This window comes from Thunnus maccoyii, chromosome 13 (genome assembly GCF_910596095.1).
Source record: "Thunnus maccoyii chromosome 13, fThuMac1.1, whole genome shotgun sequence".
Taxonomy (NCBI): Eukaryota; Metazoa; Chordata; class Actinopteri; order Scombriformes; family Scombridae; genus Thunnus; species Thunnus maccoyii.
The window spans coordinates 7,633,047-7,703,824 of record NC_056545.1 but is presented as its reverse complement, the minus strand read 5'-3'; the positions used below and the strand labels follow the sequence as shown (position 1 = coordinate 7,703,824).

Below are 70,778 nucleotides of genomic sequence, written 5' to 3'. Positions count from 1 at the left end.
TAGAGGCAGGAGAGTGCATATAAATTACATCGCCATAGTCCATAACGGAAAAATGTTGACTGAACAATTTGCTTTCTGCAATTCTGGGTAATACATTCCTTATTTCTATAAAAGAATGCCAGTTTTGCTTTTAAGGACTTAGTCAGTTCATTAATATGTTTTTGAAGCACAGCCAGAAACCAAGATATTTATAAGAGGATACTCTTTCAATTGCTGTCCCATTAAGGATCGTAATATTCACTTCAGTGGAACTGTTAGAAAATAGCGTGAATTTTGTTTTTATCAGAGTTTAAGTAACTAATTTAAGATCAATTAAAATTTGCTGTACAGCACAGAAATCAAAATGCAAGTTTTGAACCACCTGGGCAATAGAGGGCACTGTTATATAGAGAATAGCATCGTCCACATACAGATGAATTTACTGTTTCTAACATTTTCTCTTAAGTCATTTATAAATTTTGTGAATAAAAGTGGTCCTAGAATAGAACCCTGTGGCACACCTTTGTTAACACTCATAAAGCTGGACTGATAGCCATCACCCACAACAGCTTGAGCTCTACCACTGAGATAATTTACAAACCAACTACATGACTTTTCATCAAATCCAAAAGATTCCAGGCATTTCAAAAGAATTTGATGATCAACTGTATCAATAGCCTTAGATAAATCAATAAAAAGGGCACAATTCTGCTTGTTATCTAACGCACTAGCAACATCATTCAAGACTTTTGATGTTGCTGTCACAGTACTATGCCCAGGTATAAATCCTGATTGATACAATTTTAAAATGGAGTATTGACTTTAAAACGTTCTCACTTGATCATTTACCAGTTTCTCTAACACTTCAGCTAGACATGATAGTTTAGAGATTGGACGATAATTATTTAGCTCGTTGGATTGACCACCTTTATGCAAAGGTAGGACGTAAACTGTCTTTTAAAGGTCAAGGATGGTTTCTGTTACCACAGTCAGATTAAAAATATAAGTAAAGCATCCAGCTAGTAATGGAGCTGCTAATAATAAAAGCCTTGGCTGTAACTGATAAGCCCCAGTGGACTTTTTTGGGTTGATAGAACAAAGAGCATTAAACACTTCATGATTCATAAAAAGCTTAAATGAAAAGGTCTGCATGCCCAATCTGTTTGCCCAGCAAGGTGCACTATGATCACACACAGCAGGATGAAATCCAGTATTTTCAAATAATTAACCTGATGAAATAAAATGTTCATTGATTGCATCATATATTTTCTTTCCAACTGAGATAGCGGTAGAACCTTGAACAGTTTCATTGGGTAAGGATGAAGTAGGATTATGTGATAATGATTTAACCATTTTCCAAAAATTTGCTGGGTTTCCTTTACTTTCACGTAATGCAGAATCATAAAATGATGATCTGGCATTTCAAATAACAGTGAGACACCTATTACTTTATTGATGAAAATATTGCCAATCAGAGGATGATTTAGTTGTTTGTGCTTTGCGCCAGACAGCATCAGCAATTTCCATACAAAACCAAAGATTGTTCCGTTTTTTTTTACTCTGAATTTCTTAAAAGGTGCATGCTTGTTAGTTGTCTGGAATTGAATGTTTTTATAAAATAATCTAAGGCAAAGTGTGGATCAGGAATGACCGTGGAAAATATTCAATATCACTGTAATACAAATCAAACAAAAATGCTTGTTCAGAGGAGTGTTTAAATTTTCCTTTTGACAGTGATACATGGTTTGGATCTTTGTAATTTCATCTCACAGATGCATGCTGTTAGGCAGTGGTCACTGAAGTCGAGAGGAAAAACACCACTAGATTTATAATGTTGGGGTCTACTGGTTAAAATAATATCCAGAAGTGTGGCCTTTACTGCATTTTTTGGATCTGGCCAAGTAGTAGAAGAAATGAGCTGTGTGAGATTGAATTCATTACAGAGATTTTTTCAATGATCAGAAGTGTTAACCAATTAATGTTCATATCACCCAGGATAAGAAGTTTTAATTTTCATAGCTGGATATCAAATTAAATGAAACATCTATCACACCCACAGGTGTATAGGGTGAATGATAAAAACCCAATGACTAGTACTTTTCCAGTATTATTTTTCCCCAAACACTTACATTCAAGAGTTCAAAACATTTGGGCTTAGATACAGAGGTAACACCAGAGACAGATAAACAACTTTTAAAAAAAAATGGCAACACCTCCTCCCTTTGTAGGCCAATCACATGAAAAAACATTATAGTTATAGCCATATGTCAAGCTAACAATGCGACTAAACATGATGTCACCAAGTTGGGGTGAATGAAGGGGCCCACATACAACACATTGGATCTCCAAATCCAGTAGAGTGTCAATAAGACATATAAAATTGTTCATAAGCCTCTCAGACTGCTGGAATTTAATTTAATTTTAATATCATTAAATACAACATGTACCAGGACGGTTTTCAACATTGGATGTTTTTCAAGGAGTGATGGTATTTTTGGAGTGACATCCTGCAGTCGGGAACCCAGATAACAGTATGTTGCTGCTGTAGGATTCCTGATATATCCCGACAATCGACGAACCCAGAATTAGCATTGTAGTAAGCTGGAGGGGGACACTTACCTCAATATCCAGGGCCAGGGACTGGGTCTCCAACAGCAGCAAATGGGGGTGCACACTTGTTCCAAGCCCAGTAATCCCTCTGCTGCTCCTGTGGCCAGTGTTCACTGGTAGTCTGAGGGCTAGGTGAAACCATGCAAATACATATTATGCCCAAGTTACTCACCTGAAAATATGCATATATTGTCATTTATGACAATTACTCCAGTGTCAATACCTATGCAACTTTTTAAAGTTTTTAGTTTCAAGTACTCATGTCTATATATAAACAAAACTTGCACAACTTACAAAAATGTTCCTCACAATGCTGTTTTAAAAAAATGTAAAAACTGCTCTGGTGTTAACCAGAATATTCTGTAGATTGACCATAAAAAATGTGTTTACATACAATTTAAAGATGCCATGTAGGGCTTTCTTGTAAACATTCACTTAAAACTGTTTATTTTTATATTGACAATGGTTCAAATAACTTAGTTCAATGTAAAATTTATCATGCTTGTAGTGATGAACTCACAGAATTATCACATGACTCTGCAGTTCCTTCAGCTCTAAGAACTGTTTTAGCTTCTTTCAGCTAAAACAGTCCTTTTTTTGGCCCACTCTCACCACTCACATAAACTTTGTTTCCAATTTTCAGCTCTTTTCAGAGAACTAGCTTTAAAAATCCACTGTCTGCTATCTACTCATCATCAAACAGCAGAAATGGAAAGTTAGCGACTAGCTGGTGAACATAGTGGAACAGCTGCTAGCTGCTAAAGAGCCAGATATTTCCCTCAGGTGTTGGTTACAGATATTGGAGTGAATATTGGATCTGCATTTGTTGGGTTGTCAGAAACATGACTCCAAATAAATGCTAATGTTTGTCTATGTCTGTTGGATGTGTAAATAAGCAAGCTTGCCAACACATTCGCCATTACAACTATATAATGTGAGAATACTGTATATAAGTGTTGTGTTTACTGTTTGTTCCACTGCTCCCAAGTAGCAAAAAAATGTACTAATGTTTTTATTCAGTATTTCCGAGCAAAACACAATGTATGTCCTTGAGGCCTCATAAATGTATTGAATGCATTTACTCCCTCATAAAACATTTGTAAAGTTACTTTCCTAAAAAGAAAAAAAAACCCATTAAACTTGCACTCTCATGCCAGATAGCAGTCTTCTTCTTCCCTACCTTTTGCCAGCACTTTTCTGTGTTTCTTGGTGTATTACCACCACCAAGACCAGTAGACTAGCATGGTTTGGATTCACTATACATTTGTGTTTCCACTCTGCAGTCGGAAAGAATGGGTATCATATTACTCATGTGCTTGTATGTGTCCTTGTCCTTGTATGTGTGCATATGCTGGTAGAGCACAACAAACAAGATACAAACAAAAAAGGAGCTGCTCATAAAAAACATTGCTCCATAGTGCTACTTGTGCTCAGAAAGTCCACAGGGTACCTGATATGGGCATCTCAGCTGTAAATATAAAAGTAAATATAAAAGCCAGTGTGCTTAAAACAATAAAACTGCAAATAAAGCCAAATGTATTTTAAAAGATGGCTCACCTTGTGTATGATCAGTCTGAACTACTGCTGAAGGGTACTTTTCTAGAAAGCACCCAGTTTGGGGAAGTTTATCATCCAAATATATACATGTAGTAAAGATTTTTGGCTATTTATTCAGTGTAGCGATGATTAGTTTTATCTCACAGTTTGAGTTGTGAGGTTCACCAAAGTCTGCTGTTCAACACAGATACCAAAATAACCAAAATTCGGGCACCAAGTGGCTTCCATTTGGTCTGGATTAGTTTCTTATCTGTACTGTACAGATGGATACTACAGTGAAAACACATTCAAATTTTTGTCATTTTTGATTCATGAGGTTCTCAGAATTGGCCCAGCTTGGACACCAGAGGCACACAATCCCATTATAGTGAGTTGCTGATTGTGAACTACATTTGGAAATGTGTCTAATTCTCTACTCTTTTTTTCTGTTTCTCTTTTAACAGCTTGACTGGAATAGGAACAAACACATCATTAAATCAGCAATGTCCCACTGTCGCCGTCATTATGAAACTCAGTTTGATGCCAACATCTTTCATTAAAAAAACATGCAGCCATTTGGGGCCCTGAGTTCCCTCGGAAACGGTACGGAAATATGACGCTAATCATGGACACAGTGGACGCCAAGCCCAGGGAAAACTACTCTATGCTTTAGGAACGTTTTCAAATAATACCATTAAAAAATAATAATTGATGAAGTTGGCTCTGAGCAAAGGCAGTAAGCGCTTTAAAAGCTTTCTGTCGTCTTACAATACAATTTCCAAATCAATATTTCATTAACTGGATAGAGGTGCAATGTTCTTTGTTAATAAAGAAGGTTTGGCTCAGCACAGAGTTAACGTTTAGCTTTAGTGAATTTCAGGCAAGGAGGTGGGCAATTATGTTCCACCTGGCCTTCACACACACACACACACACACACACATACACACACGCACACACACATGCCTGGTCCTCCCTTGATTGTTTCTGTGTTTATGGGCCGTTTTATGACTGGAGAGCCCCTGATCTCCAGCGTCGGTGGGCATCAGGTGACTTTCCCCGCGGCAACAGCAAGAAACAAACATGAGATCGTCTGACTTTGGCCCTAATATAAGTGACAGAGAAGGTGCAGCCACCACGCTAACAACGCTGTAAATACAGAGTGAAGTTCAGGACCAAATTAACTCACAGAGTATGCATCACATTTATAGAGCTGATTTGAATTAAGGAAGAGTTAGACCAATTTATTCAGTTCTGATGAGCTGGAGGGGTGCATTATTCTAACATAACCACATGGCTCTTACAGCCTCATCAGCATCCAAAATTAATATCCAAAGCTGGACAATTACTTGTTTCAGCTGTTCTCCTCTTACTTGTGGAATTAGTATTTTACATTTATTCCAAAGGTTGACAAAGATAAAAGCAAAACTAGTTTTATATGTCAAGAGTGTAGTGCCCCAAAACAATAAATATATTTGATTTGATCACTGACAGGAGGAAAATGTATATGCGAGATAATCTGATCTGACCTGGCTTTTTGTCTTTTTATTTGGATCACAGATTGTGCCTTTGAAGACCTACTGTCACTTACACTATTACATTTAAGTGGCTTTCAGTGGAGAGATCCATGCTTGGTCCTTCAACACTTCACATTTATCTCTTGACAGAAATTACTTTTTCAAGTGGAAGAAATACTGAAGAGCATAAGTGACGCAACTTATGTTGTACTTCTTGATCTAAGCGCTGCATTTGATACAGTCGATCAAGTGATACTTCTTAAAAACTGACTTAAAAATTGGATTGGTCTCTGAGGTACAGCTCTGAACTGGTTTAATACGTACCTCAATGGCAGAAGATGTTTTGTTAGCCTTGGTGACCATGTTTAAAACAAGCATGACATTGTTTTTGGTATTCCACAGGGTTCTATTCTTGGTCCTTTTCTGTTTTGTCTAACAACTTGGAAGAATTATTTGTGATCATGGAGTAAATTTGGATTTATATTATATTTATCTGTAGTGCCAGATGATACTAATCCCCTAAATCCCTTGATAAATTGTCTCTCCAGCATTGTACAGTGGAGTAATAATTTCCTCAAATTAAATAAAGATGAAACAGAAATTCTTATAACTGGTAGAAATATACGGAGAGAAAAAATATTAAACAAACTTTGAAGTCTGGCCCTACAGAACAAGGCTGAAGTAAAAGGTCTGGGTGTTCTTGACTCTGAGTTGGATTTTAAATCACATATCAACAATGTTACAAAGATTGCTTTTTTTCATTTAAGAAATATTGCAAAAGTTAGACCCCACTTCTCATAGGAAGATGCCCAAAACTTGACTCATGCCTTTGTATTTTCATGCTAAAAAAAAAAAAAAAGCTGCAACTTGTACAAAATGCAATAGCCAGAACATATTACACCAGTTCTAGCTTCATTACACTGGCTATCTGTAACATTGAGGATTGATTTTTAAATTCTTTTACTTTTTATAAGGGCCTAAATGGTTTAGCACCTTCATACCTCTCTAATTGCTTATCTGAGTATGGTTCAAACTGTTCTTTAGGTCGTTTAGTGCTGGCTTGCTCAATGTACCAAAAATGAATCACAAAAAGTATGGTGAAGCAGCTCTCTGTTAATAATGCACCAAAGGTTTGGCACAAACTCCCATATATCAGACTGTCATGTCATGTAACGGTTTGTTTGTGCAGGTCTGAACACTGTATTAGCACTCGGGTGTGGACCAAAACATTCGCACTATGACCCTATGAAGCGGTCTCAGTCTGGTCCCAAACACACTCTGTTTGTGGTGGGAACGTGATTCGATGTTGATCAGTTCCAACTACCAGGTGTACTGTGCAATGGCTCACATAGCCAGGTGTGCTTACTGGAATGAGGATGAGTGAAATCAACAGTTGCTAGCAGCTAGCCCGAGAGATCCGATCTGGAGTAGTGCAACGTAGTATGTTGCATTTAGCAAACAGGAGATTCTTCAGGACCTTCTTCCTGTGTTTATGTTCTCATTCCCGCCCCAGGCACAACTAACCAATGAGCGGTGTGAATGTGGCTTTTAGTGACACATTTTGGTTGGCTTTAATTTTCTTCTGTGTGAAAAGACAATGAATACAGTGGAAAATGCAACAGGTTTACCAACCCATTATCACCCATTAAGTTGGACCACAGTAAACAAATATATATTCCCCTATATAGTGCGTTTACCTTTATGTTGTATGTGTTGTCCAAATGTCTAGTGAGCATCATTTTACCCGTCATTAGTGGACTCAAATTATCCTGCAATACAATTAAACAGCAGCATACAATCAATACTCTCTAACAAAGAGGTAGGTCGAAACAAGGTACATTTAGATGGCTTCAAGGTCATAGGACCAGTGGTGTCTGAGTATTTTGCCATTTGTCACACTATTATGTACTGAATAGTAAAAAAAAATTATTTTATACTTTCTCTTGCCAAAGAATAAATTACTATGAGATGCTATTTTGTCGCGTGTCACTTTGGTGTCCTTTGGCGGGGTTTTTAGAAGCTTTTCTACTCTGACACATTGAATATTTTCAAATATTTGGTACAGAATATTGACATACAGAAAATCCCTGCAACAGTATGGGCAGCATAACTCCTGATTCTTTTTTGCTTTAGACATATTAAAAAAAACAAAAAAACAAACACTTTAGCTTCATTCACGCATAGAGACAGAAGCAATGTGGATGTTATAATAAAAAGCATTTATTCGTTTCATGGCTTATTCTCAATCCTTAATCTTGATCTTTGTAGGTAAATAACTATTTTTATACATTCATTCAGTATGGACAACATATGGATGACTTTTGATGACATTCAAAGGTTTTGGAGAAGTATCTACTCCACGTTTGCCAACATGTGAGTTTTGATGAGTTTGGGGGAAGAAGATATAACGATGTGTGAGCCCCTAAAGATTTAAGACAGCGTTTGCTTCTTGAGTGCAACCAAAACCTTAACAATCAAGCACAGCACTATCCATTCGTACTTGTATATCAGTTGCTTTTAGTCTATATAAATTTTGATTTTTCAGGCCCAACTAGATGTTACCTTAAAGGATGGGTTCACAATTTTTGACGTCTGTCTTAAAACAATAGTCAGGGGCCAAAATGAACATTGAAATAGGTTTTTCTTGCTGTAATCATTCCTCCTGTTCATACTGACCATTAGAAGATCCCTTCATGATGCACTTACAATGTAAGTGATGGAGGACAAAATCCACAGTCCTCCTTCTGTGCAAAAATGCATTTAAAAGTTTATCTGAAGCTAATATGAAGCTTCAGCCGTTCAAATGAGTCAAATCAAGTAGATATCTTTCAACATTACAGTCTTTTTAGTGCCAAAGTCCCTCTTTTTGTTACTGTACTTCCACTGCAGCTCAACAGGGAAACACAAAGAGGGAATTTGATGCTAAAAAGACTGTAAATGTGGCAGATATCCACTTGATATGACTAACTCAGACTGCTGAAGCCTCATATAAGCTTCATGCAATGAATTTTTGCACAAAATGACTGTGTGGACACACTGTGGATTTTGGCCACTTCACTTGAATTGAAATTGAAACACTGAAAGCACATTTGAAGGGGATCTTTCTATAGCCAGTATGAACAGGTGGAATGATTACAGCGAGGAAAACCTCTTTCACTGTTCATATGACTTTTGTTTTAAGAACGACTTGAAAAACTGTGAACCTATCCTTTAAAGTGGCCTGGTGGAGGTGAGGTGTGACAACTGCTTCAGACTTGTTTGTTCCTCTTATATTTTTGACTTTGGGCCTCTGCAGTCTGTAAAACTCACTTTACTTCTATTCAGTTTTAGATGGATTTATGGGGAGAAATCACTGTGGAGTTCTGGCATCGATGCAAATTCAGTGGTGCTTGTCATTCAGAGCTGTGTGCCTTGTCGTTTGATTAACTATTGTACGGCTGTAATGAAATATTGGAATGCACATGCACAGTATCAGAATTACAGAAAGTCAATTTTACTGTAACATTCTTTAATAGTACTGTTTTTCTCAGCCTGCTGCACATCGTCCCTGCACTGCATGGCTCTCAGCTTAGAGCTGCAGCATGCGTGACGAATTGAAATATTGAAATTCATCTTGATGAATTGAAAGACATGCAGCACACATACCCAGCAGAATTGTGTCAGATTGGTTTCTGTGTCTTTGGTTTCGTGTGGGATGTGATCCGTTGGAGGAGTCCGCAGACATGTTAGAGGAAGCTGTCCTCTGCGTCCTGTAAAAATGTGACTCTCGGGGTTTGTCCTGCTCATGCTGCTGCTGAAGTGTCAGACAGGCAGTTTGAATCAGGATGACTCAGACATGATGCAACAGTGACACCCAGTGCACTGAAAATGCAGTAGTGATGCTGATGTGCTACCATGCATGTACTCTGTTGTGTGTCATAAAAATCTCCATGATAATTACAGCCAAGAAAATAGGAAAATTCTCTCCTCCCCTCACCAAAATACTGGTTAGCTACCGCTTCTGGCTCCAAGCAACAAATACTGCATGTTCATGTGTAGATTTATACATACTAATGTATACTGTAATTAGCTATACAACTGTATAACAAATGTTATTTATCATTTTGTGATTGTGTATTTTTAGGTCACAAATTCAGAATTAACAGTGTAAAGTGATCAGTGATTTTTTTTCCACTTTCATACATCGTATTTGATTTAATTTCATTTTTATTCTCTAACATACTATTTGGACTACTTATTTGATATTGCTGTAAAAGTAAATGTATCTTCAAACCTGTGACTTTCGCTGCCAAACTAAAATTCCCAACAGAGATTGGCAGATTTTAATTCTTATGTAGTCCTTAGTAATCATTGGGCTCAGAAGCTTCATTTGATGTTTGTGCACCTGATGGTAATTTCATACTTTTCAGGGAAGTCAGTCAGTGCAGCTCAGCACCCATGGGACTTGCAGAACAGCACTCATGCTTTCTGTTCTTGAACAAAGCATTGAGACAAAGTAGAGCAGGGAGGTTTGATGGTTTGAATCTGGGTCTGCTGTTCTGCTGATCTACAAGGCTACAGCATTTCAGTGGTGTCTTCCTTCAGTTATTGTACATGTTTCTAGAGTTAGGTCTAGAAACCAAGCCTATGAGAAAATAGAGAGTGAGTTTGAGCAGGTTGGGTTAACAAACATAATTATCATTGGAGCCTGACAGCGCAGCAGCAAAGTATTTATATATATATATATATTGATGAAACAATGACTGTTTGTAACATGCTGAGCTGAATGGGTTGGGAACGAGTTTCTGCCCTTTATGAAGATGTTAAAGTATCTTCGTCATTTGTTCATGAATTCACCAAATGAACAACATTGCAGATACAAGCAGCTATAATGAATTTCACTTGCAGGGTCCATGTCTTTAAGTCATCGTTAAAGACAGGGTGAGGGCATCTGGAATGAACTTGGAACCGTTGCTCGTTCATGTTCAAAGGAGCCAGTTGAGGTGGTTCAGCGTCTGATAAGATTGCCTCCTGGACGCCTCCCCAGGGAGGTATTGTGGACATGTCCAACTGAGAAGAGACCCTGGAGAACACACTGGAGAGATTGTATGTACCATCTGACCTGGGGACACTTTGGGATTCCCCATGAGGAGCTGGAAGACCTTGCTGTGGAGAAAGATGTCTTCCTTATCGCCTCAGTAACAAAAGCACTTGTCGGATCATCTGACAGCATCTGAAACTCCCTTTCCAACATCAGAATCGGAGGAAGGTCGGTGACAATTTTGGTAACTTTCCAAAACAAAAAATGCAACATTCACACTCACTTCATGCAGGTGTAAAAGTAGGTTGGGTTTGAACTTGTAGCTAAATCTATCTTTTTTCATTCTTTTTTCCTACTACTTCTATTACTTTTCCTGTTCTTTACCAAATGCAACACCACAAATGCATTTGAGGAGAGAGAGTTGGACTGTGTGTGCTGTTATTCTCAGTTGTAAGGTTCACTGGCACGCTTTTCCCAATGCCTTTTAGTGTGGTCATTCAGAATAGGTATAAATACTTTCTGTCTTTAGACGTAGTCAGACTCAGACACATTGTACAAGTTACAGCAGGTCATTTGAAGCATACTGAAACCTCTAATCTATTGCTACCACAACCCAGATAAGCAGCAGGAAATGGATGGATCAATGGATGAACATAAAAATGGACAATGCAGACTGTGAAAACCATTGGAGTACATTGTAGGTGGTGACCTTAGTCCTTAGTCACTCTTCTCAAGAAGGAAACCATAAGCCATGTTTCAAGCTTACAGGGTATGTTTGATACTCAAAAGATTAAAAGGTTTCAGTAGTATCACATGCGTTGAAGAGCATGATGGGGAAACAGAGTATTAAAAAAGCCTCACTGTTGTTAATTCCAAAAACAAATCAGCTAAAATATTGAACTTCAACAAGAACAGACAAGCACTAAGGTACTTTTGTTTCTACTACTTTTGTCCTTTTTTTTCTTTTAAAAACAGAAGTATCCCTGTCAAAGAGATATAGACTGTGAGCTTTTTTCAGGGAAAAAAGAGGTGAACGTAGCTTTATTGGAGGCTGTCCAGAGAACTAACAAAGTGTTTTGTGTCTGGATTTGTTTCTCAAGGGCAAAGCATTCAGCGTCGGCCAGCAGGCAGCCTGCTCTGTGGTGTTTGTGCCGAAGATTTCATTTGGGAGCTAACACTATTTTGCGGATGTCATTCCCTGCACACTGCAACCACAAAGAGAGAGAGAGAGAGAGAGAGAGAGAGAGAGAGAGAGAGAGAGAGAGAGAGAGAGAGAGAAAGAGAGAGAGAGGGAGAGAAAAAAAACATAAAATGGAAAAGTTGAAAGGAAATGAATAACATCCTGAGGCACTCCCCACACAACTGGCTTCTGATTTCTATTTGTTTCTCAATCTGAGCCTCCGCTGGGCCGCTCAGCACGTTGACCGACAACCAGCATTAAAAACAAATGAAAAGAAGCGTCACGGCATCCCATTCTTTCATCCAGGTGTATGTATGTGTGTGTGGTGGCCTGGGTTGTGTAGTGCATACATTTGTGTACAGAGTATTTTGAATGCACAATTTCACCCGTCATGAATAATAAAGTCCAGACTATTTGAATCTTTCCTCCAGTTAATTCCCAACGCTGGTAGCATGTTTTCTTGTCTTGTTGGTGGATGAACTCATGCTTAGAATGAAACGATACATAATTCACTTCATGTAACCACTGAACTCCTCCATGGCATCCCTGCAGAGGGATGTTGGGGGGCAACAGAGCTGGATAGAAGCTTACTTTTGCATTTCTGATCATTTATTTATATGACTTCTCATGAAAACCACAATGGAGGGAAATAAATGTTTCACCACACAAGTGACTCTTGACAAAAGACATTTAGATTCTGGAAACGATGTGTTAGTTTTGCATGTACTTACATCATGTGCTTGTGCAGTGGTTATATAAGGAAATGTTGATTTGCATGTGGACCTTGCTGCGTGGTCAAGAATGTGTTTGTCTTTGCATACACAGCAACTACAGTAAGACATTGACAGACATGATATGAACACGAAGCAGAATATAAACTAAGCGTAAAAGTTGATTCATGACCTTGGAAATAGTTTGACAAAACTCAAGGGCCGCTTATTAGATTTTTCCACTTCCATGAAAACTGAGCACACTCCATCTGCTGAAGAAGACCATATTATACAGTTAAAAGCTGAGGACAAAACTAAGTGGACGGTTAATTGGGATTGGTTTATCCAAAAAAAAGAAAAAAAAAAAGAAAAAATATGCTTTTAAGTTTTCACTGTTAACATTGTAGGCTATTGATACAGATTTTAAACTTAGATTGGCTATAATCAGTATTTTTCATAGTAACATGAAATGACTGTGTAATGTGTTGGGTCTCGTTGGCTTTACAGAGCTTTACAGCGAGTTTCAGCTCATGATCCGGCTGCACCGGCTCACTACTTGTTTCCGCTGCCCTCAAGTGGCCAAAAAATATGCTACCACAGGTTTAAGTCATACAAATGCATATTGTACAATCTTTGAATGTATGTCTCTGGCCAATCTTGGCAACAACTGGTTTCCATTAGCCCCTTAACATTCCTTTAAATTCCTGTAAAATTAGCCTTAAATGCCTATCCAAGGCATACCTAAAGTAAACTGAAAGCTCTTCTTGAACCATTAGGAGTACATGCATTGTTTTCGTCTCTTTTGAAAGGTAACACTCTGAAGTTTTTCCTCCAACAGTCACTGTAAATGTTACTGGCATTGAGTAATAGAAGTCTGAACACACTGAAGGTTTTTATTTCTGTCTGAATATTTTTTTTTTGCAAACAGATGCCTGCAGATGACCTATAGCTGTGACTTATTAGCTGGAAAACACAATGGGACAACAGTATGGAGCCTTACGTAGTCCAAGTTCGAATTTAATAACAATTCCACAGAAAACGAATATTTTACACATGTTTTTCTAAGGGTATTTCTAGGCATCTGGCAAAAAAAGGCCATTTAGAGACACCAAATAACCCCTGCTTCAAAGTAACTGAAGCATAAATTACATTATAGTGCTTTGTTCCCCTGTTGAAACTAAACTTTGTGCATATAAAAGAGTCAAAACAAACACTATGGTGGAAAGCAGTTTGTATAAAAGTAAAGCACAACAAACTATTTAAATGCACATAATTTCCATGTTGTGGCTTTATAGAAACCACTAAAGTTGTATATGGTCATTTTTGGAATTTCATTGGCAACTTGAAGCGCCAGTCATCGGCAGAATCTGTTCCTATTGGCTCGGTCTTTACACGAAAGAAGAGGGGCAAGCACCTCCTTTCAACGCGAACTCTCATTGGCTATTGTAGTTTATTTTTTAGTTTGGCTCATGTCCCATCTGCTAACATGAAGGGGGTGGGATTTATGAGCTATACTGCAGCCAGCCACCAGGGGACAGATGTTTTGGCTTTACTTTTGGGGAGTTGTAATGATGTCCATATTTATATACAGTCAATAGTGTCTATTGAAACGTCAGAGTGCAGCCACCATTTCGATACTGAGATGTGGCTAATGTTTACATGCTAATGCAACTTATGATGGAGAATACAATGAAGATTAGGACATCTGCTGGGTAATTTGAAATGATGCAACAGCCGTTCATGGATATTTATTGGTGTAATAATGTGTTTTGGACTAGATATTTTACTGGATTGGATCGACTGGACCTATGCCAAGAGTTGTATCAATCAGTGGAGGCTTCACAGATGAGTAACATTAGCATGAATTTTGTAATTGTTGTCTGACAGAGGTGTCATTGTACCTGTTGATTGTATCCTGAAATGGTTTGCATCAATCAAATCACAAGAATCTTGCTTGCTTTCCAAAGATGTGTCACATGAGTACCCAATTAAAGACAGGAGTTGTGTACATAGCATAGTTGCGTACTCAATAGTCTGACAACCCGCAGACGGGCTGTTGGAACGTTAAGGGTTCTTCACATTAAAAAATAAATCAGCAGAATTTAACACAATGTGAAGATCAGGTCTACGTTTATTTTTGTCCAAGCTACATTATTATTGTGTGGTATTGCATATATTTCATGTATATCACAGATATTCATTGAAACCAATGGATGTTTAAAGGTATAACAAATTCAAAGTTCTAAAACAACTTGCATGATCTGCAAAATAGTCAGCTGTGGAGTAAATGTGATGTGAACATACAAAACACTGATATGATTCTTTAAGAGTTTTTCATTTTCATTCATTGTTGTTTCATTGAAATGATGACTAGAGTATAAGACAAGAGCTGAGTGACAAACCACACACATACATTCTCTCAATGGGCTATTCACTGTCACACTCATGGCTCAGTATTCACGCATCCATTCATCAGCGGTATTGCCACTTCACCAACACGACTCACAGAAACGCACTCTTATCTGACAGAAAGCCCAGATGGACCACGAGCCTCTCAGGTTTATTGGCCGAAGCTTTGCCAAACATTTTTCACTTCAATCTCAGTGTGTATCTGTGCGTCCGAAGCCGCCGGGCGAAGGCAGTCATCTGTACAATTTCGACTAATTGGTGGAGGCATGACACACAAGCAAAGTTGTGTGTGTGTTTGCGGCCTGTCTTTGCATGATTACAGTGGGAGAGGGGGACAGTTTGTGGAAAACAAAAGTTAGTGCTGAATTTTTCTGTTTTTCTGTGATAGGAACCCTTTTCTCAGTGCTCTTGAATGCACCATTGCTCTATTTACTGACCTCATGGATCAATGAATGAATCTTCCAGTCAGTCTTAATGAATTTAAAAAGATACAAACTGATTATTCCATAGATTTTTGCGGGAATGTTCTTCTTTCATCTTTGAAAAATCCAATAAACTCCATGCTTGGACTGTACTGACATCTATAATTGTAATGACTAATGAAAAACTCCTTCATCTGGAAAGGATTCATTGTCCTGTACTCTTTGGAGCTGTGTCCCAATTCAGAAGCTGGATCATCCAGTGGACACGGCAGTCAAAGGTCGGTTTACTGGGCCACATCTTAAAGAGATGCTGAATGACTGAACCTCACAGCCACACATAGACTAACACTAGACCGACACTTTTGGGTCGCCCTTATTAACTCATAATGCCAAACATGTTCTATCACCTGGTTGTGAGGTGTAAATATTTCCTTTTCAGATTTTTGCCCTTGTTTTTTCCAAACATTGGCCGGGATCCAATTCAACCCCCTACCAACCTGTCAAGGATATGATACTTCACTGGCTTCCCACACTTAAACAGCCAATGGAGCTCCTTGGAAGCCACAACCAGAGGCATCGCTACTAGGAATTGAACCCAAAACCCTCAAAAGAAAACCAGAAAATATTCACATTTAAGAAGCTTGAACCAGAGAATTTTAGCATTTTTTCTTAAAAAATGACTCAAAACGATTATTCAATTGTCAAAATAAAGAGCGATTAATCTTCTGTCGATCAACTAATCCATTAATCAACTAATTACTGCAGCTCTAAAATGGAGGCATGGCCAATATCATTGGTGGATATTAGAGATGTTGGTATCAGCATATACTGTATGTCAGCTGACAGGTAACAAGAAATATCAGTACAGAAATGTAAAAAGTGTCTTCATTGCAGTTTGTCCACCAGAGAGCACTGAAAGGTTTATTTTTTAATTGTAAAATATGCCTCCCAGTACATATGTTTGTCACAATTTGACCAAATTCAAGAGATTGTTCTGAAAAATGTCAAATGCTATCAGACATTTCATTATCTAATTTTTTTAAACTCTCAAATATCAGTGTTGGCAGCTTCAAAAAATCCAGTATGGCTAAGGACTGTGTGGCTATAACTGTTTTAATAAATTGTAAATAATTAATATTCCACTAAATGTTTTCTGCTCAGAGAGGTGGAGGGAGGGCACGAGGAAACGGAGACCATCGGGTAGTGGAAATCTTCAACAGAGAGGAGGAAGAAAAAGAAAAAAAAACAGATTAAGCCTTTTGGTCTTTTCAGAAGTCAGTGTTGCTTTGTGCGGTGGGACCGAGCCGGCCTCCAACCTGAGATTGAGGGCAGAAAGTGGGGCCAGCAGATGGCATTTTATTTGAAAATACACTGAAAGCTGCTCAGAGCTGACAAGGGCTTTGGGAGGGACATGGTGACAGGCAGATACATGAGCTGGATCACTCACATCAGGAACAGGAAACTGAAGGCCAATTAGGAACATTGAGACCAAATCATTGAGACACTGTGACCTTTAGAAAATACAAATTCCCAAAGAGGACATGTTTTCATGCTTCAATCTCTGTTTATTCTCCCATGGATGTTTTCTCTCCCTCTAACTTCAATTTATTAGCAGAATAAGACCATAATGATGAGTTGGTGGCTGATTAATCCAAAAGAAAAAGAAAATAAACAGATGAAAACATGAAAGACACCACATTGAGTGGACGTAATTAAATTCAGTAGGGTTTTAGATAAGAATGTACGAGCAACAAAAAAAGCAAACTGATAAAGCAAGAAATTGAATGAATAAGCAAACAACATATCTGTCCTCCCACAAGTGTTAGTCACAGGCAAACATTCAACAGATAATGGGAGCTGTAACCAAGTAATTGTTGTATTTTTAAGAAGGCTGCTTTTACCTATGAAATTCATTTTTAAATTTACATTTAAAACCTCTTTTTTGGCAGACTGAAACCTCCTACGAAAGCCAATCACTTCAAGCTTATTGTTTCCTGTGTTTTATAAAGGCACTGAGGTGGCTCTCAGGATGTCTGTGGGCTAGTTTCTCACAGAGCTCCGGTCCAAGTGACAGGATGAAGAACAGTGAAGCTGACAGGTTTATACTCAGAGGAGGTGTTGTGGTGACTCCTGTCACCCTAAAAAAAAACTACCAAGCCCATCAAAGTAAAGCTGGGACAGTGTGACACACACTTAAAGCTCTATTTTCATGTGGCACAAAAACACTTATATTTTCCTGAGGTGCAGTGGGATGTTCTTCCTCGCCTGTATAGTGTTGTGGTGACTTGCTGTGTGCTACACTGGGAGCAGAGGCACAGCAGAGGGAGTGTCACTGTGGCAAACTCCAATTTGAAGTCTGGTTTCAGGTGCTAAAAGTGAAATTTTAGAGAAGGAGAAAAGTAAAAAAAACTCCTACTCCTACTTGCAAACTTAAGAATAAAAGCAATTCTCATATTCTTTTGGAATATTATATTTAAGGGGGCTCCAGAGGTCTTTTAAATGCAGCTTTGGCAAAGGTTCAAGATCTATTTCTCCCTCACATTCTGCCTTTATTCCACTGAATGTCTGCTGTGTCCTCCTGTTCTATCTCTCTGTCACTTCTGCTTTCCCACATTGTCAAAATCTCTTCATTCACAACTCTGACGTCATCATACCTGACCAATACCTGCCTGCATTCCTCAAACCAATCAATCCGTAGATGGCGTTCTTTAAATATCTCTGCAATTCTTTCATGACTTGTAATACAATACAATGCAATCCTATTGTGCAACCCACCTGTTCCCCATCACCACCATGACCTCCATGATATTCAGGGAGACTTGTCCGAAGGTATCATCAACCACCACCACCACCACTGTCTAGACTCCGGAGGGTTCCTGTCCTATCATCTATCTTCATAAGAGCCTACGCTTTATGGAGATGCTTCACATCGATGGAGTCTAATCGTCAAATATCTTTCTATCACCAACATCAATAATTATTATTATACACTTCCAAGTGATCTCTCCTTATTGATTGAGTGGCCTGTCCGGGTCTTAGATGGCTGCAGTGTACAGAAACAAAGTTGACGACACTCTAGAGGCATGTTTTAGACTGACAGCACAGTACAACACTGGTCAGGATAACCAATGTAATCTCAAGCAACACGTATGACTCTGAATTGGGTAATTTTTAGCTACTATTTGCAGTTGCTGTTATATTATCTTATATTATAGTTATTTCCAAATGCACATTTGCAGTGGTACATCGGTCATTGTGGAACTAAATTCCCAATTATCCCTTTTCTGTTACATAAATTTACTTTAATATCAACAGGAAACAAAATTTATTATAAGTTATCTTTATATTTGATTAATATATGCTTGTTTTTTGTTAAACATTCACTTAAGCTTATATATGATCTCTGCCTTAAGTAGCCCCCATTTTATTTAATACTGCATAACTGGACACAGTCATTATTATTTAAAAAAAAAAAAAAAGACAAAACACGAAAAATGAGCAATGGTAGAATTCATTCACTCAGTGATTTATTTACAAATGTCAAATGAAATATACACACAGACAGAGAAGAAACAGTTGGGGTAAAATATGTTGCTGGTTGTCTGGTCTATAGACTGTGGATGATGGTTCGGTTCTTGAGGCTCTGGACGTACTCTTTTGCCTGGTCGAAGCTCGTCTTCTCCTCTGTTTTGGGTGGCGAGCCCTCCACCAGTTTGACGAAGTAGTGACAGTAAACTTTGTCCATGATGCCAAACATCCCCCTGCCGTGGAAACGGATCCGCTTCAGGTACTTCCCTTTGCCGGTGTGGGACTCAGCTGCGGGAGGGGAGACGGGAGGGGAGACGGGAGGAGACAGTGTGTGATGGAAAGACAGGATGAGATAAACAGAGAGAAAGATAAGGTACAGAATTACTCATTTGATTCGTAGAGGTGCCTTTGAATGAAAACAAGTCAAAATAATAAGGATGGCTTATCTGTAATGACGTCCGCAACTCTATATAAATTACTCGCTCTGCTCAGCTCTGAACAGAAAGGAAATCTGCTGCTTTTTACCGAAATATTCATTTACCAGCTTCCCCTCCTACTGAAGGTCATTTTTTTGTCACTTTGAAATATTTGTTATTTGCTTTTGGCACAATGGCTGACAGCATGATGACTAATGTGAGATTTCTGAATATGTTTGGAGAGGAAAAAGTTTTTCATTTTTAAGTCTTTGAAGAAAGTTTCAATGTCCAAATATTAAAAAAATGTACTGCATCCTAAAATAATATTGCTTATATGTTCTCAGTCTTATCTTCTTGTCCGTTTGTCTTGCTAGTTCGCAGAATGTCTCAAAAACTACTCAATAACAAATGTTTTATGTTGAGACATATTGAGCCATTACTAATGGGCGTCACATTACTTGATCCTAATGTAGAGCGGAATCAACTTGTTAAAATGTGTTAAGCTAACTAGTTGATGAGTTGTGTTCCTAATGTGCAGACACTTACCTACATACAGGTTAGATTTGTACTCTACGTTGTGATTCTTAACTGCCTTCTCCTGAGCTTCCAGAAGAATCTGAAGAAACAAGGATAAGGGGGATGATGTCAAAATAACGCATGAATAATAGCAGTAAAAAGGGGAACATTTTAAAAAATCATACAGGCACTTCATTAAACCTATCTGTGACTGAGGTCTCTAGTTGTATCAAACAAGTACAACAGCCAGGAAGGCTGAACTGAACACGCAGCTACAGACCTCTTTCATGATCTTAGCCCCTTTCTTGTCGTTGAACTCCAGCTGCGCGATGGCCTCGTCGATACTCATCCCTTGGATCTGTGGAGGAGAACGAACATTTAGATGAGACAAGCGAACGAAGGTTTCTTGCACAGCTGTCAGGGCGGCGGGGTGTTGCGCTGCCTGAGGAGGCCGCTTTTTAACTGCAGCTATTATACTTTAGTCAACCCTAAGCACAGCGAGTCTATCGACAAAATAACAGGGAAAAAAAATGCTGCATGCAACAGATGAGATTAAAACTAGAAAGCACTCAGCCCGTTTGTACAGGCTTAGTGGACTTATGATCTCTGAGTCAGTTATTTTGGAAATAGAATAGAAATTTAATAATATATGCACACAGTGACAGACCATCATGGGATACATCATGTTTAAAGTGGAAGAGACATGATTTACTGCTTCATGTTCTGGCACAAAACTGTTTTGAGGATGTGATATTTATGACAAAATAGTGTCTCCTGAACGTCTCACCATTTTGGCTAGGTACCACATCTTGTCTTTGCTGTACTTAATCTGTCTCCTGGAGTGGTAGATCTCCTGTGAAAAGAAAAAAAAAACATTTCAGATTCTTCACGCAGGAATAACAAAAGATCTTCTCTGCTTATTCGGTTAATATTTATGAAAGACTCACTGCTGGTCTGCGGGGCTCGTCCGGAAGCTGCGGTGGATACACCTTCAGGTTGTTCCTCTCCCAGGTCTTTGATTCCAGCGGAGTGCTGGTGTGGAGGCATGACAGCTGCTGAGGGCCACCGACCAGAACCGGTAACCTGGAGAGAGCAAGCTCAGACCTTCACACATACAAAAAGCTGTGTTGCTTTGAAAACAGAGCATCAAAAAAATCACAGGCTCACCTCTACCGTCACACAAATCTCTGTACATCAAACACATAATCAGAAAGAGCAGGTACAATCATGGAACCTGTCTGGGAGGTGCTACAGGTCTTTGTCCACCAAAACATTCTGCAGTAAGGACTCTGAACTCTGCCTCCTAACTCTAGAATACACCTCTGCATGTATGCAACGTGTTTTCAACATGGAGATTCCTCTGCCTTTCTTGGAACACCATTACATTTGATTATAATGTGACACTGATGTCTCACTATGTTTAATGCTGATACTGTGAACTGAGCCTTGTTACAATGCTACACCCGAAAGGCCACAAACACCCCTATGTAAAAGAAGCCCAGCTGTGCCTGTGTTTCAGGATGAAAATGGCTTATTATGTTATGTGGAATCTTCTGGAATTCTTTGTATATGACTGAAGTATGCATTTTTGATACTGATTTTTCTTCATAATGAATAAGATTCAAATTTTTCTCCATTGATCAATTAGTTGTTTGGTCTATTAAATGTCAGAAAATGGTGAAAAATGTCAATCACTGTTTCCCAAAGCCCTTAATGCAACCTAAATTGTCTTGTTTTGTCCCGACCAACAGTCCACAACTCAAAGATATTCAGTTTGTTGTCATAGAAGATTCAAGAAACCAGAAAATATTCAAATTTGAGAAGCTGGAACCAGAGAATTTGTTTTTTTATTGTTGTTTATTTCTGGAAAAAAAATACTCAAAGTGATTAATCTATTATCAAAATGGTTGGCAATTGATTTCCAGTCAATTTACTAATCGTTGCAGCTCTATGAAAGTTATCATTACATGTAAAAAAAAACAAAAAACAAACCCAAAAAACAAAAAAAAACAAAAAAAACACCAAGACAAAATTAATGCAGTGTAATATAACAGCCCTCCAATAAATCCTGCCTTCATGATTTTGGAGGCTGTAGTTTGTGGTGCTGTTGAACTGTGTCGACTTATACTGACAAGTGTTTCTAATATTTAGTCTCCCTCAATGGGATGGACAAAATATTAGAACAATATTAGAAACATCTCTCAGTATAACCCAGTAACTACAGTTTATCGTGCCATGTCTCAACCAAAAACAACCAGGAACTGCCACCATTAGACGGTAAAGTCACACTGTAGTTGTGTATTTCTAAATGCTACTCGACAAAAACATTTTCTTCACCCTACAAACTAACCAAAACGAGCAATGTTTTAAATTAAATTTCCCTTTAATTAATTCTTAACTACACCTCCTGTTTATGGATACTTTAAAGGATTTTAGCCGAATATATTATGCAAAGATAACTTTAATGTAAATGAGAAGTAGCCAATATGAGTTTGATTTGTCCTTCTGCAGTGACAGTGATAGCTTGCTAGCTCTGATGCTAACGTTACTGATATCGATGTAGCGTTACTTACCGCAACAGCCCAGTTAGATTCCTAACGACAGCGATACCTGTAAACAGGTAAGATGCAGTTAAAAACACCAGCAGAAGACACAGTTAATAATACCAGGTAATGACAAATTTGTAGATAATTAGGCTACATTACTCTTACCACGTCCTGTCATAGCGGTGGCCATGTTGCATTTTTACGACGGTTTAGCGTTCGCTTTACGGTACAGTTAACCTCTGTTTATGTAATAGTTTTCTTCGGTACTATGTGGCGTTTGAGATTTATTATAAATTTACAATTAATGAATTGTCAGACCAAGTAGTGATTTATTTAAAATGCAATGTTAAACAGCTGTAAATGTATTTTGACCCAGCTACGATTCCGTACTAAGAACCGGCACGATTTACGACACCACGCTGAACGTACGGCCGTTGATGTAGTTGCTGCGACAGTGATGTTAACATGTGAGGAGTTTGTTTTCGTTTTTTTCACACTTAATTATTAAAACGTTTAACTTTAAAGTGTCCTAGGCACCATGCACGATAGGTCGCTCCCCGCCTCTCCCAACTGGTACTGCTCGCGCTGCAGTGACGTCAACAGCAGCGGTTTATTGGGCGTCGGAGCCAAAAACATCATCTACCTGATTGATGTGTCTGCGTCCTCCTGCAGAGTCGCAGGTGAGTCTTCTGTCACACCCAGCACAAGGCTCACTCTGGTGTTTGTCTGGAAGTCTCTGTTGTATAAAATCAGTGTGAAACGCCAGTAAAAGTCATGTCTTTGTCTAAATGAAGTGGATCTGATCATCTCAGGTGTGGTGATTACCTCTCTTGCAGCCCTGAGCCAAAAGAAACACATATCCGATCACCTGGGTGGATTGGTGTCATGAAACATTAAATATCCCCTCCAGACAAGTTTTAAGATGTATATAAAATAATATACTTTGAATAATAATCTGTGTCTGATATGGTTTTTCCACTAAAAAGTTAAATTGTCTTGTTAAAATCCTTGAAATCATCATTTAAACTGAGTCTTGTCTTGAGATGAGTGCTAAAACAATCAGACAATTTATCTTATAAGTCATTTATCAAGCAACAATTTCAAACAGCGGTTGGTTCCAGCTTTTCAAATGTGAGGATTTGCTGTTCATCTCTGTTATATATCATTGTAAAGTGAATATCTTTGTGTTTTAAACTGGTCTTTTTCAGCATTGTGAAGAAACTGACATTCAACCCTTTGTGTATTCATTTATGTATTTTCAGGTGAGCTGGTCGGCCATAAAGGCTTAGTGTCAGGCTTTGCGTTCTGTCAGCATGCAGGCCAGAGTCACATCTGTGTCAGCTCCTCCAATGATGGGAATGTTCTCTTCTGGGATTCAGACAACAAGACTCTTATTAGAGAGTATGCAGCTCATCAGGTGAGTTCTGTTGTTGGCAAAGAGACTGCATCTTCCAAGCAGGTAGCTCCCTGTCTGAAAAGTGAAGCCAATGCGGAAGTGCCTTAAACCTGCATTCTTTCTGATGGCCAGCAGGGGGCGACTACACTTGTTGCAAAAAGAAGTCTGATTGTATGGAAGTCTATGAGAAAATGCTGCTTCTCCTTTGATTTATTACCCCAGTAAACACTTTCCTAATGAGTTTATGGTCTCAATCGCTAGTTTCAAGTCTTCCTCAATACAGCATGATGTTCATTTTGTAAATTATGGTCCCATTTAGAGTAAAATAGACGATAAAGCAGGGTATACTTTAGGGCGTGGCTACCTTGTGATTGACAAGTCGCTACCATGGTGACAACGTTGATTACATAATGTAACCATGGCTTAACCCCAGATTCACAGAGTATAGGCGTAGCTGCCGCTATTTCACAATGTGTTTTCAGTTCATTAAAGTTAATTGTAACATTTTGGTCACCTAAAAAAGTCTTGTTCAGTGTTTAATTGTAACAAAAATCTGCTAATTTTTTCCGCTAATGCTCATTTTCGCTAGCATTATCATTATCACAGTTAACCATAGACTGTAAATGCACAGTGCTAACCAAACTAGCAGCTAGCACAAGGGTCAGCTCCAACCTCTGGTACAAATATGGTCACTTCTGGCTCCAAAAATCAAAGACGACGGTCAAGTCCAAGATGGCGATGGTCAAATTGCTAAACCCGAGGCTTCAAAACATGGATGTATTATAAGAGCTGGATAGGGCTCTGCTGATCAGCCTTGGAGCCAGTTTTTCCCAGTGGTCACTTGCAGTATTGCAGTGAAAAATCCCCCTCAGACCCAAAAAGACATCTGTAAAACTGTTGATAGGACACCTTGAACTGCAAACGAGGTCAATAATGACTCTTTCTGTTATGAATTTTTGATCCATGGAGGTTTTATAATTCTAAAACTTTATTCAAGCTGAGAAAAGCAATTTAAAAATCTGTGACGACATCGTAATGTAACGTCTGAGGGCCGAGTGGGAGAAACACTACTGCACATATTCAGTGGGCCGCACAACGCAGAAGCAAACCCGGAAACTAGAAACTTCTTTTGGTGTATGCGCTAGCTTATTGGACCGAATAGGTGCCATTTTTGGTCCGGTATCCAGCTCTTTATAATACATCCATGCTTCAAAACAGCAGTCCATAAACCACTGTGTGGTGACACAATGACTACGTCCTTATTTTTTTACGGTCTGTGGCATCTTCATGACATCCTGGTGCCCCCTGCAGGCTGCATTCAGCTCTGCAGCGGGTACAGAGGTGATGAGGCAGCTTTCCCAGCTCAGATGCTGAAGCAGTTTCTCTCTGCTCAGATTTTTAGCGGTGATGATGCCAGTAAATGAGCAAGTCTGTTACACATTTTGGTTTCACATTTCTGTACTGATGTGGTCTGAGTGGGCTGCTGCTGACCCAGGTCTGGAGAGAGGGAGTTCACTCGACAGGATGTGGAGAACAGTTTTTATTTTGCAGGGGAACCAAAAGACCTATTTTCCATTATTTACTTCAAATTCCACCTTCAAGGGTCATTTTTAATGTGGTTTTACCCAAAAAATAGAAGCCACAGACAGGATGATGAGACTTCCATTTTTAAAGACAGATTCAGACCCTGAATCGATGTGATTCTCAATTTGTAATGAAGAGAAACAATGGATTTGAATTTGCTGGCATGACACGAATGAAGAGTGAGACATCCGAGACACTTTACATCAATGCTGTGATACAAATAGTGCTTTCTTGCTTCTTCTGTCTTTTGAATATATCAAATTAATGCTCAGCTAAAACTGATAACAATGATTTTAGACTGAGATATAAACATTAGGTGTCTAGATCGTGTTACAATGTTAGTTTTCACACCAAAAACTGAAAATCCTGGAAAAAAACAAAAAACATGTTTAGCTGTGATTGATTTCCTGTCAAAGTAGAAAAGCATTGGATACATCATTCTGACCGTTATAAGACATTAACCTGCCACTGAAACTAGACAAATAAAATTATATTATTATACAGTATCAACATAATCACTTAAAGCTGTATTGTCTACACACTCAGAGCCCCGTCTCAGCCGTGCACTGGTCCCCCGTGGATAAAAACCTGGTGGTTTCAGGGGATGAGAAGGGCATCGTGGTGTGTCACTGGTACCACACAGGAGACACCGCCAGCTTCTTCCCCGAGCCCAGGACCATCTTCTGCCTCACCTGCTCCCCCCACACCTGGAGCTGTGTGGCTGTGGGGTAAGAAGCCCACAGAGTACACAGCTCACTACACTCTGCTGGATCACAACATGTTTTTCTCCTAAATAAAGTCCAGAAGCAATAAAAGCTTCACAAGTAAAAAGCCAATAAGAAAAAGCTTTTAAAATATAAGCCACTTCACACACAAGCGAATGAAGAGAGAGTCTGTCAACTCCGCTGATTTGAATGCATGTCGGGAAAGTCGCCACCAACACCCGGTATGTAATAATCATAATCCTGCAAGTGCAAGGGCTTTCATCAGCGGGCCATAGACTCGCCATTCAGGGATAGACAGTGACTTAACAGACATTCATTTAAATGAAATCTTCGAGATTATAACTTTAAAAGCATGATGGAATTCGGCCGCTTAGTCTCCCGTGAGTGAAACAATTTCATATTTGGCTGTTGCCTCCAGGCAAATCAGTTTAGGTTAACTGGTTTCCTTTTTGAGACTGGTTTGACCGGTTGTTGCAGTTTTCACAGGGTGTTTGCAGTTTATGTGAAAAGTCTTTATGAATACCAGGGATTACATTTGATTTTATAAGGTCTTCATTTTAACATCACTAGTGTGTGATTTTATTTTTTTGTCAAAATGATTCAATTGTTTCAGCTACAGAATCAATTAAAACTACTCAAAACCACCTTCCTCTCGAGAAACAGATTCTCAAACACTATCTTTACGTAAACTTGTGCTCCTCTAATAATCCTAAAAAATAAAAATCTAAATATGCAACACTGTTATTATACTGTTTAAGGTACAAAGACGGGATGATCGTGCTGATTGACGTGAGTAAAAAAGGCGAGGTGATGCACCGTCTCCGTGGACACGATGATGAGATCCACTCGCTGGCGTGGTCGCCGCTGGCCAATGAGAACACCCTGTACAGCAGACCCGAGGACACTGAAGGTAGCCGTGAATGTTTGTGTTAATTCGGCACAAATGACAAAATTTTGACAGAAAAAAATAGAAAATGTGGTGATGATTTTTTTTATTGTTTTTTTATCATCCTATAGCAACCAATGGCATAACTGCAGGAGAGGAGAAGGGCTGCTATCTTGCCTCTGGGAGCAAAGACCAGACAGTGAGGATCTGGAGCACAGCAAAGGGCAAAGGTGAGAGATTCAGCCAGCCGAAGTTTGAAGTTAGATTTTTTTGTATTGAAGGTGCAGATAGGTGGAGTATTTTTAAGTAAATTAGTTTTAAGTAAACATAAAAGAATCATCTCAAACCCACAGACGACTCTCTGCTTTCTCTCCCCTCCTTCCCCTCCTTGCAGGTGTGATGACCATGAAGCTGCCATATCTGAAGAAAAGAGGCTCTGCAGTTGACCCCGGGGTCAAAGAGAGACTCTGGCTCAACGTCCACTGGCCGAAGGGACGAGCGACACAGCTTGTGTCCAGCTGCTTCAGGTACACACGTCTTTTCAGTGAAAGGATTAGAGGGAGACTGATGAAATGTAACAGCAGAGCTCAGTAGTGTTGGGTTGAGCTTGTCATACTGTTTTTCCTTCATATGTTATGATGTTGTCTCACGGTAGCGGGGTTGTAAGCAGAGGTTACTGAGGACTAACAAGACCTTTTTACTGTATGGTTATTTAATACACAAGATACTGTACACAACAGAACTGCTAAAATGTAAAAAAGGCACATGGACTTACAAAAAAAACTGACTTCAAATTCTGTTTGAATTGTGAGTCGCTTTTTGGCTTCTTCATTTGCTCTGTGCTAGAATCTGCACTGACAATTACATATTATGCACCATAATCCAGGGACAATGGAAACTCACTCACAGTGACAAGACAGAGACTAATTAGCATAAATACCGTACAGAAGCTCTGTGATCTTCAGAAGCTTAAATGAGTTACTGAGCATGCTTGTGCTTATATTTGTTTGTGTGTGTGTGTGTGTGTGTGTCCCAAGTGGTGAGTTGGTGATGTGGGACTTGACCAAGACAGGGAAGCAGAGGTGGACTCTGTTCGGGACGTCTTCAGAGGGTCAGAACCACAGCAGGATCGTCTTCAACATGAGTTCAGTTCACCTGCAGGACGACAGAGAGCTGCTCCTCAGCACCTCCATGGACAGAGACGTGGGTCACAACGTCCAGTTTTAACAGCCTTTCTTTGACCTGTCGTGTACTTGTTTGTGTAAGATGTATTTGTTTATATAGAATATACTGCGTATCGGACAGACCTGATGACCTTTCATCCTGCCTGGTTAGAGATTTTTGAAGTTCAAATACTAAATCAGGAGTCGGGCCTTACCTGACATTCAGCAACTTCAGCCCTTATTTTATAAATCCATACCTGTGTGTATCAGGATATGTTTAACCTTTTTTCAAGACAGAAAGTCTACCGTTTTATAAAAGACGGAAAAACCTGAATCGAGTGAATTTTGGTGAAGAATAAGTGTTAAGTCAATGCTTTTAACTGTTCGTATTAAACAAAGTCTGGGTTTGTTGATCTGCTAGAAGCACCATAAGGCTGTTTGACATATTTAGATGTATTTCTTGTAGATGCACTATTGTTTATGAGCTTAATGTGAACTTTACTTCACTAATATTGTTCCAAAAAGGGCCCTTTGATTGAAAGCGGACTCATCTTGTTGCAGAAATAACTTTTGATAAGTGGTTTATTTGCAAACTTGACTTGTAAAATTTGCAGATTAAATGCTGGGACCTGGCCTCTCTGGACTGCTGCTGGACTCTGCCCACCCTGGGTGGTTTCGTCTACGCCCTGACGTTCTCCCCCGTCGGCGCAGGGTGTCTGGCGCTGGGTGTCGGCGACAACATGATCCGGGTGTGGAACACACTGACCACCCAGAACCAGTACGACACCAGGTCCTTCTGGCAGGGCATCAAATCCAAGGTCACAGCGGTAAGATGTCACCTCTGTTTTAGTTGAATTACATTTAGTTTTTTCAGGATGAACTTTTATCTTTTTTACCAGTGTAGTAGTAAAGTCCTACATGATGTAACTAAACATTTAGTTTAACTGAAGATCCTTCAGAAATACCTTTTTTTCTTTTTAATTACATGACATTTCAGGGGTGAAGTGGTGTCTTTTTGTGTTTAATGAACAGTTATATGAGCAGTTGTAATTTTTCCAAAGATTCCTTTCTTCATAAATGCATCTTCAAGAGAAAGAGTAGCTTTAAAATATCATAAAATGTCAAAAATGTTTTTGTTTCGTTATTCGTCATTAATTGTTCTGTGAAAAAAATTAGTGAAATATGCCCGTTATAATTTCCCAGAGTCAACAGTGACATCTTTAGATGTCTTGTAAATCTAAAGACATTCAGTTTACTATCATGTATGACGAAGAAAAGCATTAAATCGTCACATTCGAGAAGCCGAAACCAGCAAATTTTTGCCGTATTTGCATAAAAAATGATGATTTTGCAATTATAAAAATAGTTGACGATTCATTTTCTGTTGATCTGCTAATCAATTAATCAACTAATTGTTGTAGCTCCAGACTTAATGGTGTGTGAGATTATGAAAAGACAGCGTAGTTATATTTCATACAGTCAGCATGTCGGGGTCTGGGAGGTTTGTCTAAAATGTGAGGAAAAAGAAAAAGCATTTCTCTTCTAAATGTCTGCTTTTTAATAAACGCTTACACTGAACTGCCGATAAAACCACACACACACACACACACACTCTTATCACCCACTCGCAGGCGTAATATTCAAAAGAGACATTAGTATAAACTTGCAATGACTCAGCCTATAAAATAATAATTCAGACTCAATTTTTCACCCAAATCTTTAAACCTCCATCATGTCTGAGGTTGATGCAACGGCTGAATGATTGTCAGTCGTCTAATGAAGAGCAAATATCAGCCTGACACATCTGTTTTTAGTTGCTCAGAGCGACCAGAACATCTGCGAGGAAGTTTGTTAATTATAAAAGTGAAGCATCTCACATTATCAACAGCCGTTAGTCATTTTGAGAAACTTTTTTAGATGACACCAAAAGAAGCACTCAACATAAAATAAAGAGTATTACTTGTCTTTCATTGCAGCTAGCGTGGCACCCTAAAAGAGAAGGATCCTTGTCTTTCGGAACAGACGATGGTAAAGTCGGCATCTACGATGTCTTCTCAAACAAGTAAGATTCCCTTTTTTTGGCAAGTATTTAATCTGATTATTTCAACTATTCTCTCATGTCAGTCCATACATATATATTCACCTGAGTTCCTTAGTGTGAAAACTTTTGTTGAAAGTCATGAAGCCTTGTTTGTGTTTTGCTGGGGGGCCTTGTGGATTCTTCACTCGAGGCTCCCGAGTGGCATTTTTCCCGCCGCTATCCACATCGTATATTCCTGACTGGGCGTTTGCTCTGCTCCGTCTCCTCCCAGGCCTCCTCAAATATCGAGCTCCTATCACAGAAAAACAGTCTACACGTTGGCTTGGGGACCCCCAGTACCCCCGATGTCATTTGGTAAGTGCTTAATGAACTCATAGCAACTGCTGCTGTTTGCTCCGAACGCTCTGACCCAGCAAAAAAACACAAAAACCAGGGAGTCAGCAAAAAAAAAAAAGTCCAAACATCTCCGCACGCTCTTTTTTTTGTAATCGACTCCGTAATTGAATGAGCTGAGAAAACACTTAACGGCTCACCTCCCTCCACTTCAGCCGCTCGTGGGGAAATCAAGATGTAGGAAGTCAATTTTACCAGCTGTCGGCAGACGACGTTTTGATTAGCGTATCAGTCACTCGCCTTCCAAGCCTTAAACGTAATTGTTGCCGTGCCAACAATCTGCTGCCTCCTAAACAAACAAAATGATTTTTTAATTTGTTTACCTGCAGCATCGGCGCTGATTCAGCTCTGTTCATTTTTCTGGTGGAGTCCTGCGATCTCATTGGTTCAGATCGTCAGGATGAGTCGCAATAGGTGTGCAGAGGGAACGAGGAGCAGCCGCCAACTTTCACCTTCCTTTTTGTTCTTTATATCGAAAAGCTCTGCACAAATGCAGGCTAAACCAGATATGTAAACTCATTTGTTCATTCTATAAAATGAGCTGAAACTGATTTACAACCTGAGATTTTTTCATAATTTTTCCCATCATTCATATCACCAGCTTCATTGTAGAAACATGAGGACACAGGGGTCATGGGACATTGCCATATGAGCCATCAAACTGGTTTCAAACAAGACATAAATATATAGTTTAATCTACTTATTTGGAAGGAAAGCAAAGGGGATCTCTCCTAAACTGCACATATAGTGGATCAAAGCTGAACCAGGATGTAGCTTTGCGGTGTAATGGGTGTTGACAGTTTGCTGAAAGTGAAAACATAAAGGTGAATATTTGAGGTTTAAATTTGTGATTTTTTTTTTTTTGCTACCTTGCTGACCTTCATGTCTTTTTATGAAGTCAGTGAACAAAGTCATTTTACAAAAATGAAGCAGAAATGAAGGTTGCAAAGACGGTTTTAACGCCAGAAATCCAGTAAATGACAAGTGTTAGCGTTTCTACTGAAATGTATTCTGTCAGGATGCTTCTGAAACAGCACTTAAGTTATAACGAGACACCGAAACACTTTACTCAAATTCAGCGTAATGAAATTCTTTCACCTGTTCATTGTTCAGTAAATTTGGGATACAATCAATTTTCAGAAACTAGCACTGACCAAATGAGTTAAAAGTCGATTTATTTTCATTCAGGTTTTTATTTTTTCAGTTTTTGACATTCAGTTTGGTCAATTAAATCAATATATAGATTAATATTCAGAATCTAAACAACCAGTCCAAAGTGTTAATAAAACACGTCCTTTTGGTCCTTCCAGTGTATAGTCATCAGTGATTTCGTTTGTGTGTGATGTTCAGGTGCAGCGGGAGGAAAGCCGTCCTACAGCTTGTATAGCTGCGCCGGCGAAGGCGTCATCCTGCAGCACGATCCATCTAAACTGAGCGGTGAGGCGTCGGATATCGACAGACTGATCAAAGACACCAACAACATCAAGGTGGGAGGATGTTGATGCTTTTTCAGTGTGGATCAGTGCCATGATTGACTCACTGAAACCACACAGCAGCACCGTTTATTACATGTCTTCATCCACACTTGTGCACACTAGGGACCGGTTTTAATCTATTTATATTTTTAATTAGATACAAGTAGTTTTAATGTCTTGAAATCAAGTTTTTATCAAATTTTAAAGATAATCTTCAGATAAACTTCTTCTTTACATACATCACTAAGCTCTTGTAACCTGAAAGCAAAGAGAGCTACGACGACCTTTATCTGTTCTCACTGTCCTCTTACATACATGCACAGACTTCATAAACCCTTCGGCGAACCGGGAGCGTCTGTCAGCCGCAGTAAAACCTGACAAACACACCTCCGGGTGGAGGACAAACCCAGTAGAATTCACATTACAAGTTGTGATTTCAGGTTGTCACGGTGCAGATACCGCGGCCAGCGCTCCTGGCTGCAACTTCATGTTTGCAGCAGAATGTAAATGGAGGTGATTTGAATAGGTTATGAAGGTGAGCTCTGTTTCCCAACAGCACAAGCTGTCTCCACACACCGACCTCAGCTGGAAGCCAGATGGGAAAGTGGTTGCCATCGGCAACGAGGACGGGTGAGTGAACGGCCAGGCCTGACCCCGTCTCATAACAGACCATCAGCCTGTGGAGTCCTGGGAGGAACCAACTGTCCGCTGACAGCGTTCAGTCTTTAGGCTACAGAATAATGGATTTGTTTCTGTGTGAACTCTGTGAACTAGGTCACATTATGACTTTATGACTGAGTGTCACACTGACTCAACTCAACTTTTTAAAGACTGATTCATAGTAAAACAAAAACACACATCAGTGGTTGTCTGTGTAGGATGAGATCCAAGAGCTACAAGCTTTTTTAGGATTCTTTTTGATTTTGCTCGGGGAAATCTGTTTTACACTGATCTTTTTAAATGTTTAATTCTTTGATAATAAATTATTTGGGCTTTAATAAAACAATGACATTATGCTAAAGACCATCAATGTGTTCTTTTATTTAAATTTTCCAATAAACACTCAGTGACTGATAGCAAAAAGTCATTGTAGAATTGGTATAGAACCAAATGCAATTTTAAAAAAAACAAACAAACAACAACAAAAAAAAAACATATGCGTGCTTACATGTTTTTCTTTGAGTCTGTCTGCAAAAAGATTAATACTTTTAATCAATAATTAGAGCTCCCACAGTGCCACATTTTGTATTTGGGAGGATAAAACTCATCAGCTCATGGAAACCAATCAAGTTCTCTAAAATATATATTTGTTTTTTTTAATTTTTGAAGCTGTTTTTACAGTCAACACTCTTAGTGATTTTAAGTCCCTGTCCTTTACCAGTTTTAAAAGAGCAGATGTCAATTTCTTCAAAATAGCAGATATTTAAGAAACTTTTTCTGTTGTTGCATCTCGTCATGTTTTCCTAATTTTAAATAAAGTTACCAATTGAAGTTTTGTGTTTTCTTGCAAATGTCATGCACATGTTCTCTGCTGCAGGTGCATCGACGTGTACGAGGCTCCCAGTCTGAAGCTGCTGTGCAGCATCCAGCAGCACCACAAGATCATCAACACGCTGCGATGGCATCACGACCACAGCTCTCCCACGGAGCTGCACTGCCTCCTGGCCTCAGGCTCCAGCAACGCCGTCGTCTACGTGCACGACCTTCGCTCTGTGATAGGTAGGATGAGGCTTTTTTTTTTTTTTTATTCACTCTGTCCGAGGAATTTTCCTGGAAAGCACTCATTATTTTTGTTTGACTCTGAAGTGAAAATGGTCAGATTTGAGGAATTATTACACATTTCTATTTTGTTATCAGTTTTTCTACCTACTGCACAGAATTCAGGCCATTTCTTTGTGTTTGAAAGTCACCAAAATGAATGTGTCACAGACTACAGTAAAAATAGGCTACTTTACCAAAATATAAAACTACAACATGTAAGTGTATTCCAGCAGTTACTTTTGGAAGAACATCAAATCTTAGATATGTGAACGTTTTAAAGAGCTCAGTATGTATTGACGCCAGTGTTTTGCATTTGCACAGAGAATCCTCCAGACAGCCCTGCGGTGTTGACGGAGCCGTATCGCAGGCTGTGTGGTCATACGGCTAAAATCACCGGCATGGCTTGGAGTCCACACCATGACGCCCGGCTGGTCACCGTCTCGTACGACGGCACAGCTCAGGTCGGTATCAGGCCAGTACTGAGAAAATGAAAATGAACAATTGGCACCCACCCTGCTATCCATCAAGCAAAGATCCAACATCTTTATACCTCAACAAGTGTTTATTTAAAATTGCTGTGAAGGTGCACATTAGAAGAGGTGAAATTAGCTGCTGAAACTATTAACTTCTTGTTGAAAAACATAATTTCCCATTTAGGTTGAATCTAGGAGGAAATCTTTTATATGATTGTAAAATTATTGCATTTCTGTTTTAATTCTGATTTAGTGTGAACTGTCTTGCTTTCTTTGTCTGTATCTTGTTGTTATTGCTGCCCATCTTGAAAAAGGAGAGGGTTTTCCCATTCACTTCAATACCACCATCACCAGAAATAATCAATAAGAGGACTTAGGTTAAGATTTTATTGTCAAAGTATTGGTTTCTTTTTTGTTTAGCTAATGAGTCAGATTTGATTTCCTTTACATATATTTTGATTCCTTTTTTTAAATTTCTGATTTATCCACTTTACATAAGTAAATACAGTCATTTGGGGTTAACGTGTTGTTGGGTGTTTTTGTTCTGTTCAGGTGTGGGATGTGCTGCAGGAGGCGCCCGTCTCAAACTACCGGGGTCACGTCGGTTACCTGTTATGTGTCGACTGGTCGCCCGTCGACCCGGATGTGATCTGGACCGGAGGAAAGGACTTCACTCTGCAGGAGTGGAGAGTCTCCAAACAAGAGTTTACAAATCCACCTAAAGGTGATCGTCTCGAAACACCACCTCCTGCAGCATTTAAGAGCACGTTAAAGATCACTTCCTCTGCTCTCGTCTTCACGTGTAACCAGTAGCCTTTAACGTTCATGTGCTTGTCCTCTCAGGGAAAAAGATGCTCGACCTGAAGGAGAAAATGAGGGCCAATCCCAAACAGAAGAAGAAGAACAAGAAGGCGGCGGGGGCCACTGGAGCGCCGCCGCCGGAGACGAACGGACAGCAAGTTACAGGAGGAGAGAAGGTGGCGGCGGCGGGACAGGAGCCATCCGATGAGGACGAGGAAGATGAAGTCAGCTCGACAAACAGTTCTTTACCTCCATCAGGTAACAAAGTAGGAAACACACATGACAGATTTGATAAGATCGTTGGGACCTTAAAGTCTCAAACTAACTTTATTCTAAAACTTTTTCTTCAGCCGCTCTTGAGACGCAAAGAAAATCCTCCACAGCAGCAAAGAGCAGAGACAAACCAGGTACATACTTTTAATTATATAAAGGTAACTTCAACTGAATGCATTTCTGAAATCGTGTGTATGTATGTAACTGTGTGGGTGCGTTTGTATGTTTCCAGACTTAAACTTGCTAAAGAGAAAGAAGCCTCGCTCCATGCTGCCCATCAGTACGTCCATGGACCATCGGCCCAAAGAGGAGCTGCTGCAGGACTGCATCACTCTGGCCTCTGTCAAACACAGTGACGGTGAGTCTGCCGTGGAGAAGACTGGTTCGGTTTATACACTGATTCTAATACTAGAATAATGGAGACTGTTAATTATAGGCATAGGTCTGGAGAAAACGCTTCGTTTCTATCTGGTAGGAAGATGGAAGCAACTTGAGACCGGGGGGGGGGGTTTGATCAAATGAATCTTAGCAGACTAGCTTGAGATAGGTGGTTGCTATGGTAACAACTCCAGACTTTCAGTAAACCAGTACATTCTGCGTTTGAAACTGACTCTCTGACGCTATGAAGAAAACCTCAGTAAAGATCGTGTTGTGACCCCAAGTCGGTCAGTCCAGGGTAGAGAGGAGTAACATAAAACCAGAAGACAGGATGTGACTCTGCAGTTCCCCTCAGCTCTGTGGAGCGTTTCGGTGTCTTTAAGCTCATTGTTTTGGTTTTCCGAACTGGTTGAACATAGCGGAGCTTCTAGCTGCTACAGAAACCAGATACAGTATTTCCCTAAGGAGTAGGTGAAGACCAAAACAGAGCTGAAAGGAGAGTAAATATCGAGCTGTGAGAATGCTTGAAACGAAGAAGACAATGTCTCCGGTTCTGCTGCATTGATTTTTATCCTTTTTTATTTGTCAATCATGAATTCGGTGGAGAAGCCCTTTAAAAGGTGATATGTTGTTTTCACAGCTTGTTTTTCAAGTTTCCAAAAAAAAGAATCAGTAAAAGCAGGGTTAAAACTATATTTTGACCAGACTAGACTAGACCTAGACTAGTTAATTTCAGTTTATACCTCACATCATGTTGACTAGCTTGTTTACTGGACTGTGTTTGTGTGTGTGTTCGTTCCCCAGCGCCCCCTGCAGGCTGTGTCCCAGGCCAGGGAGAGCACATCCATCTAGGTCTCTTCTCTGACAGACAGGCTCTGTACCGCATGTTTGAAGCAGAAGGTTTGTTTCTCTTGTTTTTTTTCTCTCCTCAGCCTGGAATTATAGCGTTCCTTGTGTAGTAAACCCACTCTCTGGATAACACTGAATAGTCCTTTAGCGATTCATTTTCTGTCTACTCTGTTATTCTGCTAATTTATAGTTTCACAAGTTTTATTAAAGTGATAACAAAATTAAAACTTCAAACCTTTTAAACAGCCTGAACATACTCATGATGCACACAGCTAATCCTAGATTAAAACGTGCTTGTGATATAAATCACAGCACTGAATTACTGTTTATGGATTAAATGGAGAGTTGTGTCGCTCTGCTGTCTGTCTCGTTCCTCAGAGGAGAGTCACGTGGAGGCGGGTCACTTTGAGTCTGTTGTGTACCTGCGGCTGTGGAGCGGAGACCTGGAGGGGGCCCTGCAGCTCGCCACAGAGAAAGGAGAGCTGAACGACCACCTGCTCTCCGTCGCTCCCATGGGTAAAGGCTTGTTTAGAGTCGATCCGGCATTGATCTCTAGCCTCTGATATACACCGCATGACATACAAGTTCAAGATGAGTCATCGAAATTGAAAATATGTTATTGTTTTATAGGAAAAAGAAGGATTTTTTTTGACATACTTGTCATATAAGAAGAGATAACTGAACTATCACCTGGGGCTGGTTGAGATAGGCTTAAATCGAACAAACAGTCAAACCTCAGGTAGAAATGTTGGTATGGAAGCCTGTTCCTACCAGGGAAATAATGAAATAAACTCACAAAAAGATATAAAATGATTAAACTAACTGACTCGATCAAAATACTAAGAGATAATAAATGCAAGTTCTGAGGTTAAAATTTTGACCTGCAGAGTTGAAGTTGATGTATCTCATTAGAGAATCTAATGATTTTGTCTCACTGAGTAAAAATTTGACCAAATGTCTCATAGTTAACCATCATTTTGACTTAAAGCTCAGCTCCACTGATACAGAAATCAACACAAACCTTCCCTACACTCTCCGACCCTTTCAACATGACTTGCAGGGTTTCTATTGGTCCCTGCTGTCAAGCCAGGAAAATATAAATCTGAGAAATAAAACCAGGGATCAGAAGTTGTATCATTCTAATGTGGCCAGAACTGATGTTAAAAGATAATGAAATACACGAGGAGGCTTCCAGATATTGTAGAGACACTGATCCTATGTTTTAGTTTTTGTCCTTTTTGTGTGTTTGTTTCTCCAGCTGGGTTTGAGGTGTGGAACCGGACGGTGGAGGCGTTCGTCAAGCAGCTGTGTCTGCAGGAGCAGTACCTGAAGGCAGCGTCCCACCTGCTGTCAATCAACAAGCTGTACGAGGCCGTCGACCTGCTGCGTTCTCACAAGCTCTACAGGTTCGTCTTTTCCAAACCGCTAGTTTTCAAAATGTTGTATCCTGTTGAATCCTTTTTCTAGTCTTACCATGTGGATAGATAGTAGAGTGTAATCTGGTGTCTCCAGATGATGTTTGTTTATCCGCTAACAGAACAAACGTTTTTTCAGGGAGGCCATAGCTCTGGTCAAAGCCAGGCTGCCAGCAGACGAGCCGGTCCTGAAGGAGCTGTACACCTGCTGGGCCTCCACGCTGGAGAAAGACGGACATTTCTCTGCAGCCGCTAAATGGTGAGAACTGGAAGGACTCAAGGAATGAACTCTCATAGAACCGTACCTCTAGAGCTTTTAATGTTAATACAAATCTATGCACACAAACAGTATTTAAATTCGCCGTTCCTTGTTTGTTTTAATCTCGTCTCTTAGTTACGTAGCTGCTGGCGCCAGCTTTGATGCAGCCAAAGTCATCGCCAGGAAGAACGACGTTTCCTCGCTGAGGACGGCGGCCAGTCTGGCGAGGATCTCGGGGGAGGTCACGCTGGCTCAGTCGCTGGCGATGCGTTGCGCTAAAGATCTGGCCGCTGCTCAGGACTGGGTCGGAGCCCAGGAGGTCCTGAGCTCACAGGAGAGCCTGCTGGTCAGTGGCAAGAACGTCATGAACACACAGAAAAAACACAAATAATAACTTTTACTCTTTACTCAAAGAAGGAGACATGTAGTTTTAAGTAAGCATTGCTTTACTTAAAAGGTCACAAATCAACAAATCAAACAGGCAGGTTTAACCTTCTCTGTTTAAAGGTCAGAAAAAGATATTTGTCTTAGTAAAATCATGTTTGAATCATCTGCAGGTCCACAGGCTTCATCTCTGCGTCGCTGAGCTGCTGTCTGCGACGTTGGCTGAAGTCGTACCTCAGTCCCGCATCTCCAGTCACCCGTGGACATCGCCAGGCCAGCCGCACATCAGCATCCAGGACCGAGTGAGAGATGTGTGGGAAGAGCAGTTCGGCGTTTCACAAAAGTCGGAGGGTCATCGCAGCGCCAGAGCGCTCCTGCAGGAGCTGAAGTCCGCGGAGAGTCCGACACCCACCGCCAACGTTCCCCTCAGACAGGTACGGTTTACTTTCACTTTACAAGACTTACAAGCAGAAAAGGGATGTAAGTAGGATCAACTGACCTCTTCAAATGTCAAGTATATTTAGTAGAAGCAACCTTGGATGGATAATGACAAGATTAACTGATCACAAAAAATATTCACAATTTCTGTTTATTCAAATTTAAATTAAAACTCAAATCACTTAAAGTACAAATTCCACCAAACTCTTTCAAACTGTCTTTCAAGGTTCGTTGGTATTTGAGTCTGAAAGAAAACTGGAATTCACTTTTCTTAAGTCATTATTTATTGGACTGTCTGTAGAAATGTTTTTGTTTTCTTTCTTAGAGTTTTGGAAATTCTCTTACAACCATATTTTTTAACATTTTCAAGGATATTTGACTGAATATTTTTTTCTAATAATAAATATTTTCTCAAGATGCTTGATGCAACTATACAGAGAATTTAATCAGACTTCATCCTCAGGTGCTGCTGTATTCATCCCTCCATTTGACCCGCTCCGTGTTGAGCTGGTTATCGGACGATGATGGACAGCTGATAAAGGAGCTGTGGCTGGCGGTCGCTTGGTTCAGAGACACCGGACACTTCAGTGTGTCTGCAGAGCTCTGCAGGCTGCTTTTCCCTGATGGTACGTCTGTCTGACAATCAATCATTCACAGATTAATGGCTCAACATTTCAATATTTTGATTAATCCTGAAGATATCTTGTTGTGGATGATTTGGTGACACCTTGTGGCGGCTGGTGGTTTCTGCAGTTTGTAAAAAAGGAAATGAATTAACTGAACTATTTTGGACAAACAGGGAATGATTCAAGGCATGTGACAAAAGATATTAATCAAACTTTAGAGCAATTTAAAGAGAAAAAAATAAGATTATAAATAAAAAGCCTTTTAAGTAGAATTACTACTTAATGGTTTGGGTTCATTGTGTGTCAGGACACCCTGAGGAAGGCAAGTGTGCTGGTACGTTTTTTTTATTTTTAACCATCCATTTGAATTTTCCTGGAATTAGATTTTTTTGTGCCATGCCCAACCTCGGACGAAGGCACATAGCACCAGTGGTTGTGGTGAACACCAGAAGTGCTCCTGTTCGTGTTCCTTTCTGCCAAACTTAAGAACAACTTTAGAACTCAGCTGCTAATTTCAAGATAAAAATCTTCCCCCAAACAGCAAAAATGTTTATCCAAAGATTCCTACATTTATGTCTTTTATAATGCTGGAATCATTAATCAAATATAGCTGACTGACAGAACAACTAATCGTTGGTTTTGATGATCGATTTTATTACATCATTTAATAACCAAAATGCTCTCTGGTTCCTATTTCCATGAAGATTTAGCTTCTTTTCTCTGTTTTTAATATTATAAAATGAATTGGCCTGACAAAACAAGACATTCGAAGATGTCACATTTTGGAAAATGATGATGGGCGTCTTGTATTATTTTCCAGCATAACAGAGTAACCAGTAATAAAAACCATTCATCACATTGATGTTATTTCATGAGTTATGACACCACCATGCCTATTTTTCTCTCTGTCTGTCAGGTGACGTCAGTGTTTGTTCCAGGAAACATCTGAAAACACTTCATCACACAGAAGAAGAAGAAGAAGACGCCAAAGCTGCTGCTGACAGTCTGCAGGCTTTTGTTCATCTTCACCGTCTGTATGAACGCTGGTGGAGTCGCTCAGCTGACAACCAGAAGGTCCAGAACGGACATTCTGCCTCAGCGGCCGACTCCAGCCCCGGAGACGAAACGAAGGACAAAGTGGTGAACGGAGGATCGTCAGAGTCGGGACAGAGCAGCGTCTGCTCGGCGAACGGGAGGTTCGGTGAACTGGGCTTCGATGCGTCCCTGCTCCTGTCTGAGCCTCACGCCGCCTGTCAGGCCACTCAGAAGTCCGTGAGGGAGATCCAGGAGCGGCTGTCCGCCATGGTGCTGAAGCACGGCAGAGCCCAGGGAGGACAGCTCGACGCCGGGGAGAAACAGGCTGACGGTCCCGCCGCCGGAGAGTCGTCAGACAGCCAGGGACCCTCCGATGCTGGACAACGGTGAGGGCTCCGTTACTGATTATTGATAATGATTGTTGTTCTTTCCCAATTCCCAATGTTTGGATTTGATTATTACATCTATAATTACACCATTTAGAAAACTATAAACTGGAAGATTTCACTCCAAAAGTGTGTGAGCAGAGGTTGTTAGATGACTCCTAACATACAGTTACAGGATATTGTGAGATTAATTTACTATTGGTTCTAGCTGGATGTCTCACAAAGCTCAACTTTGCGTCTTCATCTTCATTTCAAACATAGATTGTGTTATTTTCACACTCAAATTCCCCTAAAATACCTTCAGACTGATTAAAAAAACGTTTTATTTTCATACAGATTTTTACTTAAGTAAAGTATAAGACTCGTCAGCAAAAATACACTTAAAGTATCAAAAGTAAATGTACTCATTGTGTAAAAATGCCTCTAGGAGTGTTACATTATAATACACAATTGGATTATTATGACTAAACTGGAGCTAATTTTAACTACTGGTTAGTTTAATCCATGACAATTCATCATATTTTATAATGTTTGTTCTATATGTAAAATCGTGAAAAGTACAATATTTCCCTCTTTGACGTAGTCTGATAGAGGTATAAAGTTATATAAAATTGAAAGTACAGTATTGTAAATGTACTTAATAACTTTCCACCATCGTTGAAAGCTTCTCTTGTGTCTCCTGGCTGTATTTTGAGACTATGTACTCTATAAATTTAAGTGATCACAGTTAGACATTTCAAAGTAAAGCTCAATAATGTCAAACACTGAAGATTTCCTTTTTCTGCCTGATGGATGGATTTGTGTCTCATCCTTGAAGTCTAACAGTTTGATGTTTGGTGATGTTAACGTCTTTCTCTCTCTCTCAGGCCTGATGACCAGGAGACTCTGCTCTCATTGTCCGTCAAGATGTCCGACTACCAGAAACAGCTGGCTGACCTGCCCGAAACCATCAAGGTACAACACACTCACGTCTTTGCATGTATTCAACCTGCAAATCTCTCTTGTCAGTTATGACTGAAGGATATATTAAAACCCTCAAGGATAAAGGTTTTCCTCACGCTGCCAAAAAGAATCTCACTTAACAACGAGCGCTAATGAACCGTCGCATCTCCGTCTGTGTCCTCTCTCAGATGTATCCTCACCCAGATGTTGTTGAATGCTGCCTGGTCCTCCTCCACCTCAGCGAGTCTTCCCCATCTGTCTCAGAGTCCCTGCAACAGGAGACCAAAGATCTGCTCCGCAAATACGGAACGAGTCCCTCCGTCCTGAAAGCCTCCCAGCGGTTCCTCACCTGAATCTTTCACTAGCAGACTGAAAGAAGCACTTCCACTGTACAGCTTTTTGTTGAATTAAAAAAAAAACTTTAATTACAAAATGATGTTTGAACATCCTGAGTCGGTTTGATTCTGTATCAGAGGTGCCTAAAAGGAGGCTGGGAGTGATTTAGGTTCTTTCTTGAAGGAGATTCAGGTAACTATGAAGCAATGCATCACTTGTTGCTAGGCAGGATTCCAGCTTTTTTAAAACATTACATACTTTCATGACCTTATTTGAGCGCTATTACTCTTCACTGGTAAATGGGTGTCTATTGGTAATTTGTTGCTCCTCAAAAATCATGAAAATATTTTGTGCTTTATGACGAGTCAAAAGGATCTGGTACTCGGGTCACAACAAAGAAATGTCTGAAACAGACATCAGCTTAATGTAATAATTCAAACAATTTGATTTGAATTGACAAGGATTAGAAGGATGTGAACGTTTCATTTTAAACCTCAACCTACTGCTTCACAAAAGAGTTTCAAATGAAGCCTTTCAGACATAGATGTTGCACAAGCTGTGTCAGTGTATGGCTACTTAGTGGAAAAAGATCAAATACTTAATACTTTTACATTCAAAATACAAAACAATTTAATATACAACTGTTTAAAACAATGTATAATGTAAAAACAAGTGTAACCACAACATCTGTAAACCTGACGGTGGGACAGTTCGGTTCGGTGAATGTACAGAACAACAGTAGTTTGCCCATTGAAACACATGCATAACCAGGCACAGTTATACACTTTGACGCCCACTGTTAAAAGTTTCTTGTGTTGAAAAAAGCTAAAACATTTTTATTTTCATCAAAATTATACATTTTTAATTTACAGGCCCTTCCAGCATTAACTTAAAAAAAAAAAAAAAAAAAAAAAGAAATCCCTGCTACAAGAGGCAAAGTCCCGCTGGTGAGAATAGTCTGAACTGAAGAATCTGATTATTGTCAATAGTTTGGTCTGAAATCACAGTATGATACAGGAGCTGGTCCCATGCTGTTAAAGAAGGGTGTTGCTAATGCTGTAAAAAAAAAAAAACAACAACAACAAAGATTTTAAAAAGTGTTCTGAATATATGGCCATATACTCAGTAAAAGCGACTAAAAAGAAACGTCCGGTCTGGTGGTGAGAGTGTGAAAGTGAGCGAGCCAGTGAAGGATCCACTGTCGCTGCGAGTCCCGTTTTTTTTTTTTTTTTTTTACAGTCACTCAGGAGGGAAATTTTAAAGAAATAAGATTTAGTCGTCTTGTTCAGGGATTAAAGGTTGAAAAGGGGGGGGAGGAAGGTGGGAGGAGGGAGGGGCGGAGGGGGGGAAATCGAAGGGGGAAATCTGCTGGTTGGGGTTTTAAAAACAAGTGCGTATTCCACTTGAGAGAGTCGACCGCTCGGTCAGTGCTTGTTGTTCGTCTCCTCCTGGCCCGAGCTGGAGAGGCCGTTCTGGGGTTGGCTGGAGCCCGAGCCCAGGCCGTACAGTCTCCCACAATACTTTGCGTCGTCTATGTTGTCTTCAAAGAAAAGCTGAACGAAATGATAGAAAGATGTCAGTTTGATGACCGCCGTGGTACTAAACTCACAGCTAATATCCGTACATGCTGTTTACTTAAAAGTCCCACAGAATACATTAAATAGAGAAAAATGACCGTTATAATTTTTTAGAGCCCACAGTGATGTCTTCAAACATCTTCTTTTGTTCAACCAACAGCCCAAAATCCAAAAATAAATCAGATTATCATGTATGACACAAAAACGCTTCAAATTTTCACATTTGTGAAGCTGCAACCAGCAACTGTTTGGCATTTTTCCTTAAAAAAAAAAAAAAAAAGACTAAAACAGTTTAATTTTCTGTCGATCGACTAATTGTTGCAGCTCTATGACTGTTTCATATTGATGCTTTAGTGTCACAGAAACCTCAACTCAGTGCTATTAAACTTTGAGACCTTTATCTAAATATTGCAGCGCTGTGATTGGTTAACAAAATAAAGTAGAGCTGCAACGATTCGTTGATCGACTGAAAAAGAACCGCTGACTATTGTGATCAATTGTTTTGAGTCATTTTTAAAGAAAAATACACTAAAATTGTCTCGTTCCAGATTCTTAAATGTGATTTTCTAGTTTCTTTTGGCTTCTATGATAGTAAACTGAATATCTTTGGGTTGTGGACTGGACTTTTCCATTAAAATGTTACCAGTAGCAATTAAACTGAAATTTCTTATCAAGTCACAGAATACGTGAACATCTTCCCAGATGTTTAAGTGTCTATTTCAGGGCAATGTTTCTCAGTTTTACCACATTTTCACCATAAATTCCCAGACTTTTAAGCAGTAAAGTTTTCAAAGTATTTTTCAAACTGAACCTATGTGATGTTTACAGTAAACAAGGTCCTGTGGTGGTGATGACAGTTAAGATTCTTCTTTCCATTAATCAAAAGTTAAGAGAAAAACGGGGTGTAAATGCTGCATTCACAGCTGGGTATTTGTGAGCTCGTACCTCTTTCATCCTGAAGAAAGCCATGCCGGTGAGCAGCGAGTCCGATCCCGCCTGATGCTGTCTCCCGATCCTCTTCAGCTCCAACTGGTCGGCCACTTCCTGCAGCCCTCCCTGAACAAAACGCATCACACAGAAGTCTCAAGACTTTTTCCTGACATGATTTGGTTTCCTTAAAACACGAACGCCGTCATCTACTACAGCTTCAAACTGCTACGTTGAACTCAGGCTATGATACCTTTAGGTTCTTGCAGCTCTTCATTAAGTATTTAACGTCGTAGATGGCGGGGAAGAACAAGTTGAGGATCTGGAAAAAGTCGTGTTCTTCCTCGGGAAGCCGCGCGTCTGTCAGGAGCTTCACCAGGTAGCCGAAGTCGTAGCCGCTGAGAGACGGAACAGAGCAGGAGGATTCAGGTCAGGGTGGTCTGGATTACAAACTGATGATACTGGGTTCAAACTAATAAACAGTCGTCACGGCTGGAAGTTGACGCCAATGTTAAAGTACCTTTAAGTAGTGCAGTAACTGGGAAACTCCCAGCGGTTAGATTAGATGTCTCAATTTAGCATACAAGTACATATTTAAATGATTTGCTATAAAAAAAACACAGGCATTGAATCTGTAAAACATTTAAGAAACTGCAGGTTTCGCTGAGACCAGTTCAAACGACCGACCTGTGGAAGGAGAGCCACTTGACGTTTTCACACAGCACCAGACCGGACGTCATGAGAAGCTCGGCGAAGTAGAGCGTATCGATTCCCTCTTCTTCGTGTTTTTTAAACTGGAGGCCGGAGTTCTGGAGAAGGTCTATGGAGTCCTGTGAGTACATGTCTTCTCTGTGATGAGACAAAAAAAAAAAAAAGATATTAATTTATCAAGCTCAACCTTCAGCTGATGTATCTTTAAAGTGAGGATGATCATAAATTCTGGCTGCGTAACAGTAGATGGGATTTGCTGATTCTTTTGAAATCTAAGAAAGATTTCAGAATAATAAACAGCTTCCGGTCCTGATGAGTGTAAAAGTCGACCTACGTGAGGTTGAACTTGAAGTTGAACTGCCACGTCGTCGTGCCGGGGGGATAATCTCCGTCCTCGTTCATGAACGTGAGGCCGAGCTGGATGATCTTCAGGAGGTCGACGTTGCACCTCAGCAGCTGGTACTGGTAGTCCACTGTGCTGCGAAACTCACCGATAGGTCGGACAACTACCCCGGGGAATTCTGTGTCCTGGTGAAAAAAGACATGAAGAAAAAACACTGAATATTTGCACCGTGTTATTTGACATAAACCCTGCTGTTAATGACTCCTCATCTCTTACCATGGCGATGTAATTGTAGCTTTGAATAATCTGCCGGATCTTCCTCATTTCTTCCTCCACATTGCTCGCCCAGACTTCACAGATTATCTGACTGGAATCTGTAAGTGCGGCTGGCATGTTGGCAGGTCACGAAGAGATCTAAAACCCCAACAATCCTGCAGCTGCTGGTGAAGGGGGGGGGCTGAAAGGTGGCGGTGTGATGAGGAAACAACTCTGAAAGAGGATGAAAAAAAAAAACGAGTTAGTGAGCAAATCTCACCTCAACACTGACATCAGGACAAGATGAGATAAACGAGGATTAGAAGCGACGCTACTGTCGTTACAACAAAGTTTACACATTAAAAGCAACTTTAGTAAATAGACTAAGACAAGTTTGACAGCATCATTATTAAAAAACATACAAAGCTCAGAGAGAAAGGACTGGAGCACACTGATTGATTTGCTCCCTCTAATAGTGCAAACAGACTAACGTTTTCACACGACTGTGTCTTCATCAGAGTCAAAGAAAACACAAAGCATCACTACAGCAGTGGGACAAGAATCTGCCAAACAGATTTAAGTTGAATCTTTTGAAAAAGAGTTTAAATAAGTCAACAGTTTAGCAAGAGAACATTACTGTTCTGAAATTAGAATATTATATTCTGTGCAGGGCTGCAAATGTCATCATTTTACCACTGATTATCACATAGTAGCAACAAATGTCAATCATAAGTCTTAAGTGTTCATATTTTGTCTTAATTTACAACAAGAATACAAGGACCATTGTCATCTCACCACAGTTCAGGGCTGCAACTAGTAATCATTTTCATTATTGATTAATATGACGATTATTTTCTCAATTAATTGATTGGTTGTTTGGTCCATAAAATGTCAGAAAGTGGTGAAAAGTGTTGATCACTGTTTGCCAAAACCCAAGATGACGTCCTCATATTTGTGTCGTTTTGTCCCGACCAACAGTCCACAACCCAAAGATATTCAGTTATATTGTAGGAGACTAAAGAAACCAGAGAATATTCATATTTGAGAAGCTGAAATCAGATAATTTGGAAATGTTCTTTAAAAAGTGACTCAAAACAATTAATCAATTATCAAAGTGTCGGCGATTAATTTAATAGTTAGCAACTAATCGATGAATCGACAAAAAGGAACAAATGCCAATTATAGATTTAGAGTCCCAAGTCATGTCTGTCACGTTCAAATTTTGTCTTAAACAAGTTCAAATGTGTTTTGCAGATTTAGTGACATGAATCACAACAGTAGTAATTCCTCACAGGCTACATCTTCTGAAATGCTCATTAACTGTTTTAAAAGACTACCTTAAGCTGTAGTAAGTGAAATGTTAAGAGCCACTATGTTTTCCAAACAGCAGGAAAGAAGATATCTTAGTTTCTGTCAGCCACGTTTCTCATGTTGCTTTTTGTCTGAATATTACCGTAAAACATTCGCTCATAAGAGTTTTGAATGCGGGAAGAAGCCACTTTTTGAAGACAAAAGCCAGCACATGTACTACCAGCTGCATGAGTGCATTTTACTGGTGCACCACACTGTTTCCAGTCTATTAAGAACACAAAGCTAAAAGTAATGTTATCTAAACAAACCTCCATGAAAGCTATAATGTACAGTTTCTGTTGAACCTACTTTAGAGATGATGATTCAACTTCTGAATTACCCTGAGAGGCGTTTTTAATAATTAGCCTCTACTCTCATTGACAGAAATGGCATTTCTTTTTTTTTTAATTAATTTCCATGGACAAAAACATTTTCATGCAGCTCGTTAGGGATGTTAAAAAAATATTTCTTTGTATAGCAACACAAAGCAATGTATAATATACTCGAGATGAATTGACCTCACGTTAACGTTGTAGCTGTGGTAACGTTAGTTGTTTACACTTTCAGGCAAGCTAACTCAACTGATATCTATGAAATTAACATCAAATATAAAACGTGTTCAACGTAACTTGATGTCTTTAGGAACAGTTAATGACTCCTAACACCTCTGGAGTTTTCAGTGACTATTAAGTCTGAAATACGGTTAATTGTAAGCAACGACGTCGCAGCAAAGGACTGAAAGTACTAGCTGAGTGCTTAGCATGAAGGGCTAACGTTTACAAGCTAACCCTCGCGTTATCGAGAGAGCTAACATCACCGGAGCAAAGATTAAATGAAACGGCTCTGTTTTTTTCACTTCTCAATAAGTCACAACGGCTACGCACCTTGTAGACATGCCAAAGTGTTACTGAGTGAAGTATAAAACTAAAGAAAACTGTTTTACCTGACAATTTCCTCGACGTAACCTGCCAAGCTATTCTGTAGCGCGTCTGTCGTCTTCTTCTACGTTTTCTTTCCCCTCCTGCTTCTCCTTCGTTGTGTTTATTGGCGGATCGCAGCTAAACGGTAAACGTGTCACTGCCGCCTACTGTGCTGGAGCGCACAACGACGCGCAACTAGACCTTATGTTGTACATATTGACATATCTTATATTTCTGATGACATAAAAACAAAGTAGTTGAATTGTGTTTGTTTTACTGCTAAAAAAAGTGTGAAAATCTACATTTGAAAAACTAACAGCATTGTTATTATTCAGTGGTGAAATGTTCTGTACTTGAGTTACTTGTACTTTACTTGACTATTTCCATTTCATACTATTTTATACTTCTGCGCCACAACATCTCAGAGTCAAATACTGTTATTTTTACTCCACTGTATTTATTTGAGAGTTATAGTTACTTTACAAAACATGTGACGAGCATATAAAACTGGATGCATTATTTTAAAACCCAATTTGCAGATTAGAACATCTGTAGTAATAATCCAATATTATAATGTATAATAGTATAATCCTCTCAGGGCTTCTTTTCTGCATAATGAGTACTTTTAAGTACATTATGCAAATAATACTAAAGTAACATTTTTAATGCAGGACTTTTACTGGTAATGAAGTATTTTTACATTGTGGTATTGCTATTTTTACTTGAGAAAAAGATCTTAATACATCCGCCACCACTGGAACTATTTTCAGCCAAAGAAACAGTCCTGTTGGAGTTCATTGGAACTCCAAAAAAAAAAAAAAACTCAATCAAAGACACACAAAGGGGCAGGTGTGTGTCCCAGCAACAACCACAAATAAAAAAACCCCACAAGATTCTTCTAAATTAACATCTTTTCATACATGCCAAAACTAGATTAGATGACTAAACATGTTATTTACACACACAAATCACAGATTGGGCCTATAAGAAAGCACATTTATTTTTAAACCATCTCAAATACCTGATGTACAGTACAGTATATTGCCCACAACACAAAGCTGTTAGCAGTTCAATATCAGAAAAACTGAATCTTATTGAAGATAACGGGCTAAAAGAAGAAAATCACACTATCTTCATAGCAAGTAGAAGCTCCTTCATCTGATAAATGAACACCTGGAGTTTTGAGATTATGTTAAACAGAGAAATAGGCTTTAAACAACTATAATTTACAATCTGTATGTTTGTATATTTCTTCAACATTGAAAATTTACGAGAGGGGAAGAAAGAGTGGTAAGTTTTGTCATTTATGTCTGAATGACAGTGTCTTAATATTGTCGCCATGGCTATTGCATGTCATTTCCTTGATTAGAACAGGAATGCAACTTTCATGCAGTGTTATTTGAACATTCAGACAACATTCAAAGCTTTTAATAGTGTTTTTCTAAAAAGCTGATTAGTCTTTTCAATGAAGACGCCAAATTATTAAACATTTAAGCTTGTACAGTATTTTCTAGATTTGCCTTGTACAGTATTTTTAATGGTTCCAGGATTTTATCAGGATTAAACTTGAGACTTTTTGCTTTCAAGTCTTACTGCAGTAACAGAAAATCTTTTTTTTTTTTTTTTTAATTCATCCAACTCGAGTCTTTAGCCTTAGAAGGATTAAGAGAAAATCAGACGGGAAGTGATCTGAATATGGAGAGCCTGAAACATGTGAGGAGGTCCAGTATTTGCAGAAATACTGAAGAGAAAATACTTACTTAAAGCTGATACTGAGTTACAAAACTCAGACAAACTGTTAAAAAAAAAAAAAAAGAGTATCAGAGGCAAAGACAGCATCTAAGTCGAATTGCAGACTTGATGACAGACTGTTTAAAGCCAGTCTGCTCATGATTTGAGGATGATACCAAGGTTACCAGATACTAAAAAGAGCAATCTGTGCACCCAAGGCTTATTGAGTCAGCTAGAATCCAGTTTGTCAGATAAACGATGGCCTGGTGGCTACAGAGAAGAGTCACAAATCAAATTTTAAAACTGTCTGCGAGTTCAATCCTTTAGCAAAGATACTTAGCCTCCAGCTTAGCCTCCAGAACCAGACATATGTTGGATGGCAACTGTTTTAAAAAGATATGCATAGAAAACCAACTATTTACTGCTCAGTAAAGAGAAAAATACATTATCACTATATCTTACTTATTTATTTTGCGACACACCTTTTCTTGAAAACAAGTTACCACTGATGTTTCCATCCTTTATGTCCTTTTATGTGTTCTCTGAGGCAGAATTGAGAATTTTACGTTCACAAGAACTCAAGTGCTGTTTGAAAAAAAAGTAGTGTACATGTTAGAATAAAAGGAGAAATAATATGTTTCTCCCTCTTTATCACAGATGTTTCCCTTAGACTGTGCCTGGTAGATCCAGACGTTCCTCAACACTGTAATTCAATGAGTCCATCTACTGTACTTCACAAATAAACCAGCAATGCAAAAAAGTTAACACTGTTTGACAAAAAAAAACAAAACAAAACACACTTTTACTCCCAGGCGTGAAATTGATTTTGTCCTGAGCTGAAAACCAGACAGAGTAAAAGCTGACGCAGGTGATTTTTAAAAAAAAAAGTTTTAAGGATGTGTCAGTTTTCTGCTGTGACAGTCCCGGCGTCATGGCAACGATGGAGGGCAGCGGTGACGTCGGCTGCTCACTGCTCTGTGGATTCAGTTCTCCTCTGGATGTGGGAGATCTCCAGTATGGGCATCAGCAGCTGGAAAGCATCTTGGATGTAGGAAGCACTGTTGGACGCCTGTGAGGGAAGAAGATCAATCACACAGTATTTTAATATCAGCCTTATAACACACATGAAGACGGCTTAGCTGCAAAACTACATAACATGTTACTTAGGATGCTGTTCAGCGTACAAAACCTTTTTTAACCTTTATATCAAAACATCTCTGCCAACGATGTAAGATAATTCCACTTCTTCCCAGTGCAGTTTCCCCCTTATTGTTGGAGGACTTCAGTATAGTTCAGTATATTTAAACAAGGCAGCAGAAGGTAGATTGCTGCACTATGAAGAAAAGGACTCTTGATTTTAGGAAATTCTTTCAGTTCTTTTGTCTTTTTTCTGTTTAAATAAACTAAAAAACTCATTTTAAGAAAATAAGATTTTACGATTCAATAATTGACTAAATATGTGGCGAAAAATTGAGATTTCTTTTTTTTTCAATCTAATTAGGATAGAAAGCATCACATTTTTGGAAATAATCCTGTGATGTGTGAATAAGAATCAAAGTCAGCATCTTTGACTTTCAGTTGTTTGAGAGAACTGGGACTTTGTAACATCCATCTCATGTTATCAAGAGACAACAGCAATGAAATGTAGAGTAGTGTGTCATCTGCATAACTATGAACAACTGATTTTGTGTTTGCTGTAAAGCTGAAACAAATAGTCAATTAGTTGGTTGAAAGACAACTAATTTGCTACTATTTTGATGATCAATTAATCATTTGAGTAATATTACAAACACAAATGCTAAACAGTTACTAGTTCCAACTTCTCAAGTGTGAAGATCTGCTGCTTTATTTTAATATCTTTGGGTTTTGGACTGTTGGTCAGATGAAAAAAGCGATTTGACAACGTTAGCTTGAATTTTTCACTATTTTCTGACATTGTATAGACAAAAGGATTAATAAAGTAAATAGTCCATTAAAAGATTATTGGATAATGCAAGTAACTGTTAGTTGTAAGCCTACCTTGGTAATTATCGAGCCAAACAGAAGCATATAAATATTAAACAGGAGAGGTTAAAGAATTGACAACTGTGGGATTCCAAACATGTCAAATTAACCCTTGCATGTCTAAAACAACTACACATATAATTAAAAAAATCTCTGTGTTAATCTGATTGTAGTATTGTGTATGTTTGCATTGGAAAGTCAAATCAAATGTCCTTTTTAAGACTTCGAGGAAGATTTCAGGGAACCATTTTCCCCATTGTAGAGGCAAGAAAATGGATAGAAATGAAACTGCAATAGTGTGAAGTAGAGTGATGTGGTACTAAAGCACAAACCTCTAAAAAGACTCCTGTTATCAGCGGGTTGAGGACATCTCCCTTCTCGTTTGACTGTAAAACAAAAACGTTTAGATCAAATTATAAATCAGCTCTCAGATGAACAGACTGCAGCAGTGACGTATCAAAACTCTGCAATGATTAGTTTGACATATGAAGTAGAACATAATAATTTGGGTAGAAACAAACAGAAGCCTTTGTTACTTTAATGGTTCAAAATGACATGATAACGACAACGATGGAAACAGATGAACATCCTTTCCTATGAAAAGTCAGTCATTTGGTTGGCTAATGTCTAAACAACCTATATATTTTGCCATAATTTGTTATACTTGCACATTAAACTAAATAAAAAGTCTAACTGTAGAGCAAAACTCTTACTGATACACAAGAGATTTCATTGAATCATCACACTTACCCCTGCTGTTGTTAAGCAGGAGGTGAACTTCTTGGAAAGTAGTGAGATTTCTTTACACAGAACAACAGTTAACCTGAGGACAGACAACAGGAAAAACATAGACATTCAGTTGAAATTGTGAATTTCTTTTTACTAAAGCTCTGAAGATGTTCAAACAGAACATCCACATTGTCTTACTGTGACAGGACGCTGGCCTCCGCGCTGCCCTTGGAGAAGAGGATCATCTCAGCCAGTTTGTGGAAAAGCTCGATGGATCGAGCCGTCAGCTCCGCCAGACTCCTGATGGCTGCGGCATGAACATCCTGACAAGATTCAACACATAAACATACGCACACGCAGGAAGATGAATGGATCAAGAAACACACACAGAGTGAAATATGAAAGTACGGTAACATCCGGCTGCATTTTTATTTTAACATGTGAGATAGTTTCATCCAGTTGTAACTATGTTTATAAATGAACATCCTGCTTTTCATTGTGAAAAACACAAAAATCTAAAACTCCATTATACGCTCAGTCATGTTGATGATAGCATCCGATTTTATTCTATTTTTTTATTACTATTTTGAATCTATTTTATTGTTTTTTTATTACATTTTCATAGTTTTTCCCCTTGTGCATTAGTCTCAAATTGTTTTACTATTTACAGTTGTTCTGTCTTATTATCAGCTTGTCAGTCATTTGTGAAGCACTTTGAATTACACAAACCTGTATGAAAGATGCTATACAATCACAATTATCATCTAAACAGTGTTAATCAGTATGACAGTATGAATGGACAGAGAAAGTTTTCTGCTACTTTCATCAGTCATGTAATTATCATCATAGTCGTCCCTGTTGGCTATTTTGGTACAAAATCGGCCCTCTGTATGTTATCTTGCTCATGAAACAATGATTTGACTTGACCAAAGCATTACTGCAGACATAACAATGTTTGAAGCTTGTACTGTACATCTTAATCAACTTAATTAAATAACTTTGTACCTCAATAACGTTGTTAGTCTGCTGTAACTGAGCAGTGGCATCCTTCTGTCACAGGGTGGTGCTACTTAATTTGATTAAAAATGAACTAAACTGAACATCTTCTGTTCTCAGGTTGGAGTATTCTACCACATCTTGTAATATAAACTTTATTTGAAAACTCGATTTCCTCTTTTGTAATGTTAAATATTGATGATGATTCATCTCGTCTTTACTTTACCTCTACAGACAGTGTTTTCTTCCCGCCCTCCTCGCTCTCTTCCTCCTCCTCGTTCTCTGGTTTGGTCATGTCAGCGATCTGGCTGCAGGTGCTCTTGCAGGCCTGTTGGAGGTGAGAGAATCAGGAACGCATGTGAGCACACACAGAGGGCGGACACAATAAAAACAACTGCACATACTAATTAATATACTGATTTTTAGGCTGAAATTCGCTGTGTTGTTATATTTGACTGCCACATGCTCCTGTTATTTTGTCCGACTAAATGAACAATACCACAAATTTCAACCTCACAAACTACATTAGAGGTTCATGATCGTCTCTATGATGTTCTCAACTAAGACTGAACGGAAATCCGGTCTGAATCACAGAAATGTGTAACTGTACCTTGCTGAGTTTGTCGGCTGTGGCAGAGACACTGAGACCCTCCAACGCCTCCGTTAACTCCTTCTCAAACTCTGAGCCGTCTTCATCTTGGATTAGAAATGTACATTCAATCATTTCAAATATTACATCAACTCCGGTGCTGTATTCCTCTTGCAGTACTGGTGGTTTTACACCACGTTACCTTTCTTCTCGTCCACTTCCTCGTCATCAAACTCCACCAGAGAGAAAGAGTCCTTGATGAGATCCAGCTCTCCTCTGAGCTGCACCACCTCGTCTCCCGAAAGAGTGGTGAGCACCGACTTCACCTGCAGATATAGATATTTGAGGCTTTTACCAGATCCCAATGAAATTTCAGACAATGTCTCCGTATGTCACAGTAGGTGTCATATATTTGGAATGAGACTTCCATCGTACCTTAGACTCGCTCTCACGAGACAAAATCTCCAGAGCCTCGAGGTGCGACAGACCCTGATATTCATCAAAAAGCATCCCGTAGTGAGCGACCGGCTTCTTCTCGGAATCTGGCAACTCCTTCTCAGCCGTCTGCAGCTCCTCTCGCTCCTTCGCCTCCCTCAACACCTGAGAGACAGACACAGACAGAGAGTTTAAAAGACAAGAGACAAAAACTTCAGTAATCTGTCAGACAACTGGGGGGGAAAACCAGTTTGAGTCAGCTGAGGTTTAGATCAGTTTGGTTTGGATAAAACATGGAAGTAAAAAGAAAACTCTGTTCAATCTCATCCTGTCATGTCCTGTCTGATTTAGCTCGGCTTAGTTTTTAGTTTATTTAAAATTATATTATGGCGCCTCTCATGCCTTGGATCCATTACAAGTAATTTAGTCCATTTTAATCAAAGTCATCATTTAAGCTCATTTGCACAGTGATTTAACACAAACAAAGGCATTAAAATCTGTGCTTTTTAATTAGTTTTTAAACCACTTTTGGTTTATTTCTGAAATAAAGAGTTAAAAAGATTGTTTGGTCTAATCTAATCTACTTACTGTTTATTTTAGAGATTTCATTCATTCTCCAGCCGTTCCATCATTTAGCAATTTAAAAGTGAGCTTTTAAATGTGTCCGTTGGTCTGCCCACCTGAGACAGGGTGGAGTTCCTGATCATCAGTCCTTTGGTCTTCTTAAAGCCGGGATCACCTTCTGCTATGACATCCATGGTCTTCTTCCCGATGAACTCCAGAGCATCCAGCCCGCCTGTTATCACCGTCTTACTCTGTGAGCAGGAGAACATATGAAGAGTTTAGTTTCAGTGTAATATCCACAACAACACCTGCACTTAGTAAATGACTGACATGAAAGTATAGCATCTTTAATTAATGCGCAGTGAAGAACTATAACATACTGTATGACCCTACTAGCTTAGATGTTGAACCAAATAGGGCAAAAACAAAAGCATCGGTATTTACTGAAAGTGCACAAAGCTACAATTTGGCAGAAAAAGTATAATAAAACCCCATTAAGATTAACATTCAAGTGTGAGTTAAACATGGTTTGTTGAATTCAACACCCTGGAGAAAAGGCCAAAATCTACCTTGGTACAAACAGTTTTCATGTGCAGCTACTTTAGGTGACCACTGGTCTGTTTTTGACATATTTCGAGTCAAAACTCGAGTCATCTTAATGAACTAACGTAGAAACACTTCTGGCAGTTGACTCAAGACTGAGAGTATAATGTAAAGTTTTAGAAGAATGTTAACTTCTGTCTCGTTTCTGTAACAGAAACAAAAGAAACAACTTACTGTGCTCTGCACGACGCTGGTGAGCGACGACAACATTCCCATCGCGCTTCCCACCGCTGTCGTTCCATCTCCCTCCGCTCTGTCGGTCTCACTGCTGGCTCCGTCTGCCAGGAGAACAAACACAAACACACACACACACAATACATACTGCAATACTATGTTTACATGATGCAGAGAAAATATCTGATGTGTGATTCATATTCATATGTCTGTACAAAAAGATCCATGATGTTTGGACCCGTTTACTCTAACAATATCTTACCATGTTCTTTCTGCTCTTCTTCCACCTGAGCTGACAGCTCGGTCGGACTGGGGATTCCCAGCGACGTCTCTGCCTTCTCTATCACCTGGGTCAGCCCCTGGCCTGGACAGACAGACAGATAGAGAGGGGTGATAAGCGGATTATAACAAATTAATAACATATTTTGCTTTTTGGAGTGAATTCTAGTTATTTCTTGGACTATTTTTTGATCATTTTTGTTCAAATACAATGAATAACTTAAACCTACACACATGCATTCATACAAACAACTACATTTACCTTGAAAATGATAAATCTAAGGTTAATGGAAATTTCTTTACCTACTATTAGAGATCTCATGTCTGCATTATACAATCATGTTAAACAGTAAAAATGCTCAACTATTAAAGCTTTATATGGACACTTATGTTACGTGCCGCTTGGTTTCTAATGAAGATGTAGAACCGAGGCGAGACAAAGCTGAAGCATGTGACGCGATGATGACTGGGTGTTTTTTTTTAGGGGACAATCTCTAATTAGATTACTAAAAAAAGACCACCATACACACTGTATATAATACAGAAAGATTGGGTTACGTTGTCTATACTCACCCACAGTGGCCACAGTAGCTGTTGCTGTGGATAAGATGGATTTGCCCCAGTTGCCCCAGTATCCCCAGCCGCCCTGAGCCACTGCAGACTCAGTGGATATCTGAGAGAGAGAGAGAGAGAGAGAGAGAGAGAGAGAGAGAGAGAGAGAGAGAGAGAGAGAGGGCATGGCGATGGAGAGGATGAGGCCCGGATAGTAGGAGGTGGAGGAGGAGGAGGGAAAGGAAAAACAAAGAGAGAGAGAGAAAGAACCAGTGGTTATGACTGTTGTAAGAAGACAAAAATCAATGACTTTTGTACACAAAAAGAAGTGACCTCTGGTATAAACCTGGTGCACCTCTACTGACACAAAACAAGGCTTATCACATGTCTTGAACACTTGCAAAAAAACTGCAGCTAAAACTCAGACTTAATGTCTTAATAGTAACTGGATAGTGTTTAGTATAAAACCAGGAAGTCGGTTGATTGGACTTTCCCAGGTCAGCATGAGGGTCATTATGAAGCCTTGTTACACATATTTTCAGACATCAAAATATTACATCACAAAACAAACAGTATTCACAAGCAGGAAGAAACACTGATGGTTCCATTAATACAACGAATAAGAGAACGGGGTCTGTGATTAAAGAGCAGAGTTCAGAGTCAATATTGAAGAACAAAAGAAGCTTTTGTTGTAGCTTGAAGCGCCTTCCAGTGACCAAGGTGAGAGAAGTCAGATATGACCTGACTAAGGAGTACTTTTGTTTATGTCTTTGTAGTACAGAGACTTCGATGATGGGAGAGGGAGCCGATGATCTGTTGAATATGGGCTGTATTTATTTTTGGCTGTCTGACTTTCTGAGTTGCCGTAGGGATGCTTTCAATGACGGTTGTATAAAATTCTTATTGAAAGTGTTTGATATTTTAATCTACATTCTTGCAAGTTAAATATTTGCTCTAAGAACGCTAAGATAAGAAAGTACTGCCAGGTAATATCAGATGTCCTCTGTATGCAGAACACATCTATTTCAAGGCATATACTCTCAAAACTTTATGTCAATAACTGTAGTTAGTAGTATAATTAATGGGTAATACATATGCTCAGACATTCCCAGAAAACCAGCATCAATTAAGTTCCCTTTTTACCCTTTTTCATCCATCTAGGTACTTAAAGATTTGGTATAAATAATGATTTTCTCATCAGTACCTTTGCAGGCTGCTCTTCTACTTTGGGCATCTCCTTAATTTCAGCTGCAGGTTTGGCCTCTGGTCTCCTCCTGGCTTTCCTCGTCGGGGCCACGTCAGTTGAGATGTCAGGTGTGGTGGGCGCAGAGCTGTCGGGAGTTTCGGCAGGAGAGTCATCCTGAATCTCTGCCGGTGCCGCCTTTGAACCCTCAGCTGCTGTAGCTTCGCTGTCTGACATCTTAATGTCTTAGTACATGCCTGCAAATTGAAAAAAGAAGAAAGGATATCAATTTTAGTCACGTAAGGATCCAATTAAACTTCTGCATTCAGTATGTTGCTTAGGTAGTGAAAACTGCTGGGAACAAAAAATAAAGTTTAAATAAAGTTTTTGTGGGTTATAAACAAATCCACAGAATTTAATGCAGAGAAGGTTTGCACTGGAGACTGACTGGATGAGTTAACGATCACTTTGAGGATTTTGACATACAACTGACAATATAGTGAAACTGTTACAGTGTCTAGATGGGATGTTTAAGTAAAAGTCAAATAATTTGTCCACTAATGGATTTAAAAATTCCTTCCAGGAGTTATTTTATAATAAAACATTTTAATTTGCTGTTTTGTTGAACCCACTTTCTCTCAACCAGCAGTATAATACATTTCCCAGTGTGCATTTCAACAACATCCAGGGAAAAGCAGTCAATAATTCAGCTGTTGGTTATCTATGAAGCTGGAGAGCTTAATAAATCCAGCCTGGGTTTCCTGAATCAAAATCAAACTGAAACAAAAGGGTTCCAACTGATACACACACCCACATATACATGTTTGTACATATATAGATAGATAGATAGATAGATAGATAGATAGATATACTGCACACTGTATCTACTGTATAAATAACTCACATACAGTATCTCTGTGCATGAAAGTATCTCACATACATATAAAGGACAGTTAGACATAACCTAACGTTACCTTATATTTAGATTTAGCAATTAGTATTGCTGTATAATTGCAGTATTACGTGATTTGTTAGTCATTTGTTCAAGGCACAGTGACACAGGCTTCACTATGGGTTGCTAATAATTTTGGTTAGCTAAAGATCCATCATTGTACTTCACAACTAACGCTAGCTATGGCTACGGGGAGCGTCAGTTTTTTCTAGCAATGTATGCTGTTTTAATCATTATTACAGCACATCTCAGTCGGAAAAAACAACACACAGTTTTATAGTTTTGCTACAAACTCACCTTTTCTCCTGCTCAGCTGTCAAAGTCTTGATGCTAGCAGTTAACGTTGCCTCAGGCTGCTAACAGTTTCCTTCTTAAAATCAGCAGCAAGACAAGTTTATCTTCTTTATTTATCTTCTTTATTTGTTACACTTCTGTTCCTACAGTTTACAGGCCTTTGATTTTCCCTGTAAATAATTCAGCGATTTGGGTTTCCTCTCTCACTTTTGTCCAGCACGATTAGCCACGTCACATTTTGTTTTCACTGGCAGGTCCAACGGTTAGCCGCGCTGACGCCACAGTTCCGGTTACCATTTTCAAAATAAAAGTTATTTTTTCTAGAACCAACAAAACAACCAGCACCGACACCGGGTCCAGAAACGAAACTGGTGCAATAATTTAGCGACTACTGACACTGAACGGGTTTCCGTGTCAAAAGTCCACAGGGTGTTGGTCCAGACTGGTTTTGCAGATAGTAATTTGTTCTGAATTTTCTGACTCCCTGCAGAATCCTTCCCGTGAACGCGCACACACTTCACGCAACAAACTAGTCATATCTCCGCTCTGGTTTAACCCTCATCCCACTTGAGGACCCCAAGAATAAATACCTGTTGGAAACAACCATCACAGCAAAATGTTAATTTAGTTCTTCTCAAAACATTATTAGATTAAAACTACAATTAGATTATTATTAATATGGGGTTAAGGTTGACCCTTTCCCCTGGGTATACAGTGGAATTCAGGGTATATATATACTCATGTATATATCTACGTGTGTTACATGATATATATACATATATATATATATATATACATACATACATATATATATATATATATATATATATATATATATATATATATATATATATATATATATATATATATATATATATATATATATATATATATAATGTCATGTAATGTAATAGCAATGGAGAAAATGTAAGAATATATAATATATAAATATTCCAAAAAATACAATATATACAAATACAAAAATACTATATATATATATATGTATATATATGTATATATCATTTATTATATATATCATTTTCACAGCTTTCCTATTTTAAAATATACAGTATTCAGCAATCAAAATGCTAAAAATGTCCAGAGTTGGGTTTTGCTTGGAGTCAGCGCATTTTGTCTTGTGAATAATCTCTTCAATCAATCAATCTCATCAGTAAATCAGTATCAGTATAAAACACAATGAAATCCCCACATCTCCAAATGTTTTGTTTTACAAATGCTGAACTGTAAGTTACTGTAGAACTGATATATTAAAAACAACGAAAAACAACAACATTATTATTATAAATATTACCGGATGGATTAATGTTATTTTTATTATCGTTAATCATTTTTCCAACCAACAAGTGACGTCACCTACCTTCTTGAGAGAGTTGACAGCAGGCGACGCCCCGTCTCTCACCTGAACTAGGAAGTGAAAGGACGGGACGGAGCGTGTTTGTTTGCTTTCTGCTAACGTCTGACAGGTGAACGCTGAGTGACAAGAGGCCAGAATAGGACTAAAAGGATTCAAGATATATATTTTTTGAATATACATCAAGTTACCAAAAGTGTTAAATGTTTATGTCGGTCGAGGATTTTTTGTTTTCGTTGCTGTCTGAGCAGCAGGTGAGCATTACTGGCTCAGACTGACTTCTGGGTGTTGGTGTCTGTTTTCCCCTGGTAAAATGTGCTTGATATACTGTTATAATGTCAGAGAAGTTTGACATTCTGTACTTAATAACTGTATTTCTATTACACTAATTTTTAATTATTTAAATCGGTTTTATTTTAATCATCATAATGATCATAACTGCTATGTGACACAGTACTGAGTTAATTACCAAGGGTTACTTGAATTACTATTTCTGTGGTGATATAGACTCACAGTTTGTAATTGAATGTGTCATAATGTCAGCACTCACTAATGAGAATCTCCACTAATTAATTTTTAGTAAATTTGCAAGGAACAACAACACTGAACAGTTTTATATATGAGGCTTTGAAAAGTCAAAGGAAGAAATTAAATTCACATTAGATTGCTAAAAATCAATGCAGTTTGTGAACCAATTTAACACAATTTAAACACATGCATTAAATGTCCATGAAACCAATAAGATATTCATTATTGAAATGAAAAATATGGGTATTTGATGGGCGGGGAAGATTAAATAAGATAAGAGGAAATTGAGTTTAAATGAGTAAAATTTAGTCCTTGAAGTTTCAGATAGTAAATTTCACAGCTAAAACTCACATATTGAATGAGAAATTAACCCATGAACATCCTGCAGTATGTTCTTCTTTGTGGATTTATGTGTAATATGTTAAAACACTGAAATATGGACAGCACTACAGAGTATGTAAACACTAAAAAGTGCTACAGTCCTGTGTTGCTTCTGTAGCTGTAACCCTTGTCTCTTCCTGTTCTGCAGGTTTGTCCTGTCTAGCTGTAAGCTGAAGCTGTAACTCCTTTCATCATGTTATTACCTGGCAAACACCACTTGTCACACCTGCTTCTCACAGTCCTGCTGCTCAGTGGTCGGACAGCGGATGGAGCTCATAACGGGTCGGAATTGGCGTCCTCTGTGCGGCTGGCCGGCGTCCCCTCCAGCGGGGACATCGTGGTGAAGGAGGGATCCAGCGCGCTGATCAAGTGTAACGTGACCGGAGGCCACGGTGACATCAAGTGGTACAACTCTAAAGGACCTCTGCTGGGTGACGACGCAGGTAGGAGGAGAAAATGGATGGAGTGTTGAGAAACGGTTCAAGAATTACTTTGAGTTGTTTTTGTGCCACAGAGTAATGTTATATGTAAAGCCAAAGGTCACCCAACTATGTGTTTAAGACATAAATCCATAAAAATGAAGTAACGTCACACTAAATGTCTAATTTTTGAGCAAAACCAACACAGGGTGTCAGTAGGAGATGCTTTGGCTTCCCTTGCATGTCAACAACAGAGGTCTAAACACCCAGTAAGTGTGCATGTGGTGGGTAAAAAAACGTTCTGCACCAAATAGCAGAATAGAAACACCTTTGTGACAACTGTAATAATTGCCATAAAATTTTAGTTTTTGCCACACAACACAGATGACAAATCAGAAAACTATTTAAATACTCTGAACACTAAAACATTTGATATTAGAATGAAATTGAAATGAAGTTGTGACATTGAATCCAGTTTTTAGGTATGTTGGTATTACAAAAAACACTTAACTACTCAATAATTCAATTTATCAATCCTTAAATATTTATTAACATCTTAATCCCAACGCTTGTCCGTATCATTATAACTAACCATTAGCTATTAGTTTGTGAGTCTAAAAAATGCTTTCATGCTATTGTTTGTTAAAGGTACTCTGAGGTATAAAGCTTCTTTTATTTCACCAGGTAGTGTTTTGTGTGGTAATTTGTCAAAGGATTCAAATGACATTAAGTCTAATTTGAATTGAATAAGTGCTAACTGGGTTTGTTGGCCTGTGTAAATGTTTTTGATTATGCTCAACAAACTGCTTGATTGATGAGGATTTTCTAATCTGCTCTTAATGGGAAAGTTTCTCCCTGTTTCTCCAGTTCTCAACTCATTTCTCTAAAGTTTTTGTTAAAACTAAAAATCTCTTTGTTTTGTTGTCTTATGTCTTTTGACTCCAGGTGGGAAGTGGCAGATTCAGGAAAAGGGCGCCCTGAACATCACTGCAGTCTCCTTTGAGGACCGCGGCCGCTATACGTGTGTCGCCTCCAGTGGCGCCGGTGGAACCTCAAACTACACCGTCACCCTACGTGTCGCCCACACCGACAGCGGCCTGGGCCTGTACTATGTCATCGTCTGCCTGGTGGCCTTCACCGTCACCATGATCCTCAACGTGGCGCGGCTCTGCATGGTCAGCAGCCACCTCAAGGAGACGGAGAGGGCCATCAACGAGTTCTTCCGCACCGAGGGCGCAGAGAAGCTGCAGAAGGCATTTGAGGTCGCCAAGCGCATTCCCATCGTCACATCGGCCAAGACGCTGGAGCTCGCTAAAGTCACGCAGTTCAAGACTATGGAGTTTGCCCGTCACGTCGAGGAGCTGGCACGGAGCATCCCTCTGCCACCGCTCATCCTGAACTGCCGCACAGGTGTGGAGACGGAGAACCCCGGGCCTGACTCTGCAGGACAGGCAGGGAGGAAGGGGTCTGGAAACAGACAAGCTATAGGCCCGCCCCGCTCCAATAGAGAGGAGGAGGAGGAGGAGGTGTGTCAGGCGCTTCTGTCGAGTGAAGGACGAAGGAATGATGGAGGCAGCGTTGACATCAAGGTGTCAGTCCACACGGTTTCTGAAGCTGTTGGTGCAGAAGAAGAGAAGGATAATGGTGAGGAGAGGACGGCCGCGGTGCACCTACCTCTGCTCACACCAGGCTCACGAATAAGTGTGTCCTATGAGAGCAACATATAACCTGATTGAGTCCAAATCCCCTCAGAAGAAACACAAGTTTAAGGTGCTCAGAAAGATCAAAAAATCATTAGAAATTGTTGGTTATCATTTAGATTTCAGCAGTTCTGATTATCAATTCCTGTTCTTATCAAATCCTGGCTCTGAATCTTGTCGCACAACATGTTGAAAGCAGCAGCTTTATTTCAAGGCGATCAACAGACAGAATATGTTTTGATTCTTTTTGGTTAGAAAGTAAAATAAAGAAAAATATAAATATTCTATTTTGCCAAGTACAAGTTGGATTCTGGCTTTTTTTTTTTCTCAAAATGGACATACTACCATCAGCTGATATTGGACATAATGACTATGTAAACTTCAAAACTACTAAAGTAACATTTGTTGGTTCGAGCCTCGAAATGTGAAGATTATCTACTCTTGGTTGGACAAAAGAAGACATTTGAAGAGGTTACCTTGGACTTTGAGACACTTGAATGCGTGTTTTTTTGGGGTTTTTTTTTACTATTTTGGGGGGTTTTTTTGTTGAAAGACGTGCACCAAGTCCATTGTTACTTTCAGGAGCCAAAATGCTCCAAAGAAATATTAAATTCTTATATATTTGTTACTAGCACCAAATCAAAACTGCTTATCGGTACCCATCTGTAGAAAGATGTCCACGCCTCAGTGGTGATTTTTATATATTGTTGCCTTTATTTGATAAGATTACAGTAGAAGATCAGAATCAGACAAGAAACTTGAGGGATTCAACATAATTTCTTGGCTTAATTCAAATCAGTGACATTGCAGTGATAGGTCTTAGTGTAGCAGGCCGACAAAACCTTTGAGGATAATTTGCTAACATGCAATATTCATTTTTTGAATTCAATTTTAAGTTGTTTCTTTGTGATTTTGGAAAAAAGGACAAATGATGCCAGTAAGTTTCACCAGAGCTAAACCGCATCAACTGAGCTCAACTGAGAATTCTACTTCCTCTTGTTTTGAATATATTTTTGTTTTTGTTTTTGTCATGTTTGTGCTGCGGGTTCCCTTCAACTTTCCATCCAGTGTAGCAGCTGATATAAGAGCTCATTTTCCTCCTCCGGAGCACGTCGTCTGCTGCTTTTCACTTTGACAGTCAGTCAGCTTCTGCAGAACAAAAATGTTGCAATGAGATATCCTTATTTCATTGTGTCGATTGTTTTCATGTCAGCGCTTACTGTCAATCATCTGATACTCACAGGAAGAAGCAGAAGACTTTGAAGAAACGCCTCAAAAACATGTCACCATGTCATTTCACAGACTCGATTGCCATCTCCGTGTCTGTTTATGTGGGTCTTTGTCAGTGAGGACAGCAGTTAATTACAGGTTAGGCTTTGCCTCAGAGCGACAGTTTCAACAAAAGCAATAAACATATTTTTAAAAATGCATGAGCAATGCAAATATGAGATGAACTTTCAAAAAAGTTGTACAGTAAACACCGAGCTTCTCGCTACTTTCACCTCCCAGAGGCTGCAGCAAAAGAGAAATATTAATGTGATTATTTCTACATTAGAGTTTGATGTGATGGAAAACGGCTGAAATTGCGCTGACAAATATTCAGATGTAATCGATCATGGACTTTAATGTTTTTGTTATTATGAAGGTGATGCAGTATTTTCTCTTTTTACATTTCCAAGATCAAACAGTCTCTTCCTGCAGCTGGTGAAGTCACGACTACACTGTGATAAATGAGGTCGGGAGGGTTAATAGTGACTCATTTGCAGCGAGTCAGTAATTTATTGTGTGTAGAAGTTTACTTTTGTATAAATATATATATATGTATATATATATATATATATATATATATATATAGTTATATCCGGGTAAGGTGTCTATATTTTTTCAATGTTGAGTCACTTGAAATCTCTAAGCGTTACAAATTTATATTGGTTATGTTCTATATATAAAAATATTAAATTGATTCAAGTTCTTGAGGGAAAAGGAAAATTCTCAGAAAATGTTTTAGAATCCAAAAACCAGTTCAGAGTCCAAAAAATGTTGGAAAATGCAAATTCACAACTTCTACAACTGTGTATCAGAAGGATTTATATAACAAAATAGTATCATGTCAGGTGTGTACACCATGAATCAGTTGTGAAACGCTATCTGTATGGTTGAACAAAAAGGTTTTTTTGGAGTGATTGTGGTACTATTTTCTGCTGAGCTGAATCACGCTGTATATAGGCTGTTGCCATGGAAATGGGTTCATATTTAAAGGCGTGGCAGCAAATCTCAGGGATAGAAAGCAATTGTTTTTCTGACAACAGGAGAAAAAAATATATAATTGACAATAAATAAATGATTGTATATAACTTGAACATGTTTGTTTGTTGGTTATTTCTTGTCTTTCTTTCAGTAATGAACCACAGAGTGGAGCTGTTGGGCAAAACATCAGTTCTGTAATTTAACTGTAATGATGGTACATTCACTGCCTGAAATACTCTGGAGGTGTTGTTTTTTTTTTTTGCACATTAACTTCATATTATTGTTAAAGGAACAGGAAGAGATTTTCTGCTGAAAGCTGAAGTGTCACCACATTACAAGGCTGAAGTAATGACTGCAGATTGAAAATGTGTCATTACATTTTGAAAGTAAATGTTCTCAATCTCGTCCGTTTCATTTGGTTTGCTGGGCACCATTTTTACTGTGACTTTGGATGAATGTCTTTGCATGTGGCTAAAGTTTGAAATGATGCACTCAGCCATGATTTATGAAACATTTTGAGCACAATACAGTTAATCCAAAGTGTTTTGCAGCTCAGAGAGAGAGACGAAAGAAAAGGAGAACATGACAACTGAATGGAAACAAAAATGATCACTGTTGAACTCTGATTTTCCACTTAAGCATCTGCTTCTTCCAACACTTAATTTAAGTTATGGTGCTCTCTTCAATCTGACATCGATATATTTGGAAACTTTTGGGATCTCTATAAAGTTCTGTGGGTGTGAACGAGAGTTTGTGATGCTGGACCAGCTGCAGAATTGATGAGGTTAATTTAACACCGTCCTTAAAGGACCTCTGCACACTCCCTGCATATATATTTGTCACTGACCGTCTTCCAAAGCTGAGATATATTACAGCTCTACATTTAAATTACACTGTGCTGTGCTTTTTCTTCTGCATCTGTAACCAAAATCTATTAAACATTTTAATGTCTGATCATATAAAAAATCCAGTCCGTGCCAAAGTCATCAGAGTAAAACTTTATTCATACACCAAAGCAGTTTCAAAGTTCTTAAAAGGAATAAAAAAATGAAAGAATTTAAGGTGCTATGAGCTAAATGCAGCATGCTCAGCTCACAATGATAAAAACATTGATGTTCACCATCATACTTTTGAGGTATTTGTCATAAAACACATCGGACAAACAAAAAAATTGACTTGATGATGAAATAGAATAAAAATAGAATAAAAACAATGAGTGATAAAATATTAAAATATGTGTTTTATTTTTCTTCTTCTTCTTCTTCTTCTTCACATTATTATATAACCATATTAAAATAATAATAAATAAATAATAAAATATAGAGGAAAAAATAATTTAAATGATGTTTTATGCAGTCAAGCCTGAGGGGGAACATGAACTTGTGTACCAAATTTCACTACAACCTATGGTTGTGTCAGGGAAGTAATTGCATTAATCATGTAACCATGTGATCACCTGTGTATGTGTAATCATATAAACTGTGCATGGAGGTTTAGGTCAGCTGTGTGTGAAGACCTTGACGGTGCATGACTTCGGGCATATCTGAAAACCACAGAAGGACATTTACCTGATAGAGAAGAAATTTAATGAGTTTGGCTTTATGGAAAGGTCATGGACAGACATCCATCTGTGGAAGGCTAAGACAAAAAGAGAGCATCAACATAACAAGTTCACATAACCTTGATTAAATAGTAATACCCCGCTGTGAGCGCATGAGCACAGCATATGCTGATAACCACTGTAGCATCATTTTAACTAATACAGAGATTATTGTAAGTGTCAGGGACATATAACATGCCAAAACCTGTTGTCTACGTGACTGGCCACAGCTGAACACAACCTTCCTTATCAAATCTTACCAAATAAATGTACTTATGTGTTTGAGTCTCAATCAAGGCCTCTCATCGCTATAGTGCATGTATGGCCCGTATATGTACGTTCTGCGTTACTCATTAGAGGCAGTTTGACTGCAAGTACTGTGTCTTTGGTGCCGAATGCCAGCCTCATGGTGGCACTACTGGAAAAGTCAGGGGAGCAACAAAGTCAGTAAGATTCACCCTCTGGGGATCATGAATGTTTGTGTATAATTTCATGGCAATCAATCCAGTAGTTGTTGAGATATTTCAGTCTGGAGCAGAGGTGGACGAACAGACACTGCCGACATTCCCTTAGAGCCATGACGTTAGCTACCGACAGCTTTTGCTGTCATTTATTAGACTATTTCCACCTTTTCTGAGTAAATGATGCACTGAGGCCTCATTAAACCCATCCTGTGCACTGCTGCTTTGTACTCAGAGTACTCTCCTATGCGTTAATCTCCTGGAATACAGCAACCAAAGTGTTACAGCCTGCTCCATACCTGTGAGATATCAGGTTGGAGAGCAGCCCAAATAACAATAACCTTGAGCCTCTGCGTTGAATAACTCAAAAAATCCATCCTTCTTCCCTGTCCTGTCCTCTCTGGAAGTGAGCTTATCTAAATAGAATTGATTGGCTTGAGCGATCATTCATCATGCTGAGCCAAAGCAGACGTTTAAGGAGAGAAGGAAGGAAGATTTTAAGGATAGGATATTTCCAACGGGCCCTCTGTGTCATCAAGGTAAACTGAATGAATTGATTTGGCTTAAAAGGACAGACACTGCGTGTATGTGTGTGTGTGTGTGCGTGTATGAGGGAAAGAAAAAAAAAGTATATATATGAGAGACTGATTAACTTGAAGGACACATTTATAACAACTTGTGAGTATATTGTGTGTGTTTACATGCAAGACAGAGCTGTCCTCAGTCTGGAGTGTGTGTGTGTGTGTGTGTGTGTGTGTGTCTGATTATGCATACTCACGTAAATGACTGAAGCCGGTGCATGCAGTAAATTTGGGCCTCTTGAATTTAATTCGCTCATAAAACCAGGTCAGAAGAAAACTGTTGCTAATTCCATTTTATTTCCAATCAGCCTGAAGGAAGAAGATGGGAAAAAAAGAGCCAAGGACAGTAGACGATGAATTAGATGACACGACGAGAGAAGTGCTCGTCATATCTGTTCATTAGACGAGAGGATTTGGTGCTGATGCTGCAGCCGTGATTAGCTCTGTTGTTCAGCTGTGTGTGTGTTTACTTTCGTGATTCACTGGCATGATCCCAAACACGTTGTCCTCTTTGCTTTGAGCTGGATTGCTTTGTCGTGTAAACTGAAGGACAAACAAACACTCCAAACTTTTTTTAATTCTCTGTGAAGACAACAGATTAATTGCTTAACTTTTATTACAGCAAGTCAGAGGAAGTTTGTCCTTCCAAGTCTTTGTGTTAATTTCTGCAACCGACAAAAGCACAACTTCATTCTAGTCATTGGGGAAGATGTGAACATGTCATTCCAAAACCATGGGCATTAGCATCTGCTTTGGAACCTGGCCGCAGAGATGTGATCCCAGTCAGCTAATAAGGTTTTGTGATAAGGCTTGTCTTGTACTTGGCGCTCCAGTTTATCCAGTTTTTGAGCCAGCTGAGATGGTTTGGGCACCTGGTTAGGATGCCTCCTGGTTGCCTCCACTCTGGAGGTGCTCCGGGCACATCCAACTGGTAGGAGACCCTGGGGCAGACCCAGAACATGCAGGAGGGATTACATATCTCTCCTGGCATAGGAACACCTTGCAATCCACCAGGAGGAGCTGGAGGGCGTTGCTGGGGTGAAAGATGTATGGGTTTCCTTACTCAGTCTGATGCCACCGCAACCTGGAAAATGGATGGATGGATGGATGGATGAGGTTGAGATCAGGGCTCTGTGCAGGCCAGTCAAGTTCTTCCTCACCAAACTGGGAAAACCATTCCTTTATTGAGCTGACTTATTGTCATGTTGAAACAAGAAAGGACCAAACACAAATTGTTGCCACAAAGTTGGAAGAACACAATTGCTGTACCCTAAAGATTTCTTTCCTTGGAACTAAGGATCCCAAACAACGAAAAACATCCCATAAAGTATGCAAAACTATGTGGACTACATGTAGCCATGTAGTATCTTCCACTCAGCGATGGCTGGTGTTGGTACCTATTTCAACCCCATCCTCTCACATATGGAAATGGGATTTTTAATGTTATTTATTTTATATATTTTTTAGCCAAAGTGTATGTAAATAAACACAGTCAGACAAAGCAGACAATTACTTTTGTCTTTTTCTTGGTTTTATGACGTTGTTTTTTTTTTTTTCTACAGTTCATATCCAGGTTCATATCCATACTAACTGCCTGGCTCGATGGATAACAACAACATGGATAACAGTCTGTCGGCTATGACATTTTTTTTACAAGTGTTCATGGTGCTGAGAGGAAAATGCCTACCAACTTTGGTGATCCCAGGACTTTTTATCTAGCACTACCAGAAGGGGGTCAACATTTTCACTTATCCAGTGGATGGATTGGTGTTAAATTTTGTACAGACAATGTTTTCCAGATGATGCATCCTAATGACTTTGGAGACCCACAACTTTTCTTCTAGGGCCACCATGAGGTTGACATTTGTGGTTTTCAGTGAAATGTCTTGACAACTATTGGATGGATTGCCATGAA

At 39.1% G+C, this 70,778-nt stretch overlaps 5 protein-coding genes across 7 annotated transcripts; 2 read left to right on the top strand and 3 right to left on the bottom strand.

The window, feature by feature from the left end:
• Positions 1-18,886: 18,886 nt before the first annotated feature.
• On the bottom strand, positions 18,887-22,703 carry mrpl22 (mitochondrial ribosomal protein L22). Its single transcript, XM_042430253.1, has 7 exons — positions 22,553-22,703; positions 22,415-22,451; positions 20,789-20,924; positions 20,629-20,694; positions 20,122-20,199; positions 19,872-19,941; positions 18,887-19,197 (listed from the first exon to the last, which is right to left on the bottom strand). Exons 1-7 carry the CDS (start codon positions 22,575-22,577, stop codon positions 18,989-18,991), a joined length of 621 nt encoding a protein of 206 aa, XP_042286187.1. The 5' UTR covers positions 22,578-22,703; the 3' UTR covers positions 18,887-18,988.
• Positions 22,704-22,809: 106 nt separating this feature from the next.
• Positions 22,810-42,514, top strand: gemin5 (gem (nuclear organelle) associated protein 5). The gene is made up of 28 exons (XM_042430250.1): positions 22,810-23,067; positions 23,650-23,804; positions 25,914-26,095; positions 26,851-27,002; positions 27,110-27,208; positions 27,373-27,505; positions 28,016-28,181; positions 28,756-28,968; positions 30,118-30,203; positions 30,454-30,536; positions 31,926-32,062; positions 32,607-32,680; positions 33,588-33,769; positions 34,133-34,272; positions 34,837-35,008; positions 35,128-35,343; positions 35,436-35,492; positions 35,591-35,716; positions 36,541-36,636; positions 36,964-37,101; positions 37,844-37,991; positions 38,140-38,259; positions 38,395-38,605; positions 38,817-39,077; positions 39,545-39,707; positions 40,624-41,128; positions 41,995-42,082; positions 42,259-42,514. The coding sequence occupies exons 1-28, from the start codon at positions 22,926-22,928 to the stop codon at positions 42,421-42,423; spliced, it is 4,410 nt and encodes a 1,469-aa protein (XP_042286184.1). The 5' UTR covers positions 22,810-22,925; the 3' UTR covers positions 42,424-42,514.
• A 494-nt stretch (positions 42,515-43,008) lies between these two features.
• On the bottom strand, positions 43,009-48,611 carry cnot8 (CCR4-NOT transcription complex, subunit 8). The gene is made up of 7 exons (XM_042430252.1): positions 48,513-48,611; positions 46,241-46,453; positions 45,956-46,149; positions 45,598-45,759; positions 45,164-45,308; positions 44,929-45,039; positions 43,009-43,959 (listed from the first exon to the last, which is right to left on the bottom strand). Exons 2-7 carry the CDS (start codon positions 46,355-46,357, stop codon positions 43,831-43,833), a joined length of 858 nt encoding a protein of 285 aa, XP_042286186.1. The 5' UTR covers positions 46,358-46,453; positions 48,513-48,611; the 3' UTR covers positions 43,009-43,830.
• Positions 48,612-49,471: 860 nt separating this feature from the next.
• fam114a2 (family with sequence similarity 114 member A2) lies at positions 49,472-59,863 on the bottom strand. Its single transcript, XM_042430251.1, has 14 exons — positions 59,578-59,863; positions 58,350-58,585; positions 57,167-57,266; positions 56,577-56,678; positions 56,315-56,418; positions 55,654-55,788; positions 54,974-55,138; positions 54,741-54,864; positions 54,560-54,645; positions 54,176-54,277; positions 53,152-53,276; positions 52,975-53,047; positions 52,557-52,610; positions 49,472-51,289 (listed from the first exon to the last, which is right to left on the bottom strand). Exons 2-14 carry the CDS (start codon positions 58,563-58,565, stop codon positions 51,188-51,190), a joined length of 1,488 nt encoding a protein of 495 aa, XP_042286185.1. The 5' UTR covers positions 58,566-58,585; positions 59,578-59,863; the 3' UTR covers positions 49,472-51,187.
• A 1,097-nt stretch (positions 59,864-60,960) lies between these two features.
• On the top strand, positions 60,961-66,334 carry LOC121910175 (microfibrillar-associated protein 3-like). 3 transcript variants are annotated; one of them, XM_042431246.1, is made up of 3 exons: positions 60,961-61,200; positions 62,004-62,298; positions 63,220-66,334. In XM_042431246.1, the coding sequence occupies exons 2-3, from the start codon at positions 62,049-62,051 to the stop codon at positions 63,999-64,001; spliced, it is 1,032 nt and encodes a 343-aa protein (XP_042287180.1). In that variant the 5' UTR covers positions 60,961-61,200; positions 62,004-62,048; the 3' UTR covers positions 64,002-66,334. The 3 variants fall into 3 exon arrangements, with proteins under 3 accessions (XP_042287180.1, XP_042287182.1, XP_042287181.1); XM_042431248.1 differs by having other exon boundaries at positions 60,967-61,058; XM_042431247.1 differs by having other exon boundaries at positions 61,188-61,254.
• The last annotated feature ends 4,444 nt before the right edge of the window (positions 66,335-70,778 follow it).

Bases quoted from the DNA above. Each gene is read 5' to 3' on its own strand.
- gemin5 (XM_042430250.1), top strand. From the start codon at position 22,926: ATGCACGATAGGTCGCTCCCCGCCTCTCCCAACTGGTACTGCTCGCGC. The intron at 34,273-34,836 runs GTCGGTATCAGG...TGTTCTGTTCAG, and splicing joins CGTACGACGGCACAGCTCAG to GTGTGGGATGTGCTGCAGGA. The intron at 39,708-40,623 runs GTACGTCTGTCT...TCTGTCTGTCAG, and splicing joins CAGGCTGCTTTTCCCTGATG to GTGACGTCAGTGTTTGTTCC.
- cnot8 (XM_042430252.1), bottom strand. From the start codon at position 46,357: ATGCCAGCCGCACTTACAGATTCCAGTCAGATAATCTGTGAAGTCTGG. The intron at 46,150-46,240 runs GTAAGAGATGAG...TTTTTTCACCAG, and splicing joins GCTACAATTACATCGCCATG to GACACAGAATTCCCCGGGGT. The intron at 45,760-45,955 runs GTAGGTCGACTT...GTCTCATCACAG, and splicing joins AACTTCAAGTTCAACCTCAC to AGAAGACATGTACTCACAGG.
- LOC121910175 (XM_042431246.1), top strand. From the start codon at position 62,049: ATGTTATTACCTGGCAAACACCACTTGTCACACCTGCTTCTCACAGTC. The intron at 62,299-63,219 runs GTAGGAGGAGAA...TTTTGACTCCAG, and splicing joins TCTGCTGGGTGACGACGCAG to GTGGGAAGTGGCAGATTCAG.
- mrpl22 (XM_042430253.1), bottom strand. From the start codon at position 22,577: ATGGCCACCGCTATGACAGGACGTG. The intron at 20,695-20,788 runs GTGAGTCTTTCA...TTCTTTTCACAG, and splicing joins ACGAGCCCCGCAGACCAGCA to GAGATCTACCACTCCAGGAG. The intron at 19,942-20,121 runs GTCTGTAGCTGC...TTGTTTCTTCAG, and splicing joins GGGCTAAGATCATGAAAGAG to ATTCTTCTGGAAGCTCAGGA.
- fam114a2 (XM_042430251.1), bottom strand. From the start codon at position 58,565: ATGTCAGACAGCGAAGCTACAGCAGCTGAGGGTTCAAAGGCGGCACCG. The intron at 57,267-58,349 runs GTACTGATGAGA...TCTCTCTCTCAG, and splicing joins TAGAAGAGCAGCCTGCAAAG to ATATCCACTGAGTCTGCAGT. The intron at 54,646-54,740 runs GTAACGTGGTGT...TTCTAATCCAAG, and splicing joins GGAAGTGGACGAGAAGAAAG to ATGAAGACGGCTCAGAGTTT.